Consider the following 72,089-nt stretch of genomic DNA (forward strand, 5'->3'; position numbering starts at 1 on the left):
TGTTCTCTTCCCGGATTCCGCCGAAAAGAGACCATCACGGCTACACACGCTGCTGATCCATTTTAATTAAGTTAAGATTCAGGTTTTCTACAACCGGACATTAACAAATTGCCATCTGCCCATAACCACGGGCACGACTTTCGAAAGTTCAAATACCTGCAGGGGTGTCCCAACTTAGCCCATCACAAGCTCTCACGGTCAACGAAGGAAATTCCTTCTCCCAAGACGGCCCGATTAGACTCGGAATCCCGGTTACAAGACATCTCGACAATGGTAAAACAAAACCAGCAAGACCACCCGATGTGCCGACAAATCCCGATAGGATCTGCACATATCTCGTTCTCAGGGCACACCAGATAATCTAAGCGTACGGGAGCCAACGTAACCCAAGTTGCCAAGGGACGGCCCCACACGGTGCTCTAGGTTGGACCAACACTCAGAGGAGCACTGGCCCGGGGGTTTAAAATAAAGATGACCCTTGAGTCCGCGAAACCCAAGGGAAAAGGCTAGGTGGAAAATGGTAAAACCAAGGTTGGGCCTTGCTGGAGGAGTTTTATTCAAGGCGAACTGTCAAGGGGTTTCCATTATAACCCGACCGCGTAAGGAACGCAAAATCAAGGAACATAACACCGGTATGACAGAAACTAGGGCGGCAAGAGTGGAACAAAACACCAGGCATAAGGCCGAGCCTTCCACCCTTTACCAATTATATAGATGCATTAAAGTAAACAATATATAATAGTGATATCCCAACAATAAGCATGTTCCAACAAGGAACAAACTCCAATCTTCACCTGCAACTAGCAACGCTATAAGAGGTGCTGAGCAAAGCGGTAGCTTAGCCAAACAACGGTTTGCTAGGACAAGGTGGGTTAGAGGTTTGACATGGCAATATGGGAGGCATGATAAAGCATGTGGTAAGTATCGTAGCATAGGCATAGCAATAGAGCGAGCATCTAGCAAGCAAAGATATAAGTGATTTCGAGGGTATGGTCATCTTGCCTGCAAAGTTCTCCGAGTTGGCGTAAACTTGATCCTCGTAAGCGTTCTCAACGAGTTCCTCGATCACGTACTCGTCTCCCAGCTCTACCCAAAGCAAGAACACAAGCAAAGGGAACCATGATCAACCACAGTGCAATGCGCAAGCAACATGATGCAAAACATGGCATGATATGCGGGATGTGATATGCAATGCATATGCATGCTTTGGAAAAGAGAGATTGAACCAGGCCTCAACTTGGAAAACTAAGAGTGCTGCTGGAAAGATGAGTTGATTTCGGTCGAAATCGATATAAAGATCACCGGAATTGGATGCACGGTTTGCAAATGGCAATAAAAACAATAATGGCACAAAGCTGCGATTAACAGCACGATGCCATCTAAAATGCATCAAGAAACTAAGATACTGCACACTAACATAGCAACAAATCACATGTCAGTGATCCACTCAAGATGCTTGACAAAATATGAACACTGAGCTACGGCTAAATCACACAATAGCAGGTTCAAAATAAGCATGGCAAAAGTGCAAAAGATATCAGGTTCACAGACTTTGTGAAATAACAACATGCCAGGAAGTAACATCCGGAAGTAATGTTTAGAGCAAGATAACAACATGCTACAGGAACATATCATGGCAAAGCAAGGCATGGCATGAAACTACTCAAAGCAGATAACAAAAGTCCCTTACTGACCATAAGCCAAAAGGGATCAGAAGATACAATGGCAACCATGTGAACATAGCAAGTTTCGTTAACAGATTCAGACTTAGCAGAAAACTGGAACATGGCAAAAACAGAGTTACGTAGGCATGTCTGCGAGCTCGATGCGCTCACCACAAGGCATTGCATGACAAAATAAGCATACACCCAGCAATAAGACATGATAAATAAGCTAACCATGGCAAGAACACTCTCATAGCATGCATGGATCAACTACAACAACCTCGGCAAAATTGATTAACATGTAAACAATCTGCCAGGAACATTTTATAGCAAAAGCAGAGCAAGATTGAGTCATGCTAGGGTGCTCCATAATTGTAAACAAAGACATGGATGGATAGAACATAACAATATCTCAAAATCATCCTTACTGAACATGCTCAAAAGAGGCATGGATCACTCTGTAGCAACATGAATACATGGCATAAAAATAACATCAGGGAAATGACTTAGAAGAATTCTAAGTCCCTGAAATCAGCAACATCATGAGAGCTATTTTGCATGTTTGTGCTAGTCGCCACAAAGATCACAAAAATACATGGCATACACCCCTGTAAAGATGGCATGGCATAGCCCAAAACACATGTAGGGCTCAAGTTCATAGGCGGCACACATTAAACATGGCAAAAATGACAAATGTTCATAATCTGTTAAGAAACAGACACTAACATTACATAGCACTCTGGCAACAGCATTTAGGGCCTCAAGATGAACTCAAATGAACATGGTTCAATGAAATGAAATGAAGTGCACATCCAGGCGAACAATTTGATATGCTACACGCCCAAAACGGAGCTACGGGTGCAGAGATACGGCATGATGAAGATGCCTAAAAATATTGAAAAACTAGGGACTTTGGGAAAATTCGAAGTCAACCTAGGGTTATTGTAGCACCGGATCTGGATCGGGGCACGCTTCTCGAGGCAGCCGGATCCTCTCGCTGGAGAAGACGAGGATGGCGGCTGGAGATGGTGGAGGGGGCTGGCGAGGTCTCCGGCAAGGTGGGGCTGCCGCGGGCGAGGAGGAGGCCGGTCGGGCGGCGGCGGAGAAGGAGGTCGGCGATGGCGCGTGCGGCGACCGGCGAGATGGTGGCATCCGGCGATGGCGGGGCGGTGGCCGGCGACGTGGCGGAGGCGGCCGACGACGAGCTCGGGCGGCGAAGGAGGCGAGCCAGGCGGCGGGGTCGGCGGTAGGCGGCGGCCCGGTTCGGGCCAGGCGGGGGCCGGATCTGGGCTCGCGGGCCCGAGTGGTTGGCGGCGAAGTGGGCGCACGGCGGCGGCGAATCTGGCGCTGACACGTGGCGACGGTGGAGGAGGCGGACACGTTCGGCCGGTGGAGAGGAAATGTCCGGCGGCGCGAGGGGAAGTAGGTTAGGGTTTCATCCGCAAATTTTGGGGGGGTGCACCTATTTATAGATAGAAGGAGCTAGGAGACTCCAAATGGAGCACGGTTTTCAGCCACACGATCGTGATCAAACGACCAAGAGGATGGAGGGGGTTTAGCTAGGTTTTGGGCCAGTTTGAAGGGGTGTTGGGCTGCAACACACATGAGGCCTTTACGGATCCTCGGTTAACCGTTGGAGTATCAAACGAAGTCCAAATGGCACGAAACTTGACAGGCGGTCTACCGGCAGTATACCAAGGACGCTTGGCAAGTCTCGGTCCAATCCGAGAACGTTTAGCACCCGCACACGAAAAGAGGCAAAAGGGGACGCCGGAGGACATAGGAGCGCTGAATGCAAAACAGATAGCGGGGAAAATGCTCGGATGCATGAGACGAACACGTATGCAAATGATGCACATGATGACATGATATGAGATGCAAGACAAGGGGAAAATGCAAAACGAAGACAAAACCCAACAACGAGGAATGTCAAAACTTAGTGCCGAAAATGGCGAGAGTTGGAATACAAATATGACAAGTTACATACGGGGCGTTACAACACTCCACCACTACGAAAGGATCTCGTCCCGAGATCTAGGACTGGAAAAACTCCGGATATTCGGAATAGAGGTGGTCCTTGCATTCCCAGGTGACTTCACAGTCGGAATGATGTGACCACTTCACTTTCAGGAATTTTATAGACTTGTTGTGAGTCTTGCGCTCAGTTTCTTCAAGAATAGCAACGGGATGCTCATGATAAGACGTGTCTTCTTGGAGATCATTCTCTTCGAAGTTGATGTTGCGGTCAGGAGTCTTGAAACACTTGCAAAGCTGAGACATGTGAAACACGTCGTGCACATTTGCAAAGTTGGATGGAAGCTGAAGTTGATAGGCGAGATTGCCTCTTTTGCCAATGATCTTGAAAGGACCCACGTATCTAGGGGCAAGCTTCCCTTTGATACCGAAGCGACGAGTACCTTTCATTGAAGAGATGCGGAGGTAGACATGGTCTCCGATCTCGAAAGCCAAGTCACGATGCTTGCTATCATAGTAACTCTTCTGGTGCGATTGCGCGGCTTTGAGATTTTCACAAATGACTTTGCACATTTCTTCAGCATCTGTGATCAAGTCATTGCCAAGAAGTTGGCATTCACCAGTCTCTGACCAGTTAAGAGGAGTACGACACTTTCTGCCATAGAGAATCTCGAATGGGGCCTTGCCCGAACTCGCTTGGAAGCTGTTGTTGTAGGAGAACTCAGCATATGGAAGACAATCTTCCCACTTCATATCGAAAGCAATGAAACATGCCCTGAGCATATCTTCAAGAATTTGATTGACTCGCTCGACTTGGCCACTAGTTTGAGAATGAAAAGCTGCGCTGAAGCGAATGTTGGTGCCCATGGCCTTCTGAAAGGAATCCCAGAACTTAGAGGTAAAAATGCTTCCATGATCTGAAGATATCAGCTGCAGAATGCAGTGTAGGGAGACAATCCTGGAGGTATATAGCTCTGCCAACTAAGCTACTGTGATAGATTCTTTGATAGGAAGAAAATGAGCCACTTTAGTGAGCTTGTCGATGACAACGAAGATAGCATCATTGCCATGCTTGGACTTTGGAAATCCAGTCACGAAGTCCATCTCAATATGGTCAAACTTCCATTCTGGAATGGCAAGAGGTTGGAGGAGACCAGCTGGTCGTTGGTGTTCTGCTTTCACACTTCTGCAGACATCACAATCATTCACGAACTGAGTAATCTCACGCTTCATTCAAGTCCACCAATACGACTGCTTGAGGTCATGGTACATCTTTGTACTTCCAGGGTGAATAGAGAGGAGTGAATTGTGAGCCTCGTTCATAATGACTTTACGAAGGTCACCCTTAGGAACAACAATGCGATCCTCGAAGAATAGAGTATCCTTGTCATCAAGGCGATAGCACTTGTACTTGGGTTGGCTCTTGGCAATCCCAATCTTCACCTTCTTCACCATAGCATCAAGAAGTTGAGCCTCACGAATCTGATCTTCCAAAGTAGGAGCGACTTGGAGGTTGGCAAGGAATCCTCGAGGAACAACTTGGAGATTAAGTTTACGGAAAGCTTCACAAAGCTCCGGTTGGTAGGGCTTAAGAATCAAACTGTTGCAGTAAGCCTTCCTGCTCAATGCGTCAGCAATGACATTGGCCTTGCCTGGAGTATATTCAATACTCAGATTATACTCTTGAATCATTTCGACCCAACGAGTCTGCCTGAGGTTGAGGTTGGGCTGAGTGAAGATGTACTTGAGACTCTTATGATCAGTGAAGATGTCCACTTTTCTTCCCAACAAGAGATGTCTCCATGTTAAAAGAGCATGGACAACTGCCGCCAACTTGAGGTCATGAGTGGGGTAGTTCTTTTCGTTGGGCTTCAACCGGCGAGAGGTATAGGCCACAACTTTCTTCTCTTGCATTAACATAGCACCGAGACCTTGAAGGGAAGCATCACAGAAAACCTCAAATGGTTTGGATTCATCAGGAGGAGTTAGAACTGGAGCTGTGACTAACTTCTCTTTGAGGGTGTTGAAAGCGATGTCACATTCAGGCATCCAGACATACTTCACATGCTTCTGGAGGAGGTTGGAAAGAGGCTTCGCGATCTTAGAGAAATTCTCAACGAACCTTCCACAATAGCTTGCAAGCCCAAGAAAGCTGTGGAGCTACTTCACATTCTGAGGCGGTTCCCAATTCACAATTGCAGACACCTTCTCAGGATTAATAGCTATGCCCTTGGCAAAGATGATATGCCCAAGGTAGAGAACCTCATCGAGCCAAAACTCGCACTTTGAAAACTTCGCGTAGAACTGATGTTCTCTGAGTTTGTCCAGCACCAATCTCAAGTGCTTGGCATGATCCTCCTTGTTCTTGGAAAAGACCAAAATGTTATCGAGATAGACCAAAATGAAGTCATTTGTGTAGGGGTTGAAGATGAAGTTCATCATGCGAGAGAATGTTGGAGGAGCAGTGACAAGGCCGAAAGACATGACAGTGTATTCATATGAACCATAGGTTGTTCTGAAAGCTGTCTTGGGGATATCTTGTTCATGAATGTGAATTTGATGATAGCCAATACGGAGGTCAAGCTTGGAGAATACTTGAGCACCTTTGAGTTGTTCGAAAAGCTCATTGATGTTGGGAAGTGGGTACTTGTTCTTTATGGTCTTCTTATTCAATGGATGGTAGTCGACACAAAGTCAGTCCGTTCCATCCTTCTTCTTGACAAAAAGAACACCACAACCCCATGGAGAAGAACTTGGTCAGATGAGACCCATACGCTCTTGAATATCGAGTTGTTTCTTCAGCTCCTTCAACTCTTCAGGTCCAAGCTTGTAAGTATGTTTGCAAACAGGTTCCATGCCAGGCTCAAGATCAATGACGAATTCAACTGGCCGGTGAGGAGGCATTCCTGGAAGCTCTTCTGGAAAGACGTCTTGATATTCACAAATGACTGGAATCTGAGAGATGGCATCCAACTCGCCCTTCTCGTTGAGAGAAAACAGTCGAATGGTATCATCACGAGCGGCAAAGACGATCACATCCTCAGACGAGTGTGTCAATTGAATCTGCCTGGCAGCACAATCAAGTTGAGCCTTGTGCTTAGAAAGCCAGTCCATTCCGAGAATTAGATCAATATCCGAGTCACCAAGGACCATTGGAGAAGACAGAAACTTATAGTCACCCATCATGATAGAAACATCCGGGACCATCGTGGTATCCCTCATAGACTTGGCCGGAAAAACCACTCCCATAGGTTTACCCAACATTTCTGAAACGAAGTCATGCTTTGAAACAAATGATCTTGACATGAAACAATGCGATGCACCAGTATCAAAAAGGACTTTTGCAGGAGTAGAGTTAACTGGAAAGTTACCCATGATCACTTCTGAAGAGTCCTCTGCCTAAGCTATGTTCACCATGTTGACCTTGGCAAACTTGGGATTATGCTTGACCACTGCGGTGCTGGCAGATCTCACAGGAGGAGGAGGCGGAAGACGCCTCTGGTTGAAGAATTTGTTAGCATAGTGACCCTTCTGCTGACACTTGTTGCACGTGACCTCTGAAAGCGGACGGTGATACGGAGCACTTGACCTTGGAGCATGAGACGAAGCCTTGTTCTGAAAGCCTGGGTTGGGTGGGTGGGAAGATCCATTGCCACCTTTGCTCTTCTGCTGATAAGGCTGACGGAACGGAGAAGGAGGAGGCAACCAATACTTTTGCTGCTTAGCTACCACTTGAGTTGAAGAAGAAGAAGGAGTTACATCCCTGACTCTCTTCTTCGAAGCATCACACTTGAGTTGAGCAGTCTCTTGCTTCAGTGCCATGTTGTAGAACTCATCATACTTTCTCGGCTCAAAAAGCACAAGAGCTAGTTGCAGATCTTCTCTGAGGCCACCTCTGAACTGATAAATCATGCTCTTCTCGTCAGGGACGTCTTGCTTGGCGAAACGAGCGAGCTTCTGGAACATGATGTTGTACTGGTAAACAGACAAGCTGCCTTGCTTCAGATTGCGGAACTCCTCACGCTTGCTCTCAACAACACTCTGAGGAATGTGGTGAGCTTTGAAGTCTTGGCGGAAATCATCCCAGGTAATCACACGACCTCCTCTGGAATCTTTGTATTGCTGATACCACTCTGTAGCTTGGTCTTTGAGTTGGAACGAAGCAAACTTGACGAAGTCCTCAGGCCTGATGTTGCTACACTCAAAATGTTTGCAGATATCCACGAGCCAATCATCAGCGTCTGTGGCCTCGACACAGTTACTGAAGGTCTTTGGCTGGTTTGCGAGGAACTGGTTGAGTGTAGCAAACTGATTTTGATTGTTGCCATTGCCTTGATTTCCTTGGTTGCGCTCTTGCAAGAGTTGCATAAGCATCTGCGTGTTGGCGTTGGTAGCGGCCATCACAGCTTGCCATGCCTCTGGAGGTGGAGGTGGTGGCGGCGGATCCGGATTCAGACGCGTTGGAGGAGCCATCCTGAAGAGGGTGACATCCGTTAGCATCTTGAAAGACATATATTCAAGTTGAATCAAATGGATCGAAATTGCAACATATAGCCTTAACATTCGAACAAAATGAACGAATGAAATCCAAATTAAATGGTCACACTTACATAAATTGAGAAGCCACTTAGATAGAGGTAGATGAATAAAACAACACGGTACAGACATGAACAAATCATTGGTAAGGATTACCCAATCACAAACCAAATATCTGCGGAAGAAATACTAGAGCTACATGAATTCCCACCTATGAAACTCCCGAAACTTTCCGGTTATGCAATCAGGTGTTGGGGATACAGGGGAAGCATAATATCTCACCCAAAACTAGCAAATCCTACATCCAGCTCTATCCATCCTTCAACACATAACCAAGAAATCTTCGGAAATCATTTACCTCAACCTTCGAAAAGCATCCGTTATACTAGTTATGGCAATACTCCCGAACTCCCGCCCTAGTACTGGGTGGCGTCGAGGTTATCTCACCAACAACTGCATAAAAGAGATTTTCGATGTCGGCAAAACTCAGGTATTCTAGAACTGCAACGATAAAATTGTGACGACAACACCTCGGAGCTCAACTCCCGGGGACACTGCCACAACACCTAAATGTCAGGAGGCACCAAGAACAATGTTCTCGTAACAAAACCATCGAAACGATTCCAAGATACCCGCGTGATCCTAATTTTTTAGTGAAATTTGAGAAGAGAAGAGTCAAAACTCTACGTCAGGATGCCTCACCAGAGCGACGAAGGGACTGAGGAGTAAAAAGAATCCTACTCTCCGATATATATAACCCTAAAAGACTGAAAACATTTTTCTAGACTCAACAACGCCAGCGATTCGATCAGGCAAGGGGCTCCTAAGTCGGGGAAGGCTCTGATTACCAACTTGTAACACCCACGATGCGGCTATATCTCCCACGTGTCGGAGCACGACTTAGAGGCATAACCGCATTGTAGGCAATGTCGCAAGAGGGGTAATATGTAACACCCTTCAATGCGATTATGTCTCTAAGTCATGCCTCGACACGTGGGAGCTATAGTCGCATTGAGGGTGTTACAAGTTGTGAAGATTGCCTAACTTGCGACATATGCCTTCAATGCGATTATGCTTCTAAGTCGTGCCTCGACACGTGGGAGATATAGTCGCATCGAGGGTGTTACAAGTTGGTATCGAGGGTGTGACACGTCGGAGATATCGTCGCATTGAAGGCATAAGTCGCAAGTTAGGCAATCTTCACAACATCCCATGGAATATGATAATAAAAGGGGAGATAACATAGTTGGCTTACACTCTCCACGTCAATCAAGTACATAAATAACATTACATCATCCAAACACTCATGGCCCGACTACGGCGCCAAAATAAAAGAGAACCCAACATGCGACATGGTCCCGTTAACCCCCAACTCGGCACCACTACTGATCATCGAGAAAGGAAACGTAGTATCATTGAGAGTCTTCGTCGAACTCCCACTTGAGCTCATACGCGTCTCCTGGAGTGGAATCAGCGTGCCCTGCATCTGGTGTAATAGTAATCTGTGAGCCACAGGGACTCAGCAATCTCGCACCCTCGCGATCAAGACTATTTAAGCTTATAGGTATGGCAAGGTAAAAAAAATATGAGTGGAGCTGCAGCAAGCGACTAGCAAGTATGGTGGCTAACTTATTCGCAAAAGAGAGCGAGAAGAGGAGGCAAAGCATGAGCGAGAAACTAGAGAGAAACCTGCGCAAACATTACTCCAACACCGTGTCCACTTTCCGGACTCCGCCGAGAAGAGGCCGTCACGGTAACACACTCAGTTGATTCATTTTAATTAATTAAGGTTCAAGTTATCTACAATCGGACATTAACAAATTCCCATCTGCCCATAACCCCGGGCACGGCTTTCGAAAGTTCAGTCCCTGCAGGGGAGTCCCAACTAAGCCCATGACAAGCTCTCACGGTCAATGAAGGAATAGACCTCCTCCCGAGACGTTCCGATCAGACTCGGTATCTCGGTTACTCAAGACACTTCGACAGGTTAAAACAAGACCAGCAACACCGCCCGAATGTGCCGACAAATCCCGGTAGGAGCTGCACATATCTCTTTCTCAGGGCACACTCAGATGAGACTAGCTACGAGTAAAAACAACCCTCAAGTTTCCCCGAGGTGGCCCCGCAGGCAGCTCAGTTCGGACCAACACTCAGAGGGAGCACTGGCCCGGGGGGGTTAAAATAAGATGACCCTTGGGCTCCGGTAACCCAAGGGAAAAAAGAGGCTGGGTGGCGAATGGTAAAACCAATGTTGGGCATTGCTGGAAAAGCTTTAATCAAGGCGAACTATCAAGGGGTTCCCATTATAACCCAACCGCGTAAGGAACACAAAATCCGGGAACATAACACCGATATGACGGAAACTAGGGCGGCAAGAGTGGAACAAAACACTAGGAGAGAGGCCGAGCCTTCCACCCTTTACCAAGTATATATATGCATTAAGATAACCAGATAATATAATGATATCCCAACAAGTAAATAAATGTTCCATCAAGGAACGACCTTCAATCTTCACCTGCAACTAGCAACGCTATAAGAGGGGCTGAGCAAAGTGGTAACATAGCCAATCAACGGTTTGCTAGGACAATGGTGGGTTAGAGGTTTGACATGGCAATTTGGGAGGCTTGAAAGCAAATGGTAGGCATCGTAGCAATGGCATAGCAAAAGAGCGAGCAAACTAGCATAGCAAAGATAGTAGTGATTTCGAGGGTATGATCATCTTGCCTGCACCGTTGTCAGAGTTGACTGGATCCTCGAAAGCAAACTCAACAGGCTCCTCGTTAATGAACTCGTCTCCCGGCTCTACCCAAACAAGACAAACAAGCAACAAGGGCACAATCAACCACGTGCAAACTCAAACAAGACAATGCAAAGATGATATGCTATGCGGGATGCAAAATGCAAGATATGACAAGAAATGCATGAACCTGGCCTCAACTTGGAAATCCAAGTGTGCCACTGGAAAGATGAGATGAAATCTCTTGAAAACGATATAAAGAACGCCGGAATCGGAGTTACGGTTTGGAAATGGCAAGCGATTCAAATATGGCACCAGTCTGCGATTTACAGCAAGTAGCCAACTAAATGCAATGAGATGAACATGCTACAGCAACCAAACATGACAACAACATACATGGCAGGGATGCATTCAAGATGCTTAACAAAAGTCTAGCACTGAGCTATGGCCAATTCAACCATTAACAGGTTCAAACAAGCATGGCAAAAATGCATATGGCAAAGAGATCTCAGACTTAGTGAAATTAACATTTGTCTGGAATTTCAGATCAGGTAGCACTCTTCGGATACACAAAACTACATGTTACAAGACCTGAACATGGCAAAGTAAAGCATGGCATGGATCTACTCAAAGAGTTTAACAAAAGTCCCTTAGTGACCTTGAGCCAAAATGGATCAGAAAATACAATTGCAAGCATGTGAACATAGCAAAAACATAATCAGTTTTCATACTTAGTGAAAACTGGAGCAAGCTGAAATATAGCTCAAGTAGGAATGTTTACGAGCTCGATGCGCTCACTACAGAGAAAGTCATGGCAAGAAAAGCATACACCTATCAAGAAGGCACAAAATTCAAGCTATACATGGCAAGAACAATAGCATAGCATGGATGGATCAACTACAACATCACCGGCAAAATTGCAAACAAGTTGACAATCTGCCCAGATTCACAAAGTAGCAAAAGTAGAGCTCGATTGACGCAATCTAGTTGCTCCATAATTGCAACCAAACACATGGATGGATAGAGAACTATAAGATTAACAAAACATCCTTACTGATCATCCTTAAAAGAGGCGCGGATCACTAGGAAACAACAAGAACATATCGCATCATGAGATAAACAGCTCAAGGACTTAGTGAAATTGCTAAGTCCCTGAAAACAGAATTAGCAAGTGCACTACTTTGCAAGCTTGTACTAGTCACCACACACATCCTAAAATACATGGGTTGCACCTCTGGAAAGATGACAAAACCCTTAACAAAACACATGTAGAGCATCAGGTCATAGCATGCACACATTAATAATGGCAAAAATAACAAAATCCTAAATGGAGTAGCAGATCTGACAATTATCTCAAGTAGCCCTCTTCTAACAGTATTTCGGGCATCAAGATGAACTCAAATGCAAATGATGCAATGGGATGAAATGATGTACTCTATGAGATGAACATTTTGATATGCTATATGCATGAATCGGAGCTACGGATGCAAAGTTACGGAGCTACGAACATGAGCACTTGAACTGAAAATTTCGGGACTTAGAAGAATAAAAACACCTCCGGATCTAGGGTTAGACCCGGCACGCGAACCGAGGTTGGATCCGGGATCGCCGGAGTTCCTATATGCCGGAGCTCGCCGGAGGAAGGAGGAGGCCGGCCCGGGGCTCACCGGAGTGGCGGCCGGAGCGCGGGGCCCGAGGGGCGGCGAGGGGCGCGGCGGCGGAGGCGGTGGGCGAGGCGGCGCGGCCGGGCGGGCGAGGCGGCGGGGATGGCGCGGCGATGCGGCGGCGATGGCGCGGCGATGCGGCGTGGTCCGGCCAGGCGGCGGCGCGGCGGAGGCGGCGGAGCTCGGCGGGGAGCAGGGAGGCGCGGGCGGCGGATGGATGGGCCTCGGGGGCCGGCTGCGGGCTTCCCGGGCCCGGGCGGCGCGGGGATCTGGGGACCGGGCGCGGGCGAATGAGAGGCTGCCACGTGGCGGCAGTGGCGGCGGGATTTTTCGTCCGGCGGCGGGCGGACACGTCCGGCCGCGCGGAGAAGAGGGGGATCTAGGTCTAGGGTGGATTTGATCCGGAAATTTCGGGGGAGATGCTATTTTATAGGAAGAGGGAGCTAGGAGAGTCCAAATGGGGTGCGGTTTTCGGCCACGCGATCGTGATCGAACGCTCTAGATGATGGAGCAGAGTTAGGTGGGTTTTGGGCCAAATTGGAGGGGTGTTGGGCTACAACACACGAGGCCTTTTCGGTCCCTCGGTTGACCGTTGGAGTATCAAACGAAGTCCAAATGATACGAAACTTGACAGGCGGTCTACCGGTAGTAAACCAAGGCCGCTTGGCATGTCTCGGTCCAATCCGGAAATGTTTAATCCCCACACATGAAAGAAAGCTAGAAATTACCACCGGAGGAGAACGAAGCGCCGGAATGCAAAACGGACAACGGGGAAAAAGCTCGAATGCATGAGACGAACACGTGTGCAAATGCAATGCACATGATGACATGATAAGAGATGCATGACAATGATAACAACACACGGAGACAAAGACCCAAACCCGAGAAAATAAATATAACTTAATGCTGGAAACGACAAGAGTTGGAGTACAAATAGGGAAAGTTACATCCGGGATGTTACAACACTCCACCGCTACGAAAGGATCTCGTCCCGAGATCTAGGACTGAAAGAACACCGGGTACTCAGAACGGAGGTGATCCTCGCGTTCCCAGGTAGCTTCATGGTCGGAATGGTGTGACCACTTGACTTTGAGAAATTTGATTGACTTGTTGCGAGTCTTGCGTTCAGTCTCTTCAAGAATAGCAACTGGGTGCTCACGATAAGAGAGATCTTCTTGGAGCTCAATGTCCTCGAAGTTGACGGTGCGGTTAGGAGTCTTGAAGCACTTTCGGAGCTGAGAGACATGGAACACGTCATGAACATTTGCAAAGTTTGAAGGAAGCTCGAGTTGATAGGCGAGGTCGGCTCTCTTGCTGACAATCTTGAAAGGTCCCACGTATCTAGGGGCAAGCTTCCCTTTGATACCGAAGCGACGAGTACCTTTCATAGGAGAGACGCGGAGGTAAACATGATCTCCGATCTCGAAAGCCAAATCACGGTGCTTACTATCATAGTAGCTCTTCTGACAGGATTGGGCTGCTTTGAGGTTATCTCGGATGACTTTGCACATTTCTTCTGCCTCTGTGATTAATTCATTACCCAAAAGCTGACGTTCACCGGTTTCAGACCAGTTGAGAGGGGTACGGCACTTCCTGCCATATGGAATTTCAAATGGGGCCTTGCCCGAACTTGCTTGAAAACTGTTGTTGTAGGAGAATTCAGCATAAGGAAGACAATCCTCCCACCTCATACCGAAGGAGATCACACAAGCCCTGAGCATATCTTCAAGAATCTGGTTGACACGCTCGACTTGACCGCTAGTTTGAGGATGGAAAGCTGTGCTGAAGCAGATGTTGGTGCCCATGGCCTTCTGAAAAGAATCCCAAAACTTCGAGGTAAAGATGCTGCCACGGTCTGAAGAGATCACTTGTGGAATACCGTGCAGAGAGACAATACGAGAGGTGTAGAGTTCCGCCAATTGAGCTGCAGTGATCGACTCTTTGATAGGCAGAAAATGAGCCACTTTGGTGAGTTTGTCGATGACAACGAATATAGCATCATTGCCACGCTTGGACTTTGGAAACCCAGTCATGAAGTCCATTTCAATGTGGTCAAACTTCCATTCTAGAATGGCAAGAGGTTGGAGGAGACCTGCTGCCTTTGGTGTTCTGCCTTCACTCTTCTGCAGACATCACATTCATTCACGAATTGAGCGATCTCGCGCTTCATTCGAGTCCACCAATAAGCCTGCTTGAGGTCCTGATACATCTTCGTGCTCCCAGGGTGGATGGAGAGGAGAGAATTGTGAGCCTCGTTCATGATCACTTTACGGAGGTCACCTTTGGGTACAACAATACGATCCTCGAAAAAGAGAGTGTCCTTGTCATCAAGGCGGTAGCACTTGTACTTGGACTGACTCTTGGCAATCCCAATCTTCACCTTTTTCACCATAGCATCAAGAAGCTGGGCTTGGCGAATCTGGTCTTCCAAGGTAGGAGAGACTTGAAGGTTGGCGAGGAAACCCTGAGGAACAACTTGCAGATTAAGTTTGCGGAAAGCTTCACAAAGCTCGGGTTGAAAAGGCTTGACAATCAGACTGTTGCAGTAAGCTTTCCTGCTCAATGCGTCAGCAATCACATTGGCCTTGCCTGGAGTATACTCGATACTTGGATTATACTCTTGAATCATTTCGACCCATCGAGTTTGCCTGAGGTTGAGATTAGGCTGAGTGAAGATGTACTTGAGACTCTTGTGATCAGTGAAAATGTCCACTTTTCTTCCCAATAGAAGATGTCTCCAAGTCAAAAGAGCATGCACAACTGCCGCCAACTCGAGATCATGAGTGGGGTAGTTCTTCTCATTCGGCTTCAACTGGCGAGATGTGTAAGCAACAACTTTCTTCTCTTGCATCAATATTGCGCCAAGACCTTGGAGAGAGGCATCACAAAAGACCTCGTACGGTTTGGATTCATCAGGCGGAGTCAGAACTGGAGCAGTGATCAATTTCTCTTTCAAAGTGTTGAAAGCAATGTCACACTCCGGAGACCAAACGTACTTGACGTGCTTCTGGAGAAGATTAGAGAGAGGCTTCGCCATCTTAGAAAAGTTTTCAACGAATCTTCGATAATAGCTTGCGAGACTGAGAAAACTGCAGAGTTGCTTCACATTCTGAGGAGGTTCCCAATTCACAATTGCAGACACCTTCTCGGGATTGACGGCAATGCCCTTGGCAGAGATGATATGACCAAGATAAAGAACCTCATCGAGCCAAAATTCACACTTGGAGAATTTGGCGTAGAACCGATGTTCCCTTAGCTTATCAAGAACCAAACGCAAGTGCTTGGCATGATCTTCCTTGTTCTTGGAGAAAACCAGAATGTCGTCGAGATAGACCAAAACGAAATCATTGGTGTAGGTGTTGAAGATGAAGTTCATCATGTGAGAGAACGTCGGAGGAGCGTTGACGAGGCCAAAAGACATGACAGTGTATTCATATGAACCAAAGCTTGTCCTGAAAGCCGTCTTGGGAATATCTTGCTCACGGATTCAAATCTGATGATAACCCATGCGGAGATCAAGCTTGGAGAATACTCGAGCACCTTTGACTTGTTCGAACAGCTCATTGATGTTGGGAAGTGGGTATTTGTTCTTGATGGTCTTCTTGTTCACTGGACGGTAATCAACACAAAGTCAGTCCGTTCCATCCTTCTTCTTCACAAAAAGAACACCACAACCCCACAGAGAAGAACTAGGCCGGATGAGACCCATTTTCTCTTGAATATCGAGTTGCTTCTACAGCTCCTTCAACTCTTCAGGTCCGAGCTTGTAAGGACGTTTGCACGATGGTACCAACTTGTAAAACAACTTGTTGTAGTCATAGACAAACAAAGAGCCTTGCTTCAGGTTGCGGAATTCCTCACGCTTGCTTTCAACCACTCTTTGGGGAATATGATGAGCTCGGAAATCTCGACGGAAATCATCCCAAGTGATAACACGTCCACCTCTAGAATCCTTGTACTTCTAGAACCATTCTGCAGCTTGATCTTTGAGTTGGAAGGAAGCGAACTTAACAAAGTCCTCAGGCCTGACGTTACTGCACTCGAAATGCTTGCACAGATCCACTAGCCAATCGTCAGCATCGGTTGCCTCAACACAATTGCTAAAAGTCTTTGGCCCGTTAGCAAGGAACTGGAGGAGTGTAGCAAAATGATTCTGATTGCTGCCTTGATTCCCTTGGTTGCCTTGATTGCGCTCTTGAAGAATTTGCATGATCAACTGTGTGTTTGCATTGGTTGCGGCCATCACAGCTTGCCATGCCTCTGGAGGAGGTGGAGGAGGTGGAGGTGGTGGCGGATCAGGATTCGGAGTCGTGCGCGTTGGAGGAGCCATCCTGAAGAGGTTGACCACCATTAGCACATTGATAGATAAATATTGAAGCTGAATCCAACGGAATGAAAATTGCAACATATAGTCTTCACATCCGAACAAAATGAACGAATGTATTCCTCTTGAAATGGTCACATATCCATAAATTGAGAAGCCACGTAGAATTAAGGTAGAGAAATAAATCAACAAGGTACGGATCAAGATCGAATAATCGGTAAGAAATCCCAATCTCAAACCAATATCCGTGGAAGAAGAACTAGAGCTACTAGAATTCCCACCTATGAAACTCCCGAACCTTTTCGGTTATGCAATCAGGTGTTGGGGATACAGGGGAAGCATAATATCTCACCCAAACTAGCAAATCCTACATCCAGCTGTATCCATCCTTCAACACATAACCAAGAAACCTTCGGAAACCATCTACCTCAACCTTCGAAAAGCATCCGTTATACAAGTTATGGCGATACTCCCGAACTCCCGCCCCAGTACTGGGTGGCGTCGAGGTTATCTCACCAACGAACTGCATAAAAGAGATTTTCGATGTCGTCGTACTAGACTCAGGTATTCCAGAACTGCAACGATAAAATTATGATGACAACACCTCAGAGCTCAACTCCCCGGGACACTTCCACTAAACCCCTGACAGGAGGCACCAAGTCAATGTTCTCATCATAAAACCATCGGAACGATTCCAAGATATCCGCGTGATCCTAAAATTTTTTTAGTGAAATTTGAGAAGAGAAGAGTCAAAACTCTACGTCAGGATGCCTTACCAGAGCGATGAGGAGACTGGGAAGTAAAAAAGAATTCCTAAACTCTCTGATATATAATTCCTAAAGACTCAAAACATTTTTTTCTAGACACAACTCGGCCGCTAATAACGATCAAGCAATGGGGCTCCTAAGGTCGGGGAAGGCTCTGATTACCAACTTGTAACACCCTCGATGCGACTATATCTCCCACGTGTCAAGGCATGACTTAGAGGCATAATCGCATTGAAGGCATATGTCGCAAGTTAGGCAATCTTCACAACATCCCATGGAATATGATAATAAAAGGGGAGATAACATAGTTGGCTTACACTCGCCACGTCAATCAAGTACATAAATAACATTACATCATCCAAACACTCATGGCCCGACTACGGCGCCAAAATAAAAGAGAACCCAACATGCGACATGGTCCCGTTCACCCCCAACTGGGCATCACTACTGTTCATCGGGAAAGGAAACATAGTAACGTTGAGAGTCTTCGTCGAACTCCCACTTGAGCTGAAACGCGTCTCCTGGAGCGGAATCATAAGGCCCTCCATCTGGTGTAATAGTAATCTGTGAGCCACAGGGACTCACCAATCTCGCACCCTCGCGATCAAGACTATTTAAGCTTATAGGTAAGGCAAGGTAAATTATGAGTGGAGCTGCAGCAAGCAACTAGCAAGTATGGTGGCTAACTTATTCGCAAAAGAGAGCGAGAAGAGGAGGCAAAGCGCGAGCGAGAATGGAAGGCTCTGATTACCAACTTGTAACACCCACGATGCGGCTATATCTCCCACGTGTCGGAGCACGACTTAGAGGCATAACCGCATTGTAGGCAATGTCGCAAGAGGGGTAATATGTAACACCCTTCAATGCGATTATGTCTCTTAAGTCATGCCTCGACACGTGGGAGCTATAGTCGCATTGAGGGTGTTACAAGTTGTGAAGATTGCCTAACTTGCGACATATGCCTTCAATGCGATTATGCTTCTAAGTCGTGCCTCGACACGTGGGAGATATAGTCGCATCGAGGGTGTTACAAGTTGGTATCGAGGGTGTGACACGTCGGAGATATAGTCGCATTGAAGGCATATGTCGCAAGTTAGGCAATCTTCACAACATCCCATGGAATATGATAATAAAAGGGGAGATAACATAGTTGGCTTACACTCGCCACGTCAATCAAGTACATAAATAACTTTACATCATCCAAACACTCATGGCCCGACTACGGCGCCAAAATAAAAGAGAACCCAACATGCGACACGGTCCCGTTTACCCCCAACTGGGCACCACTACTGATCATCGAGAAAGGAAACGTAGTATCGTTGAGAGTCTTCGTCGAACTCCCACTTGAGCTCATACGCGTCTCCTGGAGTGGAATCATCGTGCCCTGCATCTGGTGTAATAGTAATCTGTGAGCCACAGGGACTCAGCAATCTCGCACCCTCGCGATCAAGACTATTCAAGCTTATAGGTATGGCAAGGTAAAAAAAATATGAGTGGAGCTGCAGCAAGCGACTAGCAAGTATGGTGGCTAACTTATTCGCAAAAGAGAGCGAGAAGAGGAGGCAAAGCATGAGCGAGAAACTAGAGAGAAACCTGCGCAAACATTACTCCAACACCGTGTCCACTTTCCGGACTCCGCCGAGAAGAGGCCATCACGGTAACACACTCAGTTGATTCATTTTAATTAATTAAGGTTCAAGTTATCTACAATCGGACATTAACAAATTCCCATCTGCCCATAACCGCGGGCACGGCTTTCGAAAGTTCAGTCCCTGCAGGAGAGTCCCAACTTTGCCCATGACAAGCTCTCACGGTCAACGAAGGAATAGACCTCCTCCCGAGACGTTCCGATCAGACTCGGTATCTCGGTTACTCAAGACACTTCGACAGGTTAAAACAGGACCAGCAACACCGCCCGAATGTGCCGACAAATCCTGGTAGGAGCTGCACATATCTCTTTCTCAGGGCACACTCAGATGAGACTAGCTACGAGTAAAAACAACCCTCAAGTTTCCCCGAGGTGGCCCCGCAGGCAGCTCAGTTCGGACCAACACTCAGAGGGAGCACTGGCCCGGGGGGGTTAAAATAAGATGACCCTTGGGCTCCGGTAACCCAAGGGAAAAAAGAGGCTAGGTGGCGAATGATAAAACCAATGTTGGGCATTGCTGGAAAAGCTTTAATCAAGGCAAACTATCAAGGGGTTCCCATTATAACCCAGCCGCGTAAGGAACGCAAAATCCGGGAACATAACACCGATATGACGGAAACTAGGGCGGCAAGAGTGGAACAGAACACTAGGAGAGAGGCCGAGCCTTCCACCCTTTACCAAGTATATAGATGCATTAAGATAACTGATAATATAATGATATCCCAACAAGTAAATAAATGTTCCATCAAGGAACGGCCTTCCAATCTTCACCTGCAACTAGCAACGCTATAAGAGGGGCTGAGCAAAGCGGTAACATAGCCAATCAACGGTTTGCTAGGACAATGGTGGGTTAGAGGCTTGACATGGCAATTTGGGATGCTTGAAAGCAAATGGTAGGCATCGTAGCATTGGCATAGCAAAAGAGCGAGCAGACTAGCATTGCAAAGATAATAGTGATTTCGAGGGTATGATCATCTTGCCTGCACAGCTGTCAGAGTTGACTGGATCCTCGAAAGCAAACTCAACGGGCTCCTCGTTAGTGAACTCGTCTCCCGGCTCTACCCAAACAAGACAAACAAGCAACAAGGGCATAATCAACCACGTGCAAACTCAAACAACACAATGCAAAGATGATATGCTATGCGGGATGCGATGCGGGATGCAAAATGCAAGATATGACAGGCAATGCATGAACCTGGCCTCAACTTGGAAATTAAATTGTTCCGATGGAAAGATGAGATGAAATCGCTTGAAAACAATATAAAGAACGCCAGAATCGGAGTTACAGTTTGGAAATGGCAAGCGATTCAAATATGGCACCGGTCTGCGATTTACAGCAAGTAGCCAACTAAATGCAATGAGATGAACATGCTACACCAACCAAACATGACAACAAAATACATGGCAGGGATGCATTCAAGATTATTAACAAAAGTCTTGCACTGAGCTATGGCCAATTCATCCATTAACAGGTTCAAACAAGCATGGCAAAAATGCATATGGAAAACAGATCTCAGACTTAGTGAAATTAACACTTGTCTGGAATTTCAGATCAGGTAGCACTCTTCGGATACACAAAACTACATGTTACAAGACCTGAACATGGCAAAGTAAAGCATGGCATGGATCTACTCAAAGAGCTTAACAAAAGTCCCTTAGTGACCTTGAGCCAAAATGGATCAGAAAATACAATTGCAAGCATGTGAACATAGCAAAAACATAATCAGTTTTCATACTTAGTGAAAACTGGAGCAAGCTGAAATATAGCTCAAGTAGGCATGTTTACGAGCTCGATGCACTCACTACAGAGAAAGTCATGGCAAGAAAAGCATACACCTATCAAGAAGGCAAAAAATTCAAGCTATACATGGCAAGAACAATAGCATAGCATGGATGAATCAACTACAACATCACCGGCAAAATTGCAAACAAGTTGACAATCTGCCCAGATTCACAAAGTAGCAAAAGTAGAGCTCGATTGACGCAATCTAGGTTGCTCCATAATTGCAACCAAACACATGGATGGATAGATAACTATAAGATTAACAAAACATCCTTACTGATCATCCTTAAAAGAGGCACGGATCACTAGGAAACAACAAGAACATATGGCATCATGAGATAAACAGCTCAAGGACTTAGTGAAATTGCTAAGTCCCTGAAAACAGAATTAGCAAGTGCACTACTTTGCAAGCTTGTACTAGTCACCACACACATCCTAAAAATACATGGGTTGCACCTCTGGAAAGATGAAAAAACCCTTAACAAAACACATGTAGAGCATCAGGTCATAGCATGCACACATTAATCATGGCAAAAATAACAAAATCCTAAATGGAGTAGCAGATCTGACAATTATCTCAAGTAGCCCTCTTCTAATAGCATTTCGGGCATCAAGATGAACTCAAATGCAAATGATGCAATGGGATGAAATGACGTACTCTCTGTGATGAACATTTTGATATGCTATATGCATGAATCGGAGCTACGGATGCAAAGTTACGGAGCTACGAACATGAGCACTTGAACTGAAAATTTCGGGACTTGGAAGAATAAAAACACCTCCGGATCTAGGGTTAGACCCGGCACGCGAATCGAGGTTGGATCCGGGCTCGCCGGAGTTCCTGTACGCCGGAGCTCGCCGGAGGAAGGAGGAGGCCGGCCCGGGGCTCGCCGGAGTGGCGGCCGGAGCGCGGGGCCCGAGGGGCGGCGAGGGGCGCGGCGGCGGAGGCGGTGGGCGAGGCGGCGGGGATGGCGCGGCGATGCGGCGGCGATGGCGCGGCGATGCGGCGTGGTCCGGCCGGGCGGTGGCGCGGCGGAGGCGGCGGAGCTCGGCGGGGAGCAGGGAGGCGCGAGCGGCGGATGGATGGGCCTCGGGGGCCGGCTGCGGGCTTCCCAGGCCCGGGCGGCGCGGGGATCTGGGGACCGGGCGCGGGCGAATGAGAGGCTGCCACGTGGCGGCGGTGGCGGCGGGATTTTTCATCCGGCGGCGGGCGGACACGTCCGGCCGCGCGGAGAGGAGGGGGATCTAGGTCTAGGGTGGATTTGATCCGGAAATTTCGGGGGAGATGCTATTTTATAGGTAGAGGGAGCTAGGAGAGTCCAAATGGGGTGCGGTTTTCGGCCACGCGATCATGATCGAACGCTCTAGATGATGGAGCAGAGTTAAGTGGGTTTTGGGCCAAATTGGAGGGGTGTTGGGCTACAACACACGAGGCCTTTTCGGTCCCTCGGTTGACCGTTGGAGTATCAAACGAAGTCCAAATGATACGAAACTTGATAGGCGGTCTACCGGTAGTAAACCAAGACCGCTTGGCAAGTCTCGGTCCAATCCGGAAATGTTTAATCCCCACACACGAAAGAAAGCTAGAAATTTCCACCGGAGGAGAACGAAGCGCCGGAATGCAAAACGGACAACGGGGAAAAAGCTCGAATGCATGAGACGAACACGTGTGCAAATGCAATGCACATGATGACATGATAAGAGATGCATGACAACGATAACAACACATGGAGACAAAGACCCGAACCCGAGAAAATAAATATAACTTAATGCTGGAAACGACAAGAGTTGGAGTACAAATAGGGAAAGTTACAGTTACATCCGGGATGTTACAACACTCCACCACTATGAAAGGATCTTGTCCCGAGATCTAGGACTGAAAGAACACCGGGTACTCAGAACGGAGGTGATCCTCGCGTTCCCAGGTAGCTTCATGGTCGGAATGGTGTGACCACTTGACTTTGAGAAATTTGATTGACTTGTTGCGAGTCTTGCGTTCAGTCTCTTCAAGAATAGCAACTGGGTGCTCACGATAAGAGAGATCTTCTTGGAGCTCAATGTCCTCGAAGTTGACGGTGCGGTCAGGAGTCTTGAAGCACTTTCGGAGCTGAGAGACATGGAACACGTCATGAACATTTGCAAAGTTTGAAGGAAGCTCGAGTTGATAGGCGAGGTCGGCTCTCTTGCTGACAATCTTGAAAGGTCCCACGTATCTAGGGGCAAGCTTCCCTTTGATACCGAAGCGACGAGTACCTTTCATAGGAGAGACGCGGAGGTAAACATGATCTCCGATCTCGAAAGCCAAATCACGGTGCTTACTATCATAGTAGCTCTTCTGACGGGATTGGGCTGCTTTGAGGTTATCTCGAATGACTTTGCACATTTCTTCTGCCTCTGTGATTAAGTCATTACCCAAAAGCTGACGTTCACCGGTTTCAGACCAGTTGAGAGGGGTACGGCACTTCCTGCCATACGGAATTTCAAATGGGGCCTTGCCCGAACTTGCTTGAAAACTGTTGTTGTAGGAGAATTCAGCATAAGGAAGACAATCCTCCCACTTCATACCGAAGGAGATCACACAAGCCCTGAGCATATCTTCAAGAATCTGGTTGACACGCTCGACTTGACCGCTAGTTTGAGGATGGAAAGCTGTGCTGAAGCGGATGTTGGTGCCCATGGCCTTCTGAAAAGAATCCCAAAACTTCGAGGTAAAGATGCTGCCACGGTCTGAAGAGATCACTTGTGGAATACCGTGCAGAGAGACAATACGAGAGGTATAGAGTTCCGCCAATTGAGCTGCAGTGATCGACCCTTTGATAGGCAGAAAATGAGCCACTTTGGTGAGTTTGTCGATGACAACGAATATAGCATCATTGCCACGCTTGGACTTTGGAAACCCAGTCACGAAGTCCATTTCAATGTGGTCAAACTTCCATTCTAGAATGGCAAGAGGTTGGAGGAGACTTGCTGCCTTTGGTGTTCTGCCTTCACTCTTCTGCAGACATCACATTCATTCACGAATTGAGCGATCTCGCGCTTCATTCGAGTCCACCAATAAGCCTGCTTGAGGTCCTGATACATCTTCGTGCTCCCAGGGTGGATGGAGAGGAGAGAATTGTGAGCCTCGTTCATGATCACTTTACGGAGGTCACCTTTGGGTACAACAATACGATCCTCGAAGAAGAGAGTGTCCTTGTCATCAAGGCGGTAGCACTTGTACTTGGACTGACTCTTGGCAATCCCAATCTTCACCTTTTTCACCATAGCATCAAGAAGTTGGGCTTGGTGAATCTGGTCTTCCAAGGTAGGAGAGACTTGAAGGTTGGCGAGGAAACCCTGAGGAACAACTTGCAGATTAAGTTTGCGGAAAGCTTCACAAAGCTCGGGTTGAAAAGGCTTGAGAATCAGACTGTTGCAGTAAGCTTTCCTGCTTAATGCGTCAGCAATCACATTGGCCTTGCCTGGAGTATACTCGATACTTGGATTATACTCTTGAATCATTTCGACCCATCGAGTTTGCCTGAGGTTGAGATTAGGCTGAGTGAAGATGTACTTGAGACTCTTGTGATCAGTGAAAATGTCCACTTTTCTTCCCAATAGAAGATGTCTCCAAGTCAAAAGAGCATGCACAACGGTCGCCAACTCGAGATCATGAGTGGGGTAGTTCTTCTCATTCGGCTTCAACTGGCGAGATGTGTAAGCAACAACTTTCTTCTCTTGCATCAATATTGCGCCAAGACCTTGGAGAGAGGCATCACAAAAGACCTCGTACAGTTTGGATTCATCAGGCGGAGTCAGAACTGGAGCAGTGATCAATTTCTCTTTCAAAGTGTTGAAAGCAATGTCACACTCCGGAGACCAAACGTACTTGACGTGCTTCTGGAGAAGATTAGAGAGAGGCTTCGCGATCTTAGAAAAGTTTTCAACGAATCTTCGATAATAGCTTGCGAGGCTGAGAAAACTGCAGAGTTGCTTCACATTCTGAGGAGGTTCCCAATTCACAATTGCAGACACCTGCTCAGTATTGACGGCAATGCCCTTGGCAGAGATGATATGACCAAGATAAAGAACTTCATCGAGCCAAAATTCACACTTGGAGAACTTGGCGTAGAACCGATGTTCCCTTAGCTTATCAAGAACCAAACGCAAGTGCTTGGCATGATCTTCCTTGTTCTTGGAGAAAACCAGAATGTCGTCGAGATAGACCAAAATGAAATCATTGGTGTAGGCGTTGAAGATGAAGTTCATCATGCGAGAGAACATCGGAGGAGCGTTGACGAGGCCAAAAGACATGACAGTGTATTCATATGAACCAAAGCTTGTCCTGAAAGCCGTCTTGGGAATATCTTGCTCACGGATTCGAATATGATGATAACCCATGCGGAGATCAAGCTTGGAGAATACTCGAGCACCTTTGACTTGTTCGAACAGCTCATTGATGTTGGGAAGTGGGTATTTGTTCTTGATGGTCTTCTTGTTCACTGGACGGTAATCAACACAAAGTCGGTCCGTTCCATCCTTCTTCTTCACAAAAAGAACACCACAACCCCACAGAGAAGAACTAGGCCGGATGAGACCCATTTTCTCTTGAATATCGAGTTGCTTCTACAGCTCCTTCAACTCTTCAGGTCCGAGCTTGTAAGGACGTTTGCACGATGGTACCAACTTGTAAAACAACTTGTTGTAGTCATAGACAGACAAAGAGCCTTGCTTCAGGTTGCGGAATTCCTCACGCTTGCTTTCAACCACGCTTTGGGGAATATGATGAGCTCGGAAATCTCGACGGAAATCATCCCAAGTGATAACACGTCCACCTCTAGAATCCTTGTACTGCTGGAACCATTCTGCAGCTTGATCTTTGAGTTGGAAGGAAGCGAACTTAACAAAGTCCTCAGGCCTGACGTTACTGCACTCGAAATTCTTGCACAGATCCACTAGCCAATCGTCAGCATCGGTTGCCTCAACACAATTGCTAAAAGTCTTTGGCCCGTTAGCAAGGAACTGGATGAGTGTAGCAAAATGATTCTGATTGCTGCCTTGATTCCCTTGGTTGCCTTGATTGCGCTCTTGAAGAATTTGCATGATCAACTGTGTGTTTGCATTGGTTGCGGCCATCACAGCTTGCCATGCCTCTGGAGGAGGTGGAGGAGGTGGAGGTGGTGGCGGATCAGGATTCGGAGTCGTGCGCGTTGGAGGAGCCATCCTGAAGAGGTTGACCACCATTAGCACATTGATAGATAAATATTGAAGCTGAATCCAACGGAATGAAAATTGCAACATATAGTCTTCACATCCGAACAAAATGAACGAATGTATTCCTCTTGAAATGGTCACATATCCATAAATTGAGAAGCCACGTAGAATTAAGGTAGAGAAATAAATCAACAAGGTATGGATCAAGATCGAATAATCGGTAAGAAATCCCAATCTCAAACCAATATCCGTGGAAGAAGAACTAGAGCTACTAGAATTCCCACCTATGAAACTCCCGAACCTTTCCGGTTATGCAATCAGGTGTTGGGGATACAGGGGAAGCATAATATCTCACCCAAACTAGCAAATCCTACATCCAGCTGTATCCATCCTTCAACACATAACCAAGAAACCTTCGGAAACCATCTACCTCAACCTTCGAAAAGCATCCGTTATACAAGTTATGGCGATACTCCCGAACTCCTGCCCCAGTACTGGGTGGCGTCGAGGTTATCTCACCAACGAACTGCATAAAAGAGATTTCCGATATCGTCGTACTAGACTCAGGTATTCCAGAACTGCAATGATAAAATTATGATGACAACACCTCAGAGCTCAACTCCCCGGGACACTTCCACTAAACCCATGACAGGAGGCACCAAGTCAATGTTCTCATCATAAAACCATCGGAACGATTCCAAGATACCCGCGTGATCCTAAAAAATTTTTTAGTGAAATTTGAGAAGAGAAGAGTCAAAACTCTACGTCAGGATGCCTTACCAGAGCGATGAGGAGACTGGGAAGTAAAAAAGAATTCCTAAACTCTCCGATATATAATTCCTAAAGACTCAAAACATTTTTTCTAGACACAACTCGGCCGCTAATAACGATCAAGCAATGGGGCTCCTAAGGTCGGGGAAGGCTCTGATTACCAACTTGTAACACCCTCGATGCGACTATATCTCCCACGTGTCGAGGCATGACTTAGAGGCATAATCGCATTGAAGGCATATGTCGCAAGTTAGGCAATCTTCACAACATCCCATGGAATATGATAATAAAAGGGGAGATAACATAGTTGGCTTACACTCGCCACGTCAATCAAGTACATAAATAACATTACATCATCCAACACTCAAGGCCCGACTATGGCGCCAAAATAAAAGAGAACCCAACATGCGACATGGTCCCGTTCACCCCCAACTGGGCATCACTATTGATCATCGTGAAAGGAAACATAGTAACGTTGAGAGTCTTCGTCGAACTCCCACTTGAGCTGAAACACGTCTCCTGGAGCGGAATCATCAGGCCCTGCATCTGGTGTAATAGTAATCTGTGAGCCACAGGGACTCAGCAATCTCACACCCTCGCGATCAAGACTATTTAAGCTTATAGGTAAGGCAAGGTAAATTATGAGTGGAGCTGCAGCAAGCGACTAGCAAGTATGGTGGCTAACTTATTCGCAAAAGAGAGCGAGAAGAGGAGGCAAAGCGCGAGCGAGAAACTAGGGAGCAACCTGCGCAAACATTACTCCAACACCGTGTCCACTTCCCGGACTCCGCCGAGAAGAGGCCATCACGGTAACACACTCAGTTGATTCATTTTAATTAATTAAGGTTCAAGTTATCTACAACTGGACATTAACAAATTCCCATCTGCCCTTAACCGCGGGCACGGCTTTCGAAAGTTCAGTCCCTGCAGGGGAGTCCCAACTTAGCCCATGACAAGCTCTCACGGTCAACGAAGGAATAGACCTCCTCCCGAGACGTTCCGATCAGACTCGGTATCTCGGTTACTCAAGACACTTCGACAGGTTAAAACAAGACCAGCAGCACCGCCCGAATGTGCCGACAAATCCCGATAGGAGCTGCACATATCTCTTTCTCAGGACACACTCAGATGAGACTAGCTACGAGTAAAACCAACCCTCAAGTTTCCCCGAGGTGGCCCCGCAGGCAGCTCAGTTCGGACCAACACTCAGAGAGAGCACTGGCCCGGGGGGTTAAAATAAGATGACCCTTGGGCTCCGGTAACCCAAGGGAAAAAAGAGGCTAGGTGGCGAATGCTAAAACCAATGTTGGGCATTGCTGGAAAAGCTTTAATCAAGGCGAACTATCAAGGGGTTCCCATTATAACCCAGCCGCGTAAGGAACGCAAAATCCGGGAACATAACACCGATATGACGGAAACTTGGGCGGCAAGAGTGGAACAAAACACTAGGCGAGAGGCCGAGCCTTCCACCCTTTACCAAGTATATAGATGCATTAAGATAACTGATAATATAATGATATCCCAACAAGTAAATAAATGTTCCATCAAGGAACGGCCTTCCAATCTTCACCTGCAACTAGCAACGCTATAAGAGGGGCTGAGCAAAGCGGTAACATAGCCAATCAACGGTTTGCTAGGACAATGGTGGGTTAGAGGCTTGACATGGCAATTTGGGATGCTTGAAAGCAAATGGTAGGCATCGTAGCATTGGCATAGCAAAAGAGCGAGCAGACTAGCATTGCAAAGATAATAGTGATTTCGAGGGTATGATCATCTTGCCTGCACAGCTGTCAGAGTTGACTGGATCCTCGAAAGCAAACTCAACGGGCTCCTCGTTAGTGAACTCGTCTCCCGGCTCTACCCAAACAAGACAAACAAGCAACAAGGGCATAATCAACCACGTGCAAACTCAAACAACACAATGCAAAGATGATATGCTATGCGGGATGCGATGCGGGATGCAAAATGCAAGATATGACAAGCAATGCATGAACCTGGCCTCAACTTGGAAATTAAATTGTTCCAATGGAAAGATGAGATGAAATCGCTTGAAAACAATATAAAGAACGCCAGAATCGGAGTTACAGTTTGGAAATGGCAAGCGATTCAAATATGGCACCGGTCTGCGATTTACAGCAAGTAGCCAACTAAATGCAATGAGATGAACATGCTACAGCAACCAAACATGACAAAAAAATACATGGCAGGGATGCATTCAAGATGCTTAACAAAAGTCTAGCACTGAGCTACGGCCAATTCATCCATTAACAGGTTCAAACAAGCATGGCAAAAATGCATATGGAAAACAGATCTCAGACTTAGTGAAATTAACACTTGTCTGGAATTTCAGATCAGGTAGCACTCTTCGGAGCAACAAAACTACATGCTACATGACCTGAACATGGCAAAGTAAAGCATGGAATGGAGCTACTCAAAGAGCTTAACAAAAGTCTCTTAGTGACCTTGAGCCAAAAGGGAACAGAAAATACAATTGCAAGCATGTGAACATAGCAAAAACATAATCAGTTTTCATACTTAGTGAAAACTGGAGCAAGCTGAAATATAACTCAAGTAGGCATGTTTACGAGCTCGATGCACTCACTACAGAGAAAGTCATGGCAAGACAAGCATACACCCATCAATAAGGCACAAAATTAAAGCTAGACATGGCAAGAACAATAGCATAGCATGCACGGATCAACTACAACATCATCGGCAAAATTGCAAACAAGTTGACAATCTGCCCAGATTCACAAAGTAGCAAAAGTAGAGCTCGATTGACTCAAGCTAGGGTACTCCATAATTGCAAACAAAGACATGGATGGATAGAGCACTACAATATTAACAAAACATCCTTACTGATCATCCTCAAAAGAGGCACGGATCACTAGGAAACAACATGAACATATGGCATCATGAGATAAACAGCTTCAGGACTTAGTGAAATTACTAAGTCCCTGAAAACAGAATTAGCAAGTGCACCACTTTGCAAGCTTGCACTAGTCACCACACACATCACAAAAATACATGGGTTACACCTCTAGAAAGATGACAAAAGCCTTAACAGGACACATGTAGAGCATCAGGGCATATCATGCACACATTAATCATGGCAAAAATGACAAAAACCTAAATGGAGTAGCAGATCTGACAATAATCTCAAGTATCCCTCTTCTAACAGCATTTAGGGCATCAAGATGAACTCAAATGCAAATTATGCAATGGAATGAAATGATGTACTCTCTGAGATGAACATTTTGATATGTTATATGCATGAACCGGAGCTACGGATGCAAAGTTACGGAGTTACGAACATGAGCACTTGAACTGAAAATTTCGGGAGTTAGAGAAAAAAACGACCTAGGGTTTCCAAATGTGCACGTAAATCGAGGCGGCGATGCGAGCACTGTTCACCGGCGAGTCGGTGGTGGATGTAACTTTCCCAATTTGGACTCCAACTCTTGCCGTTTTCGGCGTTAAGTTATATTTATTTTCTCGGGTTCGGGTCTTTGTCTCCATGTGTTGTTATCGTTGTCATGCATCTCTTATCATGTCATCATGTGCATTGCATTTGCATACGTGTTCGTCTCATGCATTCGAGCATTTTCCATGTTCTCTGTTTTGCATTCCGGCGCTTCGTTCTCCTCCGGTGGTCATTTCTAGCTTTCTTTCGTGTGTGAGGATTAAACATTTTCGGATTGGACCGAGACTTGCCAAGCGGCCTTGGTTTACTACCGGTAGACCGCCTGTCAAGTTCCGTATCATTTGGAATTCGTTTGATACTCCAACGGTCAACCGAGGGACCGAAATGGCCTCGTGTGTGTTGCAGCCCAACACCCCTCCCATTTGGCCCAAAACCCACCTAACTCACTCCATCATCTAGAGCGTTCAATCACGATCGCGTGGCCGAAAACCGCACCCCATTTGGACTCTCCTAGCTCCCTCTACCTATAAAATAGCATCTCCCCCGAAATTTCCGGATCAAATCCACCCTAGACCTAGATCCCCCTCCTCTCCGCGCGGCCGGACGTGTCCGCCCGCCGCCGGACGAAAAATCCCGCCACCACCGCCGCCACATGGCAGCCTCTCATTCACCCGCGCCCGTTCCCCAGATCCCCACGCCGCCCGGGCCCGGGAAGCCCGCAGCCAGCCCCCGAGGCCCATCCATCCGCCGCCCGCACCTCCCTGCTCCCCGCCGAGCTCCGGCGCCTCCGCCGCGCCGCCACCCGGCCGGACCGCGCCGCATCGCCGTGACATCGCCGCCGCATCGCCGCGCCATCCCCGCCGCCTTGCCCGCCCGGCCGCGCCGCCTCGCCCACCGCCTCCGCCGCCGCGCCCCTCGCCGCCCCTCGGGCCCCGCGCTCCGGCCGCCACTCCGGCGAGCCCCGGGTCGGCCTCCTCTTTCCTCTGGCGAGCTCCGGTGTACAGGAACTCCGGTGAGCCCGGATCCAACCTCGGTTCGCGTGCCGGGGCTAACCCTAGATCCGGAGGTGTTTTTATTCTTCTAAGTCCCGAAATTTTCAGTAAAAGTGCTCATGTTCGTAGCTCCATAACTTTGCATCCGTAGCTCCGATTCATGCATATAGCATATCAAAATGTTCATCTCAGAGAGTACATAATTTCATTCCATTGCATAATTTGCATTTGAGTTCATCTTGATGCCCGAAATGCAGTTAGAAGAGGGCTACTTGAGATAATTGTCAGATCTGCTACTCCATTTAGGATTTTGTTATTTTTGCCATGATTAATGTGTGCATGCTATGACCTGATGCCCTACATGTGTTTTGTTAAGGGTTTTGTCATCTTTCCGGAGGTGCAACCCATGTATTTTTAGGATGTGTGTGGTGACTAGTACAAGCTTGCAAAGTGGTGCACTTGCTAATTCTGTTTTCAGGGACTTAGCAATTTCACTAACTCCTTGAGCTGTTTATCTCATGATGCCATATGTTCTTGTTGTTTCCTAGTGATCCGTGCCTCTTTTGAGGATCATTAGTAAGGATGTTTTGTTAATCTTGTAGTGCTCTATCCATCCATGTCTTTGTTTGCAATTATGGAGCAACCTAGCTTGAGTCAATCGAGCTCTACTTTTGCTACTTTGTGAATCTGGGCAGATTGTCAACTTGTTTGCAATTTTGCCGATGATGTTGTAGTTGATCCGTGCATGATATGCTATTGTTTTTGTCATGTCTAGCTTGAATTTTGTGCCTTCTTGATGGGTGTATGCTTTTCTTGCCATGACTTGCTCTGTAGTGAGTGCATCGAGCTCGTAAACATGGCTACTTGAGTTATATTTCAGCTTGCTCCAGTTTTCACTAAGTATGAAAACTGATTATGTTTTTGCTATGTTCACATGCTTGCAATTGTATTTTCTAATCCCTTTTGGCTCAAGGTCACTAAGGGACTTTTGTTAAGCTCTTTGAGTAGCTCCATTCCATGCTTTACTTTGCCATGTTCAGGTCCTGTAGCATGTAGTTTTGTTGCTCCGAAGAGTGCTACCTAATCTGAAATTCCAGACAAGTGTTAATTTCACTAAGTCTGAGATCTGTTTTCCATATGCATTTTTGCCATGCTTGTTTGAACCTGTTAATGGATGAATTGGCCATAGCTCAGTGCAAGACTTTTGTTAATAATCTTGAATGCATCCCTGCCATGTATTTTGTTGTCATGTTTGGTTGTTGTAGCATGTTCATCTCATTGCATTTAGTTGGCTACTTGCTGTAAATCGCAGACCGGTGCCATATTTGAATCGCTTGCCATTTCCAAACTGTAACTCCGATTCCGGCGTACTTTATATCGTTTTCAAGCGATTTCATCACATATTTCCAGTGGCATACTTGGATTTCCAAGTTGAGGCCAGGTTCATGCATTTCCTGTCATATCTTGCATTTTGCATCCCGCATCGCATCCCGCATAGCATATCATCTTTGCATTGTGTTGTTTGAGTTTGCACGTGGTTGATTGTGCCCTTGTTGCTTGTTTGTCTTGTTTGGGTAGAGCCGGGAGATGAGTTCACTAACGAGGAGCCCGTTGAGTTTGCTTTCGAGGATCCAGTCAACTCTGACAACGGTGCAGGCAAGATGATCATACCCTCGAAATCACTACTATCTTTGCTATGCTAGTTTGCTCGCTCTTTTGCTATGCCATTGCTACGATGCCTACCACTTGCTTTCAAGCCTCCCAAATTGCCATGTCAAACCTCTAACCCACCATTGTCCTAGCAAACCGTTGATTGACTATGTTACCGCTTTGCTCAGCCCCTCTTATAGCGTTGCTAGTTGCAGGTGAAGATTGAAGGTCGTTGCTTGATGGAACATTTATTTACTTGTTGGGATATCATTATATTATCTGGTTATCTTAATGCATCTATATACTTGGTAAAGGGTGGAAGGCTCGGCCTCTCGCCTAGTGTTTTGTTCCACTCTTGCCGCCCTAGTTTCCGTCATATCGGTGTTATGTTCCCGGATTTTGCGTTCCTTACGCGGTTGGGTTATAATGGGAACCCCTTGATAGTTCGCCTTGATTAAAGCTTTTCCAGCAATGCCCAACATTGGTTTTACCATTCGCCACCTAGCCTCTTTTTTCCCTTGGGTTACCGGAGCCCAAGGGTCATCTTATTTTACCCCCCCCCCCCCGGGGGGCCAGTGCTCCCTCTGAGTGTTGGTCCGAACTGAGCTGCCTGCGGGGCCACCTCGGGGAAACTTGAGGGTTGGTTTTACTCGTAGCTAGTCTCATATGAGTGTGCCCTGAGAAAGAGATATGTGCAGCTCCTATCGGGATTTGTCGGCACATTCGGGCGGTGTTGCTGGTCTTGTTTTAACCTGTCGAAGTGTCTTGAGTAATCGAGATACCGAGTCTGATCGGAACGTCTCGGGAGGAGGTCTATTCCTTTGTTGACCGTGAGAGCTTGTCATGGGCTAAGTTGGGACTCCCCTGCAGGGACTGAATTTTCAAAAGCCGTGCCCGCGGTTATGGGCAGATGGGAATTTCTTAATGTCTGGTTGTAGATAACTTGAACCTTAATTAATTAAAATGAATCAACTGAGTGTGTTACCGTGATGGCCTCTTCTCGGCGGAGTCCGGGAAGCAGACACGGTGTTGGAGTAATGTTTGCGCAGGTTGCTCTCTAGTTTATCGCTCGTGCTTTGCCTCCTCTTCTCGCTCTCTTTTGCGAATAAGTTAGCCACCATACTTGCTAGTCGCTTGTTGCAGCTCCACTCATAATTTACCTTGCCTTACCTATAATCTTAAATAGTCTTGATCGCGAGGGTGCGAGATTGCTGAGTCCCTGTGGCTCACAGATTACTATTACACCAGATGCAGGGCCTGATGATTCCGCTCCAGGAGACGCGTATGAGCTCAAGTGGGAGTTCGACGAGGACTCTCAATGTTACTATGTTTTCTTTCCCGATGATCAGTAGTGGTGCCCAGTTGGGGGTGAACGGGACCGTGTCGCATGTTGGGTTATCTTTTATTTTGGCGCCGTAGTCGGGCCATGAGTGTTTGGATGATGTAATGTTATTTATGTACTTGATTGACGTGGCGAGTGTAAGCCAACTATGTTATCTCCCCTTTTATTATCATATTCCATGGGATGTTGTGAAGATTGCCTAACTTGCGACATATGCCTTCAATGTGATTATGCCTCTAAGTCGTGCCTCGACATGTGGGAGATATAGTCGCATCAAGGGTGTTACAAGTTGGTATCAGAGCCTTCCCCGACCTTAGGAGCCCCGTTGCTTGGTCGTTTTAGCGGCCGAGTTGTGTCTAGAAAAATGTTTTGAGAATTTAGGAATTATATATCGGAGAGTTTAGGAATTCTTTCTACTTCCCAGTATCCTCATCGCTCCGGTAAGGCATCCTGACGTAGAGTTTTGACTCTTCTCTTCTCAAATTTCACTAAAAAAAATTTAGGATCACGCGGGTATCTTGGAATCGTTCCGATGGTTTTATGATGAGAACATTGTCTTGGTGCCTCCTGTCATGGGTTTAGTGGAAGTGTCCCGGGGAGTTGAGCTCTGAGGTGTTGTCATCATAATTTTATCGTTGCAGTTCTGGAATACCTGAGTTTAGTACACCAACATCGAAAATCTCTTTTATGCAATTCGTTGGTGAGATAACCTCGACGCCACCCAGTACTGGGGCGGGAGTTCAGGAGTATCGCCATAACTTGTATAACGGATGCTTTTCGAAGGTTGAGGCAGATGGTTTCCGAAGGTTTCTTGGTTATGTGTTGAAGGATGGATACAGCTGGATGTAGGATTTGCTAGTTTGGGTGAGATATTATGCTTCCCCTGTATCCCCAACACCTGATTGCATAACCGGAAAGGTTCGGGAGTTTCATAGGTGGGAATTCTAGTAGCTCTAGTTCTTCTTCCACGGATATTGGTTTGAGATTGGGATTCCTTACCGATTATTTGTTCTTGATCCGTACCTTGTTGATTTATTTCTCTACCTTAATTCTACGTGGCTTCTCAATTTATGGATATGTGACCATTTCAAGAGGAATACATTCGTTCATTTTGTTCGGATGTGAAGACTATATGTTGCAGTTTTCATTCCGTTGGATTCAGCTTCAATATTTATCTATCAATGTGCTAATGGTGGTCAACCTCTTCAGGATGGCTCCTCCAACACGCACGACTCCAAATCCTGATCTGCCACCACCTCCACCTCCTCCAGAGGCATGGCAAGCTGTGATGGCCGCAACCAATGCAAACACACAGTTGATCATGCAAATTCTTCAAGAGCGCAATCAAGGCAACCAAGGAAATCAAGGCAGCAATCAGAATCATTTTGCTACACTCAACCAGTTCCTTACTAACGGGCCAAAGACTTTCAGCAATTGTGTTGAGGCAACCGATGCTGACGATTGGCTTGTGGATTTGTGCAAGCATTTTGAGTACAGTAACGTCAGGCCTGAGGACTTTGTTAAGTTCGCTTCCTTCCAACTCAAAGATCAAGCTTCAGAATGGTTCCAGCAGTACAAGGATTCCAGAGGTGGACGTATTATCACTTGGGATGATTTCCGTCGAGATTTCCGAGCTCATCATATTCCCCAAAGCGTGGTTGAAAGCAAGTGTGAGGAATTCTGCAACCTGAAGCAAGGCTCTTTGTCTGTCTATGACTACAACAAGTTGTTTCAGAAGCTCGCCTGCTTTGCCAAGCAGGACGTCCCTGATGAGAAGAGCATGATATACCAGTTCAGGGGTGGTCTCAGAGAAGAAATTCAGCTAGCTCTTGTTCTCTTCGAGCCATTGAGATACGATGAGTTCTACAACATGGCACTGAAGCAAGAGGCTGCTCAGTTGAGGTGTGATGCTTCCAAGAAGCGAGCCAGAGATGTTAGTCCTTCTTCCTCTACTGAAGTGGCCAAGCAGCAGAAGTTTTGGCTTCCTCCTCCGTTCCGTCAGCCGTATCAGCAGAAGAGCAAAGGTGGCAGTGGATCTTCCCACCCACCCAACCCTGGCTTTCAGAACAAGACTTCGTCTCAAGCTCCAAGATCGAGTGCTCCGTATCACCGTCTGCTTTCAGAGGTCACGTGCAACAAGTGCCAACAGAAGGGTCACTATGCCAACAAGTGTTTCAGCCAGAGGCGTCTTCCTCCTCCTCCTCCTGTCAGATCGGCAAGTACAGTTGTGGTCAAGCATAACCCCAAGCACGCCAAGGTCAACTTGATCAATGCAGCTCAGGCAGAGGATTCGTCAGATGTGATCATGGGTAACCTTCCTGTTAATGATATTCCCGTAAAAGTACTTTTTGACTCTGGTGCATCGCATTCCTTCATGTCATTCCCATTTGCATTGGAGAAAAATTTTAGTACTAAGGCTTTACCCAGAGCTATGCAAGTCGTCTCTCCGGCTAAGCGTCTGAGTTCTACTATGATGGTTCCGGATATTTCTATCTTGATGGGTGATTTCAAGTTTCTGGCTTCTCCAATGGTTCTTGGTAACTCGGATATTGATCTTATTCTCGGGATGGATTGGCTTTCTAAGCACAAGGCTCAGCTTGATTGTGCAGCCAGGCAGATCCAATTGACTCATTCGTCTGAGGATGTAATTGTCTTTCCCGCTCGGGATAATTCCATCCGTCTGTTTTCTCTCAATGAGAAGGGTGAATTGGATGCCATCTCTCAAATTCCAGTTGTTTTTGAATATCAAGACGTCTTTCCAGAAGAGCTTCCAGGAATGCCACCGCACCGGCTAGTTGAATTGTTATTGATCTTGAGCCTGGCACGGAACCTGTGTGCAAACGTCCTTACAAGCTCGGACCTGAAGAGTTGAAGGAGCTGAAGAAGCAACTCGATATTCAAGAGAAAAATGGGTCTCATCCGGCCTAGTTCTTCTCCGTGGGGTTGTGGTGTTATTTTTGTGAAGAAGAAGGATGGAACGGACCGACTTTGTGTTGATTACCGTCCAGTGAACAAGAAGACCATCAAGAACAAATACCCACTTCCCAACATTAATGAGCTGTTCGAACAACTCAAAGGTGCTCGAGTATTCTCCAAGCTTGATCTCCGCATGGGTTATCATCAGATTCGAATCCGTGAGCAAGATATTCCCAAGACGGCTTTCAGGACAAGCTTTGGTTCATATGAATACACTGTCATGTCTTTTGGCCTCGTCAACGCTCCTCTGACGTTCTCTCGCATGATGAACTTCATTTTCAATGCCTACACCAATGATTTCGTTTTGGTCTATCTCGACGACATTCTGGTTTTCTTCAAGAACAAGGAAGATCATGCAAAGCACTTGCGTTTGGTTCTTGATAAGCTAAGGGAACATCGGTTCTACGCCAAATTCTCCAAGTGTGAATTTTGGCTCGATGAGGTTCTTTATCTTGGTCATATCATCTCTGCCAAGGGCATTGCCGTGAATCCTGAGAAGGTGTCTCGCAAGCTATTATCGAAGATTCGTTGAAAACTTTTCTAAGATGGCGAAGCCTCTCTCTAATCTTCTCCGGAAGCACGTCAAGTACGTTTGGTCTCCGGAGTGTGACATTGCTTTCAACACTTTGAAAGAGAAATTGATCACTGCTCCAGTTCTGACTCCGCCTGATGAATCCAAACCGTACGAGGTCTTTTGTGATGCCTCTCTCCAAGGTCTTGGCGCAGTATCGATGCAAGAGAAGAAAGTTGTTGCTTATACATCTCGCCAGTTGAAGCCGAATGAGAAAAACTACCCCACTCATGATCTCGAGTTGGCGGCAGTTGTGCATACTCTTTTGACTTGGAGACATCTTCTATTGGGAAGAAAAGTGGACATTTTCACTGATCACAAGAGTCTCAAGTACATCTTCACTCAGCCTAATCTCAACCTCAGGAAAACTCGATGGGTCGAAATGATTCAAGAGTATAATCCAAGTATCGAGTATACTCCAGGCAAGGCCAATGTGATTGCTGACGCATTGAGCAGGAAAGCTTACTGCAACAGTCTGATTGTCAAGCCTTTTCAACCCGAGCTTTGTGAAGCTTTCCGCAAACTTAATCTGCAAGTTGTTCCTCAGGGTTTCCTCGCCAACCTTCAAGTCTCTCCTACCTTGGAAGACCAGATTCGCCAAGCCCAGCTTCTTGATGCTATGGTGAAAAAGGTGAAGATTGGGATTGCCAAGAGTTAGTCCAAGTACAAGTGCTACCGCCTTGATGACAAGGACACTCTCTTTTTCGAGGATCGTATTGTTGTACCCAAAGGTGACCTCCGTAAAGTGATCATGAACGAGGCTCACAATTCTCTCCTCTCCATCCACCCTGGGAGCACGAAGATGTATCAGGACCTCAAGCAGGCTTATTGGTGGACTCGAATGAAGCGCGAGATCGCTCAATTCGTGAATGAATGTGATGTCTGCAGAAGAGTGAAGGCAGAACACCAAAGGCTAGCAGGTCTCCTCCAACCTCTTGCCATTCCAGAATGGAAGTTTGACCACATTGAAATGGACTTCGTGACTGGGTTTGCTAAGTCCAAGCGTGGCAATGATGCTATATTCGTTGTCATCGACAAACTCACCAAAGTGGCTCATTTTCTGCCTATCAAAGAGTCGATCACTGCAGCTCAATTGGCGGAACTCTATACCTCTCATATTGTCTCTCTGCACGGTATTCCACAAGTGATCTCTTCAGACCGTGGCAGCATCTTTACCTCGAAGTTTTCAGATTCTTTTCAGAAGGCCATGGGCACGAACATCCGCTTCAGCACAGCTTTCCATCCTCAAACTAGCGGTCAAGTCGAGCGTGTCAACCAGATTCTTGAAGATATGCTCAGGGCTTGTGTGATCTCCTTCGGCATGAAGTGGGAGGATTGTCTTGCTTATGCTGAATTCTCCTACAACAACAGTTTTCAAGCAAGTTCGGGCAAGGCCCCATTTGAAATTCTGTATGGCAGGAAGTGTCGTACCCCTCTCAACTGGTCTGAAACCGGTGAACGTCAGCTTTTGGGTAATGACTTAATCACAGAGGCAGAAGAAATGTGCAAAGTCATTCGAGATAACCTCAAAGCAGCCCAATCCCGTCAGAAGAGCTACTATGATAGTAAGCACCGTGATTTGGCTTTCGAGATCGGAGATCATGTTTACCTCCGCGTCTCTCCTATGAAAGGTACTCGTCGCTTCGGTATCAAAGGGAAGCTTGCCCCTAGATACGTGGGACCTTTCAAGATTGTCAGCAAGAGAGGCGACCTCGCCTATCAACTCGAGCTTCCTTCAAACTTTGCAAATGTTCATGACGTGTTCCATGTCTCTCAGCTCCGAAAGTGCTTCAAGACTCTTGACCGCACCGTCAACTTCGAGGACATTGAGCTCCAAGAATATCTCTCTTATCATGAGCACCCAGTTGCTATTCTTGAAGAGACTGAACGCAAGACTTGCAACAAGTCAATCAAATTTGTCAAAGTCAAGTGGTCACACCATTCCGACCGTGAAGCTACCTGGGAACGCGAGGATCACCTTCGTTCTGAGTACCCGGCGTTCTTTCAGTCCTAGATCTCGGGACGAGATCCTTTCGTAGTGGTGGAGTGTTGTAACATCCCGGATGTAACTTTCCCTATTTGTACTCCAACTCTTGCCGTTTCCGGCGTTAAGTTATATTTATTTTCTTGGGTTCGGGTCTTTGTCTCCGTGTGTTGTTATCGTTGTCATGCATCTCTTATCATGTCATCATGTGCATTGCATTTGCATACGTGTTCGTCTCATGCATTCGATCATTTTCCCCGTTCTCCATTTTGCATTCCGGTGCTTCGTTCTCCTCCAGTGGTCATATCTAGCTTTCTTTCGTGTGTGAGGATTAAACATTTCCAGATTGGACCGAGACTTGCCAAGCGGCCTTGGTTTACTACCGGTAGACCGCCTGTCAAGTTTCGTATCATTTGGACTTCGTTTGATACTCCAACGGTCAACCGAGGTACCGAAAAGGCCTCGTGTGTGTTGCAGCCCATCACCCCTCCAATTTGGCCCAAAACCCACCTAACTCACTCCATCATCTAGAGCGTTCAATCACGATCGCGTGGCCGAAAACCGCACCCCATTTGGACTCTCCTAGCTCCCTCTACCTATAAAATAGCATCTCCCCCGAAATTTCCGGATCAAATCCACCCTAGACCTAGATCCCCCTCCTCTCCGCGCGGCCGGACGTGTCCGCCCGCCGCCGGACGAAAAATCCCGCCGCCACCGCCGCCACGTGGCAGCCTCTCATTCGCCCGCGCCCGGTCCCCAGATCCCCGCGCCGCCCGGGCCCGGGAAGCCCGCAGCCGGCCCCCGAGGCCCATCCATCCGCCGCCCGCGCCTCCCTGCTCCCCGCCAAGCTCCGCCGCCTCCGCCGCGCCGCCGCCCGGCCGGACCGCGCCGCATCGCCGCGCCATCCCCGCCGCCTCGCCCGCCCGGCCGCGCCGCCTCGCCCGCCGCCTCTGCCGCCGCGCCCCTCGCCGCCCCTCGGGCCCCGCGCTCCGGCCGCCACTCCGGCGAGCCCCGGGCCGGCCTCCTCCTTCCTCCGGCGAGCTCCGGCGTACAGGGACTCCGGCGAGCCCGGATCCAACCTCGGTTCGCGTGCCGGGTCTAACCCTAGATCCGGAGGTGTTTTTATTCTTCTAAGTCCCGAAATTTTCAGTTCAAGTGCTCATGTTTGTAGCTCCGTAACTTTGCATCCGTAGCTCCGATTCATGCAAATAGCATATCAAAATGTTCATCTTAGAGAGTACATCATTACATTCCATTGCATCATTTGCATTTGAGTTCATCTTGATACCCGAAATGCTGTTAGAAGAGGGCTACTTGAGATAATTGTCAGATCTGCTACTCCATTTAGGATTTTGTCATTTTTGCCATGATTAATGTGTGCAAGCTATGGCTTGATGCTCTACATGTGTTTTGTTAAGGGTTTTGTCATTTTTCCAGAGGTGTAACCCATGTATTTTTAGGATGTGTGTGGTGACTAGTACAAGCTTGCAAAGTGGTGCATTTGCTAATTCTGTTTTCAGGGACTTAGCAATTTCACTAAGTCCTTGAGCTGTTTATCTCATGATGCCATATGTTCTTGTTGTTTCCTAGTGATTCGTGCCTCTTTTGAGGATGATCAGTAAGGATGTTTTGTTAATCTTGTAGTGATCTATCCATCCATGTCTTTGTTTGCAATTATGGAGCAACCTAGCTTGAGTCAATCGAGCTCTACTTTTGCTACTTTGTGAATCTGGGCAGATTGTCAACTTGTTTGAAATATTTCCGATGATGTTGTAGTTGATCCGTGCATGCTATGCTATTTTTCTTGCCATGTCTAGCTTGCATTTTGTGCCTTCTTGATGGGTGTATTCTTTTCTTGCCATGACTTGCTCTGTAGTGAGTGCATCAAGCTCGTAAACATGCCTACTTGAGCTATATTTCAGCTTGCTCCAGTTTTCACTAAGTATGAAAACTGATTATGTTTTTGCTATGTTCACATGCTTGCAATTGTATTTTGTGATCCCTTTTGGCTCAAGTTCACTAAGGGACTTTTGTTAAGCTATTTGAGTAGCTCCATGCCATGCTTTACTTTGCCATGTTCAGGTCCTGTAGCATGTAGTTTTGTTGCTCCGGAGAGTGCCACCTGATCTGAAATTCCAGACAAGTGTTAATTTCACTAAGTCTGAGATCTGTATTCCATATGCATTTTTGCCATGCTTGTTTGAACCTGTTAATGGATGAATTGGCCGTAGCTCAGTGCTAGATTTTTGTTAAACATTTTGAATGCATCCCTGCCATGTATTTTGTTATCATGTTTGGTTGCTGTAGCATGTTCATCTCATTGCATTTAGTTGGCTACTTGCTGTAAATCGCAGACCGGTGCCATATTTGAATCGCTTGTAATTTCCAAACCGTAACTCCGATTCCGGCGTTCTTTATATCGTTTTCAAGAGATTTGATCTCATATTTCTAGTGGCACACTTGGATTTCCAAGTTGAGGCCAGGTTCATGCATTTCCTGTCATATCTTGCATTTTGCATCCCGCATCGCATCCCGCATAGCATATCATCTTTGCATTGTGTTGTTTGAGTTTGCACGTGGTTGATTGTGCCCTTGTTGCTTGTTTGTCTTGTTTGGGTAGAGCCGGGAGACGAGTTCACTAATGAGGAGCCCGTTGAGTTTGCTTTCGAGGATCCAGTCAACTCTGACAACGGTGCAGGCAAGATGATCATACCCTCGAAATCACTACTATCTTTGCTATGCTAGTCTGCTCGCTCTTTTGCTATGCCAATGCTACGATGCCTACCATTTGCTTTCAAGCCTCCCAAATTGCCATGTCTAACCTCTAACCCACCATGTCCTAGCAAACCATTGAAGGCATACCCTCGATGCGACACATTTGCGAATATCAAGACGTCTTTCTAGAAGAGCTTCCAGGAATGCCTCCGCACCGGCCAGTTGAATTTTATTGATCTTGAGTCTGGCACGGAACCTGTGTGCAAACGTCCTTACAAGCTCGGACCTGAAGAGTTGAAGGAGCTAAAGAAGCAACTCGATATTCAAGAGAAAATAGGTCTCATCCGGCCTAGTTCTTCTCCGTGGGGTTGTGGTGTTCTTTTTGTCAAGAAGAAGGATGGAACGGACCGACTTTGTGTTGATTACCGTCCAGTGAACAAGAAGACCATCAAGAACAAATACCCACTTCCCAACATCAATGAGCTGTTCGAACAACTCAAAGGTGCCCAAGTATTCTCCAAGCTTGATCTCCGTATGGGCTATCATCAGATTCGTATTCGTGAGCAAGATATTCCCAAGACGGCTTTCAGGACAAGCTTTGGTTCATATGAATACACTGTCATGTCTTTTGGTCTCGTCAACATTCCTCCGACGTTCTCTCACATGATGAATTTCATCTTCAACGCCTACACCAATGACTTCGTTTTGGTCTATCTCGACGACATTCTGGTTTTCTCGAAGAACAAGGAAGATCATGCAAGCACTTGCGTTTGGTTCTTGATAAGCTAAGGGAACATCAGTTCTACGCCAAGTTCTCCAAGTGTGAATTTTTGCTTGATGAGGTTCTTTATCTTGGTCATATCATCTCTGCCAAGGGCATTGCCGTGAATCCTGAGAAGGTGTCTGCAATTGTGAATTGGGAACCTCCTTAGAACGTGAAGCAACTCCGCAGTTTTCTCGGTCTCGCAAGCTATTGCCGAAGATTCGTTTAAAACTTTTCTAAGATTGCGAAAACTCTCTCAAATCTTCTCCAGAAGCACATCAAGTACGTTTGGTCTCCGAAGTGTGACATTGCTTTCAACACTTTGAAAGAGAAATTGATCACTGCTCCAGTTCTCACTCCACCTGATGAATCCAAGCCGTACGAGGTCTTTTGTGATGCCTCTCTCCAAGGTCTTGGCGCAGTTTTGATGCAAGAGAAGAAAGTTGTTGCTTATACATCTCGCCAGTTGAAGCCGAATGAGAAGAACTACCCCACTCATGATCTCGAGTTAGCGGCAGTTGTGCATGCTCTTTTGACTTGGAGACATCTTCTATTGGGAAGAAAAGTGGACATTTTCACTGATCACAAGAGTCTCAAGTACATCTTCACTCAGCCTAATCTCAACCTCAGGAAAACTCGATGGGTCGAAATGATTCAAGAGTATAATCCGAGTATTGAGTACACTCCAGGTAAGGCCAATGTGATTGCTGACGCATTGAGCGGAAAGGCTTACTGCAACAGTCTGATTCTTAAGCCTTATCAACCCGAGCTTTGTGAAGCTTTCCGCAAACTTAATCTACAAGTTGTTCCTCAAGGTTTCCTCGCCAACCTTCAAGTCTCTCCTACCTTGGAAGACCAGATTCGCCAAGCCCAGCTTCTTGATGCTCTGGTGAAAAAGGTGAAGATTGGGATTGCCAAGAGCCAGTCCAAGTACAAGTGCTACCGCCTTGATGACAAGGACACTCTCTTCTTCGAGGATCGTATTGTTGTACCCAAAGGTGACCTTCGTAAAGTGATCATGAACGAGGCTCACAATTCTCTCCTCTCCATCCACCCTGGGAGCACGAAGATGTATCAGGACCTCAAGCATGCTTATTGGTGGACTCGAATGAAGCGCTAGATCGCTCAATTCGTGAATGAATGTGATGTCTGCAGAAGAGTGAAGGCAGAACACCAAAGGCAGCAAGTCTCCTCCAACCTCTTGCCATTCTAGAATGGAAGTTTGACCACATTGAAATGGACTTCGTGACTGGGTTTCCAAAGTCCAAGCGTGGCAATGATGCTATATTCGTTGTCATCGACAAACTCACCAAAGTGGCTCATTTTCTGCCTATCAAAGGGTCGATCACTGCAGCTCAATTGGCTGAACTCTATACCTCTCGTATTGTCTCTCTGCACGGTATTCCACAAGTGATCTCTTCAGACCGTGGCAGCATCTTTACCTCGAAGTTTTGGGATTCTTTTCAGAAGGCCATGGGCACCAACATCCGCTTCAGCACAGCTTTCCATCCTCAAACTAGCGGTCAAGTCGAGCGTGTCAACTAGATTCTTGAAGATATGCTCAGGGCTTGTGTGATCTCCTTTGGCATGAAGTGGGAGGATTGTCTTCCATATGCTGAATTCTCCTACAACAACAGTTTTCAAGCAAGTTCGGGCAAGGCCCCATTTGAAATTCTGTATGGCAGGAAGTGTCGTAGCCCTCTCAACTGGTCTGAAACCGGTGAACGTCAGCTTTTGGGTAATGACTTAATCACAGAGGCAGAGGAAATGTGCAAAGTCATTCGTGATAACCTCAAAGCAGCCCAATCCCGCCAGAAGAGCTACTATGATAGTAAGCACCGCGATTTGGCTTTCGAGATCGGAGATCATGTTTACCTCCGCGTCTCTCCTATGAAAGGTACTCGTCGCTTCGGTAACAAAGGGAAGCTTGCCCCAAGATACGTGGGACCTTTCAAGATTGTCAGCAAGAGAGGCGACCTCGCCTATCAACTCGAGCTTCCTTCAAACTTTGCAAATGTTCTTGACGTGTTCCATGTCTCTCAGCTTCGAAAGTGCTTCAAGACTCCTGACCGCACCGTCAACTTCGAGGACATTGAGCTCCAAGAAGATCTCTCTTATCGCGAGCACCCAGTTGCTATTCTTGAAGAGACTGAACGCAAGACTCGCAATAAGTCAATCAAATTTCTCAAAGTCAAGTGGTCACACCATTCCGACCGTGAAGCTACCTGGGAAAGCGAGGATCACCTCCGTTCTGAGTACCCGGCGTTCTTTCAGTCCTAGATCTCGGGACGAGATCTTTTAGTAGTGGTGGAGTGTTGTAACACCCCGGATGTAATTTTCCCAATTTGTACTCCAACTCTTGCCGTTTCCGGCGTTAAGTTAATTTATTTTCTCGGGTTCGGGTGTTTGTCTCCATGTGTTGTGATCGTTGTCATGCATCTCATATCATGTCATCATGTGCATTGCATTTGCATACGTGTTCATCTCATGCATTTGAGCTTTTTCCCCGTTGTCCGTTTTGCATTCCGGCGCTTCGTTCTCCTCCGGTGGTCATTTCTACCTTTCTTTCGTGTGTGGGGATTAAACATTTCCGGATTGGACCGAGACTTGCCAAGCGGCCTTGGTTTACTACCGGTAGATCTCCTGTCAAGTTTCGTATCATTTGGACTTCGTTTGATACTCCAACGGTTAACCGAGGGACCGAAAAGGCCTCCTGTGTGTTGCAGCCCAACACCCCTCCAATTTGGCCCAAAACCCACCTAACTCTACTCCATCATCTAGAGCGTTCGATCACAATCGCGTGGCCGAAAACCGCACCTCATTTGGACTCTCCTAGCTCCCTCTACCTATATATTTAGCCCCCTCCCGAAATTCGCGGATCTCCTCCCTCTCAAACACGTTCGAATCCGGCCGGACGCGTCCGCTCGTCACCGCCGCCAACCGCCGCCCACCATGTGGCGCCGCCGCACCGCCCCGCCGCCGGCCCGGGCAGCCCGCTTCAGGCCCCCGCAGCCCAAAGGCCTCCGCCGCCCGCGCCCGAACTCCGCCGCCCGCGCCCGTCTCCGCCCCGGTGACCGGACCCCGCCGGCCGCCGCGCGCCGCCACCTCACCACCCACAGTGCTCACGCCGCCGCCTCGGTTTGTGTGCAGATCTGGAAACCCTAGGTCGTTTTTTTTCTCTAACTCTCGAAATTTTCAGCCCAAGTGCTCATGTTCGTAGCTCCGTAACTTTGCATCCGTAGCTCCGATTCATGCATATAGCATATCAAAATGTTCATCTCAGAGAGTACATCATTTTGTTCAATTGCATCATTTTCATTTGAGTTCATCTTGATGCCTGAAATGCTGTTAGAAGAGGGCTACTTGAGATTATTGTCAGATCTGCTACTCCATTTAGGTTTTTGTCATTTTTGTCATGATTAATGTGTGCATGATATGCCCTGATGCTCTACATGTGTTTTGTTAAGAGTTTTGTCATCTTTCTAGAGGTGCAACCCATGTATTTTTTTGATGTGTGTGGTGACTAGTGCAAGCTTGCAAAGTGGTGCACTTGCTAATTCTGTTTTCAGGGACTTAGTAATTTCACCAAGTCCTGGAGCTGTTTATCTCATGATGCCATATGTTCATGTTGTTTCCTAGTGATCCGTGCCTCTTTTGAGGGTGATCAATATGGATGTTTTGTTAATATTGTAGTGCTCTATCCATCCATGTCTTTGTTTTCAATTATGGAGCACCCTAGCTTGAGTCAATCGAGCTCTACGTTTGCTACTTTGTGAATCTAGGCAGATTGTCAACTTGTTTGCAATTTTGCCGATGGTGTTGTAGTTGATCCGTGCATGCTATGCTATTGTTCTTGCCATGTCTAGCTTGCATTTTGTGCCTTCTTGATGGATGTATGCTTTTCTTGCCATGACTTGCTCTGTAGTGAGTGCATCGAGCTCGTAAACATGGCTACTTGAGTTATATTTCAGCTTGCTCCAGTTTTCACTAAGTATGAAAACTGATTATGTTTTTGCTATGTTCACATGCTTGCAATTGTATTTTCTGATCCCTTTTGGCTCAAGGTCACTAAGAGACTTTTGTTAAGCTCTTTGAGTAGCTCCATTCCATGCTTTACATTGCCATGTTCAGGTCCTGTAGCATGTAGTTTTGTTGCTCCGAAGAGGGCTGCCTGAGCTGAAATTCCAGACAAGTGTTAATTTCACTAAGTCTGAGATCTGTTTGCCATATGCATTTTTGCCATGCTTGTTTGAAACTGTTAATGGATGAATTGGCCGTAGCTCAGTGCTAGATTTTTGTTAAGCATCTTTAATGCATCCCTGCCATGTATTTGGTTGTCTTGTTTGGTTGCTGTAGCATGTTCATCTCATTGCATTTAGATGGCTACTTGCTGTAAATCACAGACCGGTGTCATATTTGAATCGCTTGCCATTTCCAAACCGTAACTCCGATTCCGGCGTTCTTTATATCGTTTTCAAGCGATTTCATCTCATCTTTCCAGTGGCACCCTTGGATTTCCAAGTTAAGGCCAGGATCTTGCATTTCCGTTCATATCTTGCATTTTGCATCCCGCATCGCATCCCGCATAGCATACCATCCTTGCATCGTCTTGTTCGATCCTTGCACGTGGTTGATTGTGTCCTTGTTGCTTGTTTGTCTTGTTTGGGTAGACCTGGGAGACGAGTTTTCTAACGAGGAGCCCGTTGAGTTTGCTTTCGAGGATCCCGTCAACTCTGACAACTGTGCAGGCAAGATGATCATACCCTCGAAATCACTACTATCTTTGCTATGATAGTTTGCTCGCTCTTTTGCTATGCCATTGCTACGATGCCTACCACTTGCTTGCAAGCCTCCCAAATTGCCATGTCAAACCTCTAACCCCCCATGTCCTAGCAAACCGTTGATTGGCTATGTTACCGCTTTGCTCAGCCCCCTCTTATAGCGTTGCTAGTTGCAGGTGAAGATTGGAGCCCGTTCCTTGTTGGAACATTTATTTACTTGTTGGGATATTATTATATTGCTATTTTATCTTAATGAATCTATACACTTGGTAAAGGGTGGAAGGCTCGGCCTCTCGCCTAGTGTTTTGTTCCACTCTTGCCGCCCTAGTTTCCGTCATATCGGTGTTATGTTCCCGGATTTTGCGTTCCTTACGCGGTTGGGTTATAATGGGAACCCCTTGATAGTTCGCCTTGATTAAAGCTTTTCCAGCAATGCCCAACCTTGGTTTTACCATTTTCCACCTAGCCTTTTCTTTCCCTTGGGTTCTACAGACTCAAGGGTCATCATTATTTTAAACCCCCCGGGCCAGTGCTCCTCTGAGTGCTGATCCACCTGTCAGCTGCCGGTGGCCACCAGGGGCAACTCTGGGCTGGCCTACCCGTACCTAAGATAATCTGAGTGTGCCCTGAGAAAGAGATATGTGCAGCTCCTATCGGGATTTGTCGGCACATTCGGGCGGTGTTGCTGGTCTTGTTTTAACCTGTCGAAGTGTCTTGAATAACCGAGATACCGAGTCTGATCAGAACGTCTTGGGAGGAGGTCTATTCCTTCGTTGACCATGAGAGCTTGTCATGGGCTAAGTTGGGACTCCCCTGCAGGGACTGAACTTCCGAAAGCCATGCCTGCGGTTATGGGCAGATGGGAATTTGTTAATGTCCGGTTGTAGATAACTTGAACCTTAACTTAATTAAAATGAATCAACCGAGTGTGTTACCGTGATGGCCTCTTCTCGACGGAGTCCGGGAAGTGGACACGGTGTTGGAGTAATGTATGCGCAGGTTTCTCTCTAGTTTCTCGCACACGCTTTGCCTCCTCTTCTCGCTCTCTTTTGCGAATAAGTAGCCACCATACTTGCTAGTCGCTTGCTGCAGCTCCACATATATTTACCTTGCCATACCTATTAAGCTTAAATAGTCTTGATCGCGAGGGCGCGAGATTGCTGAGTCCCTGTGGCTCACAGATTACTATTACACCAGATGCAGGGCCTGATGATTCCGCTCCAGGAGACGCGTTTGAGCTCAAGTGGGAGTTCGACGAAGACTCTCAATGTTACTATGTTTCCTTTCCTGATGATCAGTAGTGGTGCCCAGTTGGGGGTGATTGGGACCGTTGTCGCATGTTGGGTTCTCTTTTATTTTGGCGTCGTAGTTGGGCCATGAGTGTTTGGTTGATGTAATGTTATTTATGTACTTGATTGACGTGGCGAGTGTAAGCCAACTATGTTATCTCCCCTTTTATTATCATATTCCATGGGATGTTGTGAAGATTGCCTAACTTGCGACATATGCCTTCAATGCGATTATGCCTCTAAGTCGTGCCTCGACACGTGGGAGATATAGTCGCATCGAGGGTGTTACAGTATAGCTCACCCTCTGTTTCCCTAGTCTTATTCTGTCAGGGCATATTAACGTTCGTGCTATCTTCAGAACGAAGAGACCTCGCCGGACTACATCCGGAGAGGTTGCCAATCGCGCCCCCACCAGCTAGGCTCCAACGTCTGGCCAGGAAGCGGAGGCGAGCACAAGGCGCGCACCGGACGCTCCTCCGACAGAGGATGCGGACAGGCTGTCTGCCACAAATTCTGAAGTGGAGAGTGCCATGAACCACAGGCGTCGCCGGACAGTTCTACGCAACGCTTGTTTCTCCCAAGAGGCTTTAGATGCCTTTAATTCGGGAGATGCGTACCTCCGTGCCGCTCAAAATGGTTTAGCCAGAGCCACGGAGCAGTATGTAAAAGACATACGGGTAAGAAAATTTTTGTCAAATATAGATATACCAGTAGCCCCCGGGACTTGAAATAGTTAGAGCAACTGATTTAAGGATCATTTAATAAGCAGGTTCTTACAAAGAAGAATACCGTACTGTCCCAGGAGCTGGAAAAGTGCAAGGCCCAACTAGAGGCCGCACTAGCCGCAGCAGGGGAGCCCAAAGAGACCCCCTCAGGTAAGATACGCTTCGAAAGATTAGTATTGTGCGGTGTGGGTGCAAATCTGACAAATCATGTTGCAGATGGCGCCGGATTCGATCCGGAAAAGCAACAACTCTTACGCCGGCTAAAGGCCGGTGAGAGTACGTTGACAAAGGTGAGGCGAGAGAAGAATGATCTTCAGGATGCCAACACCAGGCTGGACGTCGAACTTAAAGATGTTTGTGGCCAGCTGTCGGACTCCCCGAGGGAGAATCAGCGGCTTCGACGCGGCATATTCAGTAAGTGCTTGAACGAACTTTGAAAAAAAAATCGGCGAGGAAGTCGACTAACAGAGTAATGTCTGTAGGTATGCTCACAGGTCATCCTGCAGAGGAGATGCCCGGTTCTACGGGTGACCTTCTTCCCGAACTCATGCAACTGCACGAGCGAATTCGGCAGGCAATGCGAGGTGTTGTCCAAGCCTTATGGCCTGCCCACTCCATGCCCGAGGGCCTTGGAGAGCTTGCGGAGAAGCTGAAGGGAGCTCGGCGGCGCTTCCGGTTGTGGAAGATATCGGCCTGCCGACAAGGCGCTAGGGAAGCCTGGGCCATGGTGAAGACCCATTTTACGAAGTCTGACCCAAACCACATGGCCAAGGTCAGACCAGTGGGGCCTGACGGGAAGGAGATCCCTGTGAGCTTAGTATACGGCCAAGTAGAGTTGGCCGCGAAGTATTCCCAGCAGGACCGTAAATTAGATGGCCTGTTAGATGGTATAGAAGAGGAATACAATCAGTTAGAATGACTATGTAATTTTGAATTGACATGTGTAATGCCTTCTAGCCGGATTGTAGATCGTTTGTCGTTGCCGACCTTTTCGCTTCAACCTCGGGACCTGACGGTCCAGAGTGTGTCCGAATACCATAGCGGTTATATAAGAACCATGGTATGCGTGGAGACCAGGCGTAGGGGTCATTAGTGCCTTATCAGACAAGTGCCCAACTAGTTATGTTATATTACATGGTTAATAAGAAACATCTTCCAGAGAGAATAGTTCCGTTAGGGGTTCCTTTCGCTGGGAGGCATGCCCTAAAGTGCATGTCCGGACTGCGTAAAAAGACGCAGAAAAAAGCATCTGGGGGTGCATAAAATGAGTAAAAAGATCATCTTTTATCTCACCGACCGAATATTCCCTTAAGAACGCTAGCTTTCGGCTTCACCCAGTCTGAGGTACACATCCGGCTGACCCGGCAGTAACAATCGCAGAGGTGCTCCCTTTACCGCCTAGCCGAACAATCGGGAACGTAGGGGTAAGCACAGGAGCCAGGCAACCCAGCTTGGCCAAAACTTAAGTCATATCGATGCATATAATGGTGAAGAAAAAGGTACATGCGAAAGTTTGACGCATGTGTTGGGCGTGAAGCCCGTATAAATAAGCTTCTATTAAAGAAGCCCCCAGGTTTAATGAGCGAGAGTGGCGCGTCACTAGATGAGCCTTTAAGGGCTATAAAAGAAAAGAGGGGAAGGAGAGAAATGTAAGACAGAAAAATGCAAAAAATGGACAGAGGAAGGAGACGAACACAGTCTGGCGCTAGGCATAGAATCTTCGGAGACGGGTGGCGTTCCACGGGTTCGGCTCGAGTCGGTTATCCGACGCATCCCGCAGGCGGTACGCCCCGCCAGTCAGGACTTGGTCGATTATGAATGGACCTTCCCACTTGGGCTTGAGTTTGTCCTTTTTCCTATCCGGCAGGCGTAGAACTAGTTCGCCAACATTGTAATTTTTGGCCCGTACTTCTCTGCTTTGATATCTTCGGGCCTGCTGTTGATAAAATGCGGAATGGGCTTTTGCCACGTCACGCTCCTCCTCCAGAGCGTCCAAGTTGTCCTGCCGATCAAGCTCGGCTTCTCTTTCTTCGTACATGCGCACTCTAGGTGAGTCGTGAATTATGTCGCAGGGCAGAACTGCCTCTGCGCCGTACACCATAAAAAATGGTGTGTATCCGGTGGTGTGATTTGGCGTGGTCCGCAGCCCCCATAGCACGGAGTCGAGCTCCTCTACCCGGTGCGTGTTAGATTCCTTGAGGGACCGCACCAGTCTGGGTTTAATTCCGCTCATGATAAGACCATTTGCACGTTCGACCTGGCCGTTGGTTTGTGGGTGATAGACGGAAGCATAATCGAGCTTGATGCCCATGTTTTTGCACCAGAGTTTTACCTCGTCGGCAGTGAAGTTTGTACCGTTATCGGTTATGATGCTGTGGGGGACGCCATAACGGTGTACAACCCCGGATATGAAGTCTATCACAGGTCTGGATTCGGCCGTTTTAACAGGCTTGGCTTCTATCCATTTGGTGAATTTATCCACCATGACCAGTAAGTATTTTTTCCTATCGGTCCCACCTTTAAGGGGTCCGACCATGTCAAGCCCCCAGACCGCAAAAGGCCAGGTGATGGGTATAGTTTGGAGTGTGGTGGCTGGCATATGGCTTTGGTTGGCAAAAAGTTGGCAACCAGCGCATCATTGGACTAAGTCCTGAGCGTCTGCCCGGGCCGTCGGCCAATAAAAGCATGTACGGAAAGCCTTGCTAACAAGGGACCGAGCAGCGGCGTGGTGACCACCGAGTCCGGCATGAATTTCAGCCAGAAGGTTCTGCCCTTCCTCTTCGGAGATGCACCTTTGAAGGACTTCGGTAGTGTTTTTCTTATAAAGCTCTCCCTCATGGACTCTATAGGCTTTAGATCGCCGCACTATGCAGCAGGCCTCGTTTTGGTCCTCCGGGAGTTCCTGCCTAGTAAGGTAGGCTAGGAGTGGTTCTGTCCACGGGGCGATGACCGCCATTATTACGTGGGCTGAAGGTGTAATTTCATTGGCAGAGCCTCCAATTGTGTCAGATTGTTCGGCGTCGAGTGGTGCGGCTGGGTCCGGGCTGTTATTTGCGGGTTCCCCCTCCCATGCTACGGATGGCTTGAACAATCTTTCCAAAAAGATGTTCGGGGGGACTGCATCGCGTTTTGCTCCGATGCGTGCCAGGACGTCCGTTGCTTGATTCTTTTCTCGGGCTATATGGTGAAACTCTAGCCCTTCGAACCAAGATGACATTTTTAGGACGGCGTTGCGGTAAGCTGCCATTTTTGGGTCCTTGGCGTCGAAGTCTCCATTTATTTGGGATATCGCGAGGTTTGAATCCCCGCGTACCTCTAGGCGCTGGATACCCATGGATACTGCTATCCGGAGACCATGTAGGAGGGCCTCATATTCGGCTGCATTGTTGGAATCCATGTACATGATTTGGAGCACATATTGGACTGTGTCTCCTGTGGGGGACGTCAGGACGACGCCAGCCCCCAGTCCGGCCAACATTTTGGAGCCGTCGAAATGCATAATCCAGTTTGAATATGTGTCGTACTCTTTAGGGAGCTCAGCCTCCGTCCATTCTGCGACGAAGTCGGCGAAAACTTGCGATTTAATAGCTCGCCATGGCTTATAGATTATATCGAATGGGAGAAGCTCGATGGCCCATTTTGCAATCCGGCCCGTTGCGTCGCGGTTGTTGATAATATCGTTGAGTGGTACTTCCGAGGCTACTGTTATGGAACACTCTTGAAAGTAGTGTCGTAGCTTCCGGGATGTCATGAATACCACGTATGCAATCTTTTGATAATGCGGGTACCGTGATTTGCATGGAGTGAGGACAGTGGATACGTAGTAGACTGGCCTTTGAAGGGGGAATTTTTGTCCATCCGTTTCCCGCTCGACAACGAGCACTGCGCTGACAACTTGATGTGTTGCTGCAATGTACAATAACATTGGTTCGCCGGTGTTCGGCACGGCCAGGACTGGGTTTGTTGCCAATATGGCTTTTATTTCATCAAGTCCGGCCGTGGCGGCCTCCGTCCACTCGAAGTGTTCGGTGCGCCAAAGGAGGCGATAGAGGGGTAGTGCCTTTTCTCCCAAGCGGGAGATGAAGCGGCTTAAAGCCGCCACGCATCCGGTTAATTTTTGTATTTGTTTGAGGTCCTTTGGGATATCCAATTGTGACAAAGCTCGGATCTTGGCTGGATTTGCTTCAATTCCTCTACCGGATACAATGAAGCCCAAGAGCTTTCCGGCCGGAACGCCGAAGACGCATTTTTCCGGGTTGAGCTTAATGTCATATTTTCGGAGGTTATCGAATGTAAGCCTCAAGTCGTCTACTAGAGATTCGACATGTCTTGATTTGACGACCACATCATCAACATACGCCTCCATTGTTTTGCCGATCTGATTTGCCAGACATGTCTGGATCATGCGCTGATATGTTGCGCCAGTGTTTTTCAGCCCGAAGGGCATTGTGTTGAAACAGAATGGGCCGTATGGTGTGATGAATGCTGGTGCGGCTTGGTCTGATTCTGCCATCTTGATTTGATGGTATCCGGAGTATGCGTCGAGGAAACACAACGAGTCGTGTCCTGCGGTGGCATCGATAATTTGTTCGATACGGGGGAGGGGGAAGAGATCCTTTGGGCAAGCCTTGTTGAGGTCTTTAAAATCAACACACAGGCGCCAGGATTTGTCCTTCTTTGGTACCATCACCAAGTTTGCTAGCCAGTCCGGATGTTTTATGTCTCTAATGAATCCGGCCTCCAATAGCTTGGCTAGCTCCTCTCCCATAGCCTGTCTCTTGGGTTCGGAAAAACGCCGAAGGGCTTGTTTGACAGGTTTGAATCCTTTTAGGATATTTAAGCTGTGTTCGGCCAGCCTGCGTGGGATCCCTGGCATGTCTGAAGGGTGCCAGGCGAAAATGTCCCAGTTCTCTCATAGGAACTCTCGCAGTGCGGCGTCTACATCAGGGTTCCGTCGTGCCCCGGTGGAAGCTGTTTAATTGGGGTCCGTTGGATGGACCTGGAATTTGACTATTTCGTCAGCTGGCTTGAAGGATGTGGATTTGGATCTCTTATCGAGTATCACGTCATCCCTGTTAACCGTGGAGCGCAGCGCAGTCAGTTCCTCGGCCGCTAAGGCTTCGGATAGTGCCTCAAGGGCTAATGCGGCCGTCTTGTTTTCGGCCCGGAGTGCTACGTCCGGATCACTAGCTAGAGTGATAATTCCGTTCGGCCCGGGCATCTTAAGCTTCATGTACCCGTAATGGGGTATTGCTTGGAAGATTGAGAATGCTTCTCGTCCCAGTAAAGCGTGATATCCGCTTTTGAACGGGGCCACCTGAAACGTGACTTCTTCAGACCTGTAATTATCCGGCGTGCCGAACACCACGTCTAGTGTGATTTTTCCTGTGCAGCGCGCTTCCCGACTGGGGATTATTCCTCTAAAGGTTGTGCTGCTTCGCTCGATGCAGTTCCAGTCTATTTCCATTTTTTGAAGTGTTTCCTCATAAATGAGGTTCAGTCCGCTGCCTCCATCCATGAGCACCTTGGTGAGGCGAAAGCCGTCCACTATGGGACTGAGAACCAATGCGGCTGGTGCTTGGGCTGTTCGGAATCTAGGTTCATCACTTGCGTTGAAGGTAATAGCAGTGTCGCTCCATGGATTTATTGTTGCAACTTGATAGACTTCGGCGAGGCTGCGGAGTGTTCTTTTTCGCATACTGTTTGATGCGAAAGTCTCGAAGACTGTGAGAACGGTACTGGTGTCCTCGGGCTGGCTTTCTGCGGCCTCCAGAATTAAGAGGTCCTCGCCAATTTTGGCCACCTGCCGGAGTATCCAACATGCTCTAAGGCTGTGAGTTGGTGTGGCGTCCTCTGTACTGTGGATTCTACAGGGTCCATCCAGCCACCTTTCCAGTATGGTTCCATGCCCTGTAGAGGGTTTTGGCTTTTTGGTGTTTATCCCGTGTGTCCTATGATGATGCACCCTCTAAGTTCGGACGGGATTACTATTCAAGGCCGGATTATCCCAAAATTTTATTTCAGTTTTCCAGGCGCTTTCCATCGCACAATATTTTTGTACTATGGACGCCAAGTCAGCGAAGCGTGTAATATCACGACGACTTACGGCATTAAGGATTCCCTCGTCCGTGCAATTACTGCAGAAAATTGAGATTGCGTCTCCCTCGCGGCAATCCTTTATCCTGTTCATAACCAGGAGGAATCTGGCCCAGTAATGATGTACTGTTTCCTCGGGCCTCTGCCTGATTTGGGAGAGATCGCTTATGTTCGGGTGGGCGAGTGTCGTTGAATCTGAAACCTCACCCAATCCAAGATTCGGAGGCCGAAGAGTTTCCGAACTCTGAAGTTCGGATTCTTGGATGTTGTCCAACGAATCTAGCCCGTTGCCTGATCCTAAGCTCAGGTCTTGAGTTACATCCTCCTCTCCGCATGTATCCGGCTTGGAGGAGTCGGGAATTCGGACGTAGCTAGACCTTAAAATAGATGAAGGGTCGTCGCACTGCGCCTCTACCACGGCAACGTGGTGGGTGACTTGGGGAGAGTTAATTTCTCTTAGATCGGGTTTAAGCCCATCCTGGTCGTAATCCGTAACGACCCCCAGGGCGGCGATGCGATCCAAGAGCTCGTTTACGGAAGAGAGCTCCGTTGGATCTAGCTGCTCGACGAGCTCCGAGCCGACGTGTAGGTTGCTTTTGATGACCCGAGAGGTCACCGTCGGCGCAACAGCCGAACAGGCGGTCATGAGGAAACCACCTAGCCGGAGAGTTTGGCCGACAGCCAAGGCTCCCTTAGCAACGGTGCCGTCTTTAAAGACGGGAGGAGGCATCCTTCCTGATTGCGACGGCACAGAGGAACTCTCAATGAAAGCACCAATGTCGGTGTCAAAACCGGCGGATCTCGGGTAGTGGGTCCCGAACTGTGCGTCTAGGCCGGATGGTAACAGGAGGCAGGGAACACGATGTTTTACCCAGGTTCGGGCCCTCTCGATGGAGGTAAAACCCTACGTCCTGCTTGATTAATATTGATGATATGGGTAGTACAAGAGTAGATCTACCACGAGATCAAGGAGGCTAAACCCTAGAAGCTAGCCTATGGTATGATTGTTGTATATGGAGTTGATGTCCTACGGACTACTACCCTCCGGTTTATATAGACACCGGATAGGGTTAGGGTTACACCGAGTTGGTTACAATGGTAGGAGATCTTGAATATCCGCATCGCCAAGCTTGCCTTCCATGCCAAGGAAAGTCCCATCCGGACACGGGACGAAGTCTTCAATCTTGTATCTTCATAGTCCAGGAGTCCGGCTGAAGGTATAGTCCGGCTACCCGAACACCCCCTAATCCAGGACTCCCTCATTGAGAATAACTAACCATAATATTATCTAAGAGTTTAGTAGCATCTCCTAAAGTGATTTCCATAAAAGTGCCTCCCGCGGCCGAATCTAAAAGATTTCTAGAAGCAAAATTCAATCCGGCATAAATTTTTTGTATAATCATCCACAAATTCAAACCATGAGTAGGGCAATTACGTATCATTAATTTCATTCTCTCCCAAGCTTGTGCAACATGTTCATGATCAAGTTGCTTAAAATTCATAATATCGTTTCTAAGAGAGATGATCTTAGCAAGAGGAAAATACTTAGAGATAAAAGCATCTTTGCACTTGTTCCATGAATCAATACTATTTTTAGGCAAAGATGAAAACCAAGCTTTAGCACGATCTCTAAGTGAAAAAGGAAATAGCTTCAATTTAACAATATCATTATCCACATCTTTCTTCTTTTTCATGTCACACAAATCAACGAAGCTATTAAGATGGGTAGCGGCATCTTCACTAGGAAGGCCGGAGAATGGATCTTTCATGACAAGATTCAGCAAAGCAGCATTAATTTCACAAGATTCAGCATCGGTAAGAGGAGCAATCGGAGTGCTAATGAAATCATTATTGTTGGTATTGGTGAAGTCACACAATTTACTATTATCTTGAGCCATCGCGACAAACAAGCAATCCAACACACAAGCAAACAAAAAGCAAGCGGGCAAAAAGAGGCAAATAGAGAAAGAGAGGGAGGATAGAGAGAGAGGGGGCAAATAAAACGACAAGGGTGAAGTGGGGGAGAGGAAAACGAGAGGCAAATGGCAAATAATGTAATGCGGGAGATAGGGATTGTGATGGGTACTTGGTATGTTGAATTTGGGCAGACTCCCCGGCAACGGCGCCAGAAATTCTTCTTGCTACCAATTGAGCACTGCGTTGGATTTCCCCGAAGAGGAGAGGATGATTCAGCAAAGTAGCATAAATATTTCCCTCAGTTTTTGAGAACCAAGGTATCAATCCAGTAGGAGGCTACGCGTGAGTCCCTCGTACCTACACAAAAACAATAGCTCAACTCAACCAACGTGCTTAGGGGTTGTCAATCCCTTCACGGTCACTTACGAAAGTGAGATCTGATAGAGATGATAAATAATATTTTTGGTATAGAGATGCAAAGTAAAAAGTAAAAGGCAAAGTAAAAGCAAAGCAATAATAAAGTGATGGAGATTGATATGATGAGAAAGAGACCCGAGGGCCATAGGTTTCACTAGTGGCTTCTCTCAAGAGCATAAGTATTCTATGGTGGGTGAACAAATTACTGTTGAGCAATTGACAAAATTGAACATAGTTATGAGAATATCTAGGTATGATCATGTATATAGGCATCACGTCCGAGACAAGTAGACCGACTCCTGCCTGCATCTACTACTATTACTCCACTCATCGACCGCTATCCAGCATGCATCTAGAGTATTAAGTTAAAAACAGAGTAATGCCTTAAGCAAGATGACATGATGTAGAGGGATAGTTTCATGCAATATGACAAAAATCCCATCTTGTTATCCTCGATGGCAACGATACAATACGTGCCTTGCTGCCCCTTCTGTCACTAGGAAAGGACACCGCAAGATCGAACCCAAAGCTAAGCACTTCTCCCATGGCAAGAACAACCAATCTAGTAGGCCAAACCAAACTGATAATTCGAAGAGACTTGCAAAGATAACCAATCATACATAAAAGAATTCAGAGAATATTCAAATATTATTCATAGATAGACTGGATCATAAACCCAAAATTCATCGATCTCAACAAACACACCGCAAAAAGAAGATTACATCGAATAGATCTCCACGAGAGAGGGGGAGAACATTGTATTGAGATCCAAAAAGAGAGAAGAAGCCATCTAGCTACTAACTATGGACCCGTAGGTCTGAAATAAACTACTCACACTTCATCGGAGGGGCTTGGATGATGATGTAGAAGCCCTCCGTGATCGATGCCCCCTCTGGCGGAGCTCCGGAACAGGCCCCAAGATGGGATCTCGTGGATACAGAAAGTTACGGCGGTGGAATTAGGTTTTTGGCTCCGTCCCCGATCGTTTGGGGGTACGTGGATATATATAGGAGGAAGAAGTACGTCGGTGGAGCTTCGAGGGGCCCACAAGGCAGGGGGCGCGCCCTAGGGGGGGCGCGCCCTCCACCCTCGTGACCGCCTCGTGGCTTTCTTGATGGACGGTCCAAGTCTCCTGGATCTTATCTGATGAGGAAATCATGTTTCCAAAGGTTTCATTCCGTTTGGACTTCGTTTGATATTCTGTTTCTCCGAAACACTGAAATAGGCAAAAAAACAGCAATTCCGGGTTGGGCCTCCGGTTAATAGGTTAGTCCCAAAAATAATATAAAAGTGGAAAATAAAGCCCAATATAGTCCAAAACAGTAGATAATATAGCATGGAGCAATCAAAAATTATGGATACGTTGGAGACGTATCACTGATCCCATCAAATCAAATAAAGGGCCTCAGGTAGCTAAATAAAAGGCCCAAAAAGCCCATAAGTAAATGTCGATGAGTCCATTCCCAGGCCTAAACCATAATTATATTTAGCCTAAGAGAAAACACACACAGCCAAACGCATCATCCCTCATCCGTTCGTTTTCCAATTCGCATCTCTCCTAATCGACTCTCCTCTTGCTCGCCGCCTTGTCCGCCGCATGCCGCCAGCAAGCAGGCCGTTGCAGATCCACAACAAGTACAATTGTAGCCCAAAATTATGGTAATTAGATTATGTCGCCACATCTTCTCTCTCTCTTGTACATGTTCTATCTAGATTGTTTGCCTAGTACGATAGTTTATTTTTTTGCCCTAGGTTTTTATTTGTTTTTCTCCATCGACTTTGATTGATCTAGGCTATCGAACAGTATTAATCAAAGAGAACTTGGTCATAGTATTATTCAAAGAGAACTCGATCGTCAGATCTAGATATCTGATACAGGCATATCAATGTCACCCATTAGACGTAGGTATGTCTTGCACTTTTCAGTTTTTAATTCAACATAATATGTGATATGTGATACTATATTTCTTATTGTTATATTGTTTATGGGTGCTATACTTTTTGTCGCAAATAGACTTTAATCTTCATAAATTAATATCAAGTTCTCATAAAGAGTGAATGAGCGAACCCAATGGCAAAATTTTCTGGCTCCATCACTTGGTTCTATCATGTATGCAATGCTGTGTACCAGACCTGATGTGTACCTTGCTATAAGTTTAGTAGAGAGGTACCAAAGTAATCCAGGAGTGGATCACTGGACAGCGGTCAAGAACATCCTAAAATACCTGAAAAGGACTAAGGATATGTTTCTCGTTTATGGAGGTGACAAAGAGCTCGTCGTAAATGGTTACGTTGATGCAAGCTTTGACACTGATCCGGATGACTCTAAGTCACAAACCGGATACGTATTTATATTGAATGGTGGAGCTGTCAGTTGGTGCAGTTCCAAGCAGAGCATTGTGGCGGGATCTATGTGTGATGCACATTACATAGCTGCTTCAGAAGCAGCAAGTGAAGGAGTCTGGATGAAAGAGTTCATATCCGATCTAGGTGTAATACCTAGTGCATTGGGTCCAATGAAAACCTTTTGTGACAATACTGGAGCAATTGCCTTGGCGAAGGAATCCAGATTTCACAAGAGAATCAAACACATCAAGAGATGCTTCAATTCCATCCGCGGTCAAGTTAAGGAGGGAGACATAGAGATTTGCAAGACACATACGGATCTGAATGTTGCAGACCCGTTGACTAAGCCTCTCTCACGAGCAAAACATGATCAGCACCAAGGCCCCATGGGTGTTAGAATCTTTACTGTGTAATCTAGATTATTGACTCGAGTGCAAGTGGGATACTAAAGGAAATATGCCCTAGAGGCAATAATAAAGTTGTTATTTATATTTCCTTATATCATAATAAATGTTTATTATTCATGCTAGAATTGTATTAACCGGAAACTTAATACATGTGTGAATACATAGACAAACAGAGTGTCCCTAGTATGCCTCTACTTGACTAGCTTGTTAATCAAAGATGGTTAAGTTTCCTGACCATAAACATGTGTTGTCATTTGATGAATGGGATCACATCATTAGAGAATGATGTGATGGACAAGATCCATCCATTAGCTTAAGCATTATGATCGTTTGGTTTTATTGCTATTGCTTTCTTCATGACTTATACATATTTTGACTATGAGATTATGCAACTCCCGAGTACTGGAAGAACACTTTGTGTGCTATCAAATGTCACAACGTAACTGGGTGATTATAAGGATGCTCTACAGGTGTCTCCGATGGTGTTCGTTGAGTTGGCATAGATCAAGATTAGGATTTGTCACTCCGAGTATCAGAGAGGTATCACTGGGCCCTCTCGGTAATGCACAACACTATAAACCTTGCAAGCAATGTGACTAATGAGTTAGTTATGGGATGATGCATTATGGAATGAGTAAAGAGACTTTCCGGTAATGAGATTGAACTAGGTATGATGATACCGACGATCGAATCTCGGGCAAGTAACATACCGTTGACAAAGGGAATGATGTATGTTGTTATGCGGTTTGACCGATAAAGATCTACGTAGAATATGTAGGAGCCAATATGAGCATCCAGGTTCCGCTATTGGTTATTAACTGGAGATGTGTCTCGGTCACGTCTACATAGTTCTTGAACCCGTAGGGTCCGCTCGCTTAATGTTTGATGACGATTTATGTTATGAGTTATGTGATTTGATGACCGAAGTTTGTTCGGAGTCCTAGATGAGATCACGAACATGACGAGGAGTCTCAAAACAGTCAAGAGGTAAAGATTCATATATTGTAAGGTTATATTCGGACATCGGAATGGTTCCGAGTGATCCGGGTATTTTTTTTCGGAGTACCGAGGGGTTACCGGAACCCCCCCCCCCTCGGTGAAGTGTTGGGCCAACATGGGCCTAAGGGAGAGAGAGGGAAGACCACGGGAGGTGGCCGCATGCCTTCCTCCTTGGGAGTCCGAATAGGACAAGGAGGAGGGGGCGACGCCCCCCTTCACTTTCCCTCTCCCTCTCCTTCCTATTCCCTCCGGTGGAAGAAAGGAAAAGGGGCGGGGTGAATCCTACTTGGACTAGGAGTCCAAGTAGGACTCCCCCCATGGCGTGCCCCTCCTGGCCGCCGGCCTCTCTCCCCCTCCTTTATATACGTGGCCAGGGGCACCCCAAAGGACAAGAGACAATCTCTTAGCCGTGTGCGGTGCCCCCCTCCACAGTTTGACACCTCGGTCATATCGTCGTAGTGCTTAGGCGAAGCCCTGCGCCAGTAACTTTATCATCACTGTCGCCACGCCGTCGTGCTGACGGAACTCTCCCTCGACCCTCTACTGGATCAAGAGATCGAGGGACGCCATTGTACTGAACGTGTGCTGAACACGGAGGTGCCGTACGTTTGGTACATGGATCGGTTGGATCGTGAAGACGTTCGACTACATCAACCGCGTTACTGAACGCTTTGGCTTTTGGTCTATGAGGGTACATGGACACACTCTCCCGTCTTGTTGCTATGCTTCTCCTAGATAGATCTTGCGTGATTGTAGGATTTTTTTTTTGAATTACTATGTTCCCCAATAGCAGCCGCCATGCGTGTGCTAACAAGGTGCATGAGCGCGGCCGCAATCTGCGACCGGGTGGCCAAGGCATCCCAAACAGCCACTGTTGCTTCTCAGGTGGCAGCAGCAGCATTTGCCTCGGGGATAGCAACTGGCGAGAACGGCACAGCAGCAGTACGTTCGGCAGCGGCGGCCTTAGCCCTGATGGAGGCCGCCCATGACCATGTCAAGGCCGCCCACACCCAGCTCGTGGTGGTCGCCGCACAAATCGAACGAAGCTTCTCTGACAACGGTCGGCAACCCATGGCCGAAGAGTTAGCAATCGCCGAGAGCGTTCGAGCAGCCGCCCATTCCTCCGCCGCATACCTTGCCACGATGGAGCCCGTCCAAGCCCAGATCGCGACCGCCCACGCCCAGCTCATGGCAGCCTTTTCCAAAGAGATGGCGGACGCGGATGGTGAGATGCTTGCCCAGTATGGTGCAATGGATGCCATGGAGCCCCTTCCCTAGGAGACCGTCGGGTGCGAGCTGGACATGGAGGAGGCGGTGGAGATCGACGAGCATCAGCCCTAGTAGTACTCTCTGTTTTGTTTAATTAAGAGCGTCGGTATTTAATTTGTTAGAGTAATGTTTAGGTTAGCAATCTCCATTTAGTTGATGAACTTGCTTGATTAAGAAGTGTGGGTGTGTTGTAGTCTCCTTTGTGTACCCAAATTTCAATGACGTGGATGACCACAGTAACCAGGGAAATTCGAATCAAAATTTTTTACGTTCAAACTCATCACAAATGGCTTAAGCTATCTGAATCGTTTGTGATGTTCACATACCGTACATAGTTCTAAATAAGGGACCGTGTCTGATGAAACTTTGCGCACCAGTTTTTTCACTGAACCAATTCAAAATTTTTGGCTTCCGCGGAAATATCTACCTCCCCGCCCTCTCCCCCTTACCAAAATCCACATTTCCCTTATTTCTGCCTTCCTTTCTAAGTTAAAACCTTCACTCCTTGCTTGCAGCGCCGCCTCCTCGCCGGTGACCCTCCTTCATGCTGCTCGGCCTCGTCTATCCAGGCAAGTAATCCACACCCGACCCCCATCCTCCTCCTCCTTCCACATCGCACATGCCCTGACCGCCAGCACAACACCTTCCACCCAAATCACCGACCCCTCCACCAAATAAGCGCCACCCTAAGCCATGTTACACGTTGTATAGGCAGGAGCTCAATGAGCATTTGGCTGTGGAGAAGCAAATCACGGCCACACACACGGATGAGGTCACGATGGCTGCCATTCGTGTCGACCCCCAGATCTTGGAGGAGCACCTTGCCATTTTATAGCTACGTCAGTTAAGCATGCTCGGTTTACCCGTTGCGTGTGTTGCGCCTGCCTTTCCTTTACAAATTCTAGTGAATTGTGCTATCTAATTTTACCATGCAATTTGTTGCTCTAGTGTATTCTATATGCCATGCAATGTTGTGCTCACTTATTAACTGTTTGCTTAATTAGTTGTCATTTTCAGTTAACCGTTTAGTTCAATTATGCAAATGTGATATTCAATTCTTCATGCTGCAATTTTGTATTGTCTTTCATGTGAGAAATGAATTGAATTTATCTTTACAAAATACATGAGAAACGAATACAATTGCTATATTTCCAAGTTGTCAAGCATGCTTGGTTTGGTTAACTGGCTGATCTTCTAGTATGTTATACATTGTGCAATGTGGTGCTCAGTTAAGGTTTGGTTCATTTGTTGTGGTGTTCAGTTAACTGTTTGGTTCAATTCTTCAATGCGATGTTCAATAGTTGTGGGTGCATTCTGTTATTGTATACCATGTGAGAAGTAAATCGAATTTGGTTGTACTAAATACATGAGAAACAAATACAGTTGATATATTTCCAAGTTGTTAAGCATTCTTGGTTTGGTTAAGTGTCTGATCTTCTATTAGGAGTATGTTATATTGTGCAATGTGGGGCTCAGTTAATGTTTGGTTCATTTGTTGTGATGCTCAGTTAACTTTTTGGTTCAATTCTGCAATGCGATGTTCAATTGCTATGGGTGCATTCTATTATTGTATACCATGTGAGAAATAAATTGAATTTGACTGTATTAAATACATGAGAAACAAATACAATTGCTATATTTCCAAGTTGTTAAGCATGCTTGGTTTGGTTAACTGTCTGATCTTCTATTAGGGGTATATTATATTGTGCAATGTGGTGCTCAGTCAATGTTTGCTTCATTTGTTGTGGTGTTTAGTTAACTGCTTGGTTCAATTCTGCAATGCGATATCCAATTGTCGTGGGTAGAATTTTGTATTGTTGTGCATGTGAGGAATAAATCGAATTTGGCTGCACTTAATACATGAGAAACATATACGAGTGCTATATTTCCTTGTTCTTAATCATGCTTGGTTTGGATAAATTGATGTTCCATGTGGCTTGAATTAATCTGATAAATCTGCAATCTATTTATTTTTCATCAACATATTTTACTGATAGCATGCGAACCCTCACTTAACCTGATGAGTAACTATCTTAGCAGGAAAACAATGGGAAGCACTGAGATTTACAATCGAGGTTAGCACATGCATGGTTCGTTGTCTAATAACACATTATTGTGCAATTGCAGAAACCATTCTAATATTTAGGTTTTTAACAATTTGGTCTTGCACATGTAGATCCTGCTGTCAGTGGTTTTGACCCACTGTTCGATCCTTTTTGCATATGGAGAAATGAGTTGTCCATGAATATTAGTCAAGTCAAGAAACTCAGAAAGATTGTTAGGATAAATAAATTAGCAACAAAACACAACAATATCTTTGTCTACACAATGAAGAAGACATCAGTTCACTACAAGATGGTACTAACTAATTATACCTTACCTTTTTTTTATTCCTTTGCCCCATTTTCAATATAGAGAAGATATTTATGCACATCGTTGTTTTCAGGCCTTTCCAAAACGGTTCACTAATGATTACCTCTCAAACCACTTCTATGGTCAGGAGGCGAGGAAGGTTTTCATACAACACCCACGATTCAATATTTAAGTGTTCCTGAAGAGGACGAAGGATCGATGGTCAATCATCCATAGGCACTGGGCCTAAAGTTGCAAAGACCTTCAACATCAAAAGCTCAATATTCGCCTTCCGCTTCAGCAGTTTTCTAGATGAGATACATCTGTCTATGAACCATCTATGATGCTAATTTCGAAAGGTTCTAGATGTTGCATGTGAAACTTGGTGCTAGTGCAGTTGTGTAATGGGGTAGCTGAGTGCTGAAGCTATATGATGTTGTACTCTGATGTATTTTAATTATGAAATTATGCTTTCTTATTATGGAAATGAAATATATTCTGTTCTCAATATGAAATGTCAATTAGATTAATAAATGGATTATTAATAATAGGGCAATTAGCCTGCTAACGGCCAATTAGCCTGCTGATTGAGCTTTTCTATTGCAAATGGTTATTGAGAAAACACTGTGGGCGATGATCTCAGGCATCGCACATAGTTTTTAGAAATAAACCGTGTTGGATCAATGAACAATCACACACGACATCCTCTTAAAAACTGTTTGCGTTAGGCCACCTTATGCAAACGTTTACCACATAAAAACTGTGTGTGATGGACATCATTTGCCACATAGTTTATTCTACGCACAGTTTGTGATGCATTCAATAACGCAAACGATAAAATTGTTAATTTCGTGTGCAATGGCAACGCTATCACAAACAATTTAACGGGGAAAATTGTGTGTGGTGTACCTGTGAACGAAAACGTTTTTCTTGAAGCTACTGTGTGGGATGTATATACGAACGGAAACGTTTAGCGGAGACTGACTGTGTGGAATGGACTTACGACCGGAAATGATTTCGTTTGTATAATTGTATTTTTTTAGCACTACTATACGCATTGTTCAAGAACTCGGCCGAGTTACCATTTAAATGCCCATTTAATCGCTACTCAGTGCCTAACTGAGGCGAATAGCACATACTCGGTTCATTAAATGGTCAAGCCGATTAACTGGCATTTAATCGGTTGTCATATGATTAACTGGTTGTCAAACCGATTAATCGGTTATGGGTCACGTAACTGAAGCGGCATCCATAAAAAAAGGAGGGTAACCGAAGCGGCAATCCATGCCATTATTTGGCATCGTAACCAACAGTGCTGCACCCTCCCTCTCCCAAATTGCAGCACCCCTTCCTCTCCTGACTCCTCACGAGTCACAACCATGGCTTCTCCTCGCCGGCCCTAGCCACTACCGGCGATCTCCCTGCTCACGTCGCCGGCCCTAGCCGCCTTCTCGACCCCCATCCCCTCCCATCCTCTTCTCCCCGTCTCTCCTCCAGCCCCTACCTGCAGGCTGCTGCAGCGGAGACATAGGACAGGCAGCAGCAGCAACCTAGGCGAGGCTGTAGTGCCGGGGACCTAGGCCAGGCAGTAGCAACCTTGAACCATTTATGATCCATAAGAACAAGACCTTATTTTGCTACTTTATTATGCACTTATGTAGTGATGCTTGTGATGCGACTATATGAGTTGTGAGAACTATTTGAGTATTTGTGGTCTGTGAACCTTATTACCTATTATGCTATTTGTGTTGAACCTTGTAGTGAATTATTTCATGTTCACATGTGTGGCTGCTATTTATCTTGCTATGTGTGGCTGCATATTGCCATGTTGTGTGGCTGTCATTTTAATTTATCTTATCATGTCTCATGTGTGGCTGCTTGGTGTCACATGTATGTCTGTCATTTACTCATTTATCTTGACAAGTTTAGAGCATATACAAATGCATATCTATCATCAATTCTGTAGGTTTGTTGCCTTCCGGTTTGGATGCATCATGACCAAACCGTCCAGGTAACAATTCTACCTCTGGTACATGCTTTTTGTATGCCTACGACATTATATTTTAGTATAAATGCATAATACGTAGTTGTGAGCATTGGATTATGTGGTACAATACGTGAAAAACTAGTTACATGTTGCCAATATATTCTCATATGCAGCCGATTAATGATCAACCGATTAATTTAGTTAAATGGCTGATTAACCGATTAATCGCTAATCAGTAGTCGACCGAGCAGTTACCAGTTACCGAATTCCCGAACAATGACTATACGTATAATCGAATTTGACCGCTCACCGGTCGCACACGACCTCATTTTGCCGAGCGTGTGTGCCAGGAGTGCACATCCTCGACGGTTTCTTAGTCCTGTGGGAAGGACCCCCTATCGTAGTCACTCACTAGGCGACGGTTCAGAACACCGTCGCCGAAAAGGATTAAAAACCGTTTGTATAGCACCTCGCTGTACAAGTGACAATTGCATGTGTCGCCCCTGACTGCAACTGCATATCTTCAACATGACTGCCACTTCGTGTTTTTTATCGGGTGGGAGAATGCAGTTGCATGACTGCCACTAGACACACAACTGCAAGTGTTGCCCCGGCTGCAACTGCATGTCTTTATTTCTTAACACATGGTAAATTTACAAGAGTTTGCACTGGTCACATGGTATATTTAGATTGTTTATATTTTCATATATGATGGGAAAATCAAGAAAATGGTGTAATGTTTCCACGACGTCATGGACGGCTCTAATAACCCTCCCTCCTCTCCCATCGTCGATGTCTACACAGAGGGCTACAACCACTCCGGCCGCAAGGGCAAAGGACCAGTGAGAAAGTGGCGAATTCATTCCTTGGCCCTCTCCAGTTCCATTTGTGTATCTAGTAAATTTAGCTTAAATCTTTGTCCGTTTGCTGGCTGAAATGTGATGTTCAAACTATGTATTTTGGTCTATATTAACTGCCAGTTTGTTTATGTTCGTTTGTTCTATATGTTCCATAATTTCATAAATGACATGTGTAGCTTATTTCAGTGTTGTGTGAATAATACGGATTTAGAGCATCTACAGCCGAACGACCCAAACACTCCTCAAACGTCCGGGCGGCCCGCCCGGTCACTGCCGGTCATGATTTTTTGACCCAGACGAACACCTCAAACGGGCCTCAAACGTCCGGACTGACCATCACCCCTCATATCCAGCCCAAATATGGGGCATATATGGGGGCGTCCGGGCACACTCACCACGTCAGACCCGGCCCAGGCTGGCCCACCCGCCCCCACATATATTTGTCCCCATCCGCTCATCAGACCAAAACCTAGCCACTTCACTCCACTCCCTTCCACTTCCCTCCGCCACCCAAGCTCACCTCCGACGATTTTCGGCCTTCTCCGGCATGGCAGGTAGCGGATCTGACTCCGATCAGTCCGGTCTGTCGACTGGGGTGTCATCTCATGCGGGTTGGAGGAGGCAATGGGGGTCGGCATTGCACTCCGCCGCTCTCGGGAGGACAGCGCCCGACCGATGGATGGATCTGTCCGTCATGACTCCACAGCGTCGGCTCAACGGGCGCTTGGGTCCTCTGGGGCTGGATCCTCGCAGTCCCGGCAGCCGGAACCCCACTCCTTCCCCATCAACGGCTGGGCAGACTATGAGTCCCACCGGGAACGGGCAGCCCGTCGTGGGAAGGAGAGGATAAGGGCCACCGAGGCCCGTATCGCGGCGGAAATGGCGGCGGCGGAGGCGGTTGATGCGGCGGCGCGGGCGGCCGCAGAGGAGGAAGCCATCCGCGCCCGCCTTGTGAAGAAACGACAACAGAGGAACACACGCGCACTCGCCCGAAAGAAGAATCGGGCGGTCCGTGCCATGGCCGGCCTGTCATTGAAGGAGGAGAAGGCGGACAGTGATGGCGAGGACAACTCCGACGACGAGCAGATCCGACTCGGTCCGTACTGCGCCTTCGACCGGTACTTGTCGAGAAGGACGACAAGGACGCCAGAAAGGGCAAGAGCAGCCGTGAATGAACTCCACCATAGCCAAATATGCCAAATTTTGATAGTCAGATGACATGTTTAGTTAGTAGTGATAAAGTAGTTGTACGATGTGTGTGCATCAACGTGGTTGCATGAGTTTATATTAATTTAAGATACATAATAATTAAGATGTTTGAATGTAGATTACATTATTTAAAAGTGTTCGATCAATAGCCGCGGGCGTTTGAGGGTGGGATTTGCCCATCGCCGCCGTAGATGCTCTTAGAGGACCGTATATCAGGTGGACGGCTGTGGGCGTGAGAGTTGACGATTGATGACCGGGTTTGAGGTGCACCTCCGTGGGCGGACAAAGGGGCCGGAATAGCTAGCTACGTCTTGCTGTTGATGCAGAAATTGCAGATGCTCTGAGGCCTGTGCCGGGCCCCTGCATCGACCGCGCGGTGCGCGCGTCCGCTAGTGACTCGTGACGCCTTGATAAACGGGCCTATGTTTCACTCACTCAACAGTGTTTCCGGTGGCATCTACTACCTCCTCCCGAATTATAAAATTAGCCGTTGCAGGCGAGCGGCACACCCCCAAGTACCGACACACCTGCGTTGGGCAGGGGCTAGAGATCATAGCAACCACACGGCCTTTTATCCCCCTCGTAAAGCGACCAGTCACCCTGACCTGTTCCTCCGATAACCGTATACCGAGACCGAGACCAGCATAAATCCAAAAGCAACCGAATGTTTTCGAGCATAAAAGAAATGGCCACATGAACGAACGAACGAACCTCTTCTTCGTTGTCCGTCATGTTTGCACAAGACAGCAGTTTAAAAAGAGCGGGACTGTGGAAGCCCCGGCTAAAAAGCCCACCTTTTGTAATGCGGGAAAGGCTTTTGCCCTTGGGTCCATCTTGTCCCTCCCCCCCACCCGTTCCTCTCGCGTGTCACGTGGCCGTTGCATTATTGGTTTCCGTTTATGTTCCCGAGGTTAATTTTGAGCTGCAGCACTCTTATCAGTTTGATGTTGTATTGTGTAGACAGATGTGACGAGTGTCAAGTGTGCAAACGGATTGTCATTTGCTTTGTTGCAGGTGTGCAAACAGTCGCTAGATAACATGTTTTTAAATCAGCCTTCATGTTTCCAAGGGCAGGAATTGGCTAAGTTTCCCTTGTTTTTAGGGATCTTTGGACCCCCTTGTAAATTACTTTTTTATGTTAATGAAAATATACAGTAGAACAATTGTTCTACGGTTTTTGTTAAAAAAACTTAGTATCAGGCAGTATATACCGTAAGCATTTTTAATGAAAAAGAAGATACATAGTACAATTATTATAGCGTGTGCCTAGTGGCTACCTGGCCACGCGCTGTCGTGTCAGCGTGTTGCTTGTCCCGACAATGCACATGCAGCAGTCCTTTTAGACGAATATAGTAAGCACCTATGTGCAGCAGATTTCTTTGCGTCGATCACCCGCTAACTGTGGAGACAAGATCCTAAGGAGCTTATCTTTCGCACAAAGTAGTCTGAAATGCTAAGGCTAGTCATAGCGGGAGTAACTTAGCAAATAACATAACACATTTAAAACAAGTTTGCTTATGTGGCATAGAGTTAATGAAGAAAGAGGTATTTGGAATAACATAATATGTTACTGTAACATAACGCAACCCAAAACAAAATAAGTCTATAATGTAATAAATGCAATCATCTATGATATTACTTTTATGTTACTTTGCACTATAAAGGTAGTACTACCGGAAAAGCAACAAAATAAGTTACTCCCCATCATGACTAGCCTAATGCTAATCTCATAGTGCAATCTTAGGTCAAGTACTACCGGAAAACATGCATAATTAATGAAGTACTAGCAGTGTACTAGTACCTTTTATATTCTAGCGCGAGCGCGTGCTCCAAGCAGACAGAGGTCTCGCTGCTGCATCTGCCAGTTCCACTCTCTCCCCCCTGCTCCTCCCACTGAATCATTCGTCTTTTGATTATTTTTCATCTCCTACATCGCTCTCCTCTCGAGGCAAAAAGA

The 72,089-nt window shown here is 46.8% G+C and overlaps 1 protein-coding gene across 2 annotated transcripts in view; it reads left to right on the forward strand.

Annotated features, from left to right (window-relative positions):
* Positions 1-71,965: 71,965 nt before the first annotated feature.
* LOC125515790 (serine carboxypeptidase-like 45) overlaps positions 71,966-72,089 on the forward strand; it is a 3,505-nt gene continuing 3,381 nt past the window's right edge. The window contains exon 1 of one of the 2 annotated variants that reach the window (XM_048681291.2): positions 71,966-72,089. This exon is cut by the window's right edge and continues 394 nt beyond it. The gene's annotated coding sequence lies outside the window, so the exon portion shown is untranslated. The other variant, XM_048681290.2, reaches the window with a different exon arrangement.

This window comes from Triticum urartu, chromosome 6A (assembly GCF_056163025.1).
Source record: "Triticum urartu cultivar PI428250 chromosome 6A, HENAU_Tu73, whole genome shotgun sequence".
Lineage (NCBI taxonomy): Eukaryota > Viridiplantae > Streptophyta > Magnoliopsida > Poales > Poaceae > Triticum > Triticum urartu.